This window comes from Sitophilus oryzae, unplaced genomic scaffold (assembly GCF_002938485.1).
Source record: "Sitophilus oryzae breed Bouriz unplaced genomic scaffold, Soryzae_2.0 scaffold_1218_pilon_pilon, whole genome shotgun sequence".
Taxonomy (NCBI): domain Eukaryota; kingdom Metazoa; phylum Arthropoda; class Insecta; order Coleoptera; family Curculionidae; genus Sitophilus; species Sitophilus oryzae.
Window position 1 is genome coordinate 939393 of NW_022145858.1, and position 72089 is coordinate 1011481.

Sequence of the window (72089 nt, forward strand, 5' to 3'; positions counted from 1 at the left end):
CAAGGGCTTTATTATTTGATGTAAGCACAAATCCTTCTCAAGCAAACTTTAATCTGATTAAAATATAATAGGCAATAGTATGTGCCATCGTTTAACAAGTAGTGTTTTGTCTTATTCAGAAATTACCTCTTTTAGAAACAATACTGCTACTCCAATGAACCAATTATTAACTACATTGCGACTTCTTGCTTGTGGAAATCGCCAAATAGGTCTTGGTGATTTCATGAGCATGCATCAAATAACAGTTTCTCGTATAATAAAAAAGGTATGTTATGCTGTATCGACTTTGGCACCAGGCTATACCTATAAGAATGCCAAATCACCAAGAAATATTGAGAGTACAACAGGATTTTTATCTCATTGCGAGGTTTCCCAAAGTAATAGGATGTGTTGATGGCACGCATGTCAAGATTCAATCACCAGGTATGATTATTTTTAGACCAGAGCTGAGCTAAACTTTAGCAAGTGAATTAATTTTTGAGCAATATACAAATGATGATACCACCAGTAAATTCTGTATATATATAAGAACATACTTATTGTCATTGTTGACGTCTCGCTCAAAATTTAGTTGCTAGATTATATATTAATATACAGGGTGGGGATTTCAACTAGAATAAAATCCATAATAAAAAAACTGCTTAAATTGCGTGCATAAAATTCCGAGTCAAATTCAGTATCTGGGGGTTTTTGGGGATGCGGAAATCAAAAGTGAGGTCGACAATATTGTCAGATTTCCTAGTTTTCAAAACCCCTACCTATATACCGAATTTTGTGAACGCAACCTTAGCAGTTTTATTATCGAATTTATTCCAGTTAAATTCCTCACCCTATTTATTTTTTTATGCATATTTTATTCATTTTGTCATATTTCACTTTCTTTCAGGTGGAGAAGATGGAGAAATATTTCGCAATCGTAAAGGATACTTTTCATTAAATATCCAGGCAACTTTTGACAGCCATCTCAAAATAAGGGATCTTGTGTGTAGATGACCTGGATCTACACATGATGTGGCAATGTTTAGCAATAGTAGAATAAGAGCAAGGATGGAAGGAGGAGAATTTCCAAATTGTTTAATCTTGGGTAAGTATTAACAAACAACTGTTCTGAAAATGAACCATATGTACGGCTGAAAATCGGCGTTCCCATACACCAAATGTCCTTTCAATAACGTTGCGTGTTCTGCTGTGAGCTTCATTGTACAAATTTTCAGCCCTTGTTTGAGGTTGTGGCAATGGTGTTAAACAATACTCTCTTAAAGCATAGCCGCTATCTCCTATAAAAAAAAATTGATTATCAGGTAGGTACTTAACAAAAAAAATTGCCTCTGAAATTTATAACTTAAGAAGAAGCTATTTGTCTTATCTTTAACTCATTATAGCTATTCTTTATATTTTAATAAAGGGGTCCTTATAGAATTAAGAGACTAATCAGATTAAAGTTTGCTTGAGAAGGATTTGTGCTTACATCAAATAATAAAGCCCTTGTGAGATGAACCTTATGCAGGGCCGTTCCTGGCGAGTGTGCAGTGCGTGCACGCACGTAGGCGCAACATTTTGGGGGCGCAAAATCAAAGGGTCAACCAGTACTTTGTAACAAAAAACCGATACGCTTTCTTGCCAATAAACAAATACTCAAACATACATCATAGGATAAAGTTTGCTTAGCGTCTTTTTTGCGTTGGACGCACCGAATAAACAAGTCTTAGGCAATCTGTCGGCAACAAATTGATCTCATCAAAACTAACCTATTAAAAGATATTTATTATACTTGGCCAAATTTAATGAACAACAACATAATTGAACTAATTGTCACAAAACACGCTGTGCAGATTATAGAAGATTTCCAGTGGATGAAACTGGACGAAAATTTTCGTCCGCTCAATATACAAGAAATTTACTGAATGGTGAAAAAGTTCATAGGGATTGGCTGGTATATTCTAAAACAGCTAATCCTGTATTTTGTATTTTTTGTAAATTATTTAATTCTCTGTCACATCAATTGATTTCTGGTTGGACTCTGATTGGAGACACCTATCGACCAGTATTGGCCGTCATGATAATAGTACGGAACATATAAAAAGCGCTCAAAAATGGTACGACTTAAAATTACAGTTAGGTAAAGGTTGTACTATTGATAAAGAGCAACAGAAACGATACGAAATTGAAAAAAAAACGGAGGCGTGCTATTATTAAAAAGATGATTTGCATTGTACAATATTTGGCCGGTCAAAATCTAGCATTCAGAGGAGAGAGCCAAAGTCTTTATGAATCGAATAATGGCAATTTTTTTAAATTAGTTGAGATGGTTGCTAAATTTGATCCAATTATAATGTAGCATTTAAATAATATTCAGGAATCGAAAAATTTAAATCAACATATGCCTCATTATTTAGGTAATCATTTTCAAAATGAACTAACAAGTTTGATGTCAAAGAATATTCAAAAAAATATTTTAATGTGTCTTAAGTCAGCAAAATATTTCTCAATAATATTAGATGAAAATCCCGATGCTAGTCATATTGAACAGCTCACTTTTATAATTCGATTTGTTCATTGTACCCCGGGGGCAGTAGAAATTAGAGAATATTTTTTAGGATTTTTTAAAGTTACTAGAGATTCAGATACTACAGGGGAAGGACTTTTTAAATATTTAAAAAATGAAATTTTGTCAAAATTTGAGATTGATTTTAATGATATGAGAGGGCAGGGTTATGACAATGGCCCAAATGTCTGGCAAGCATATAGGTCTTCAAGCTCAAATTAAAAAGCTCAATCCGAGAGCAATGTTTATACCTACCCTGTTCAGCTCACACATTAAATTTAACTGAAATGACGCGGCCAAAATTTCTTTTGAGACTGTAGTATTTTTTTTCAATTATTCAGGAACTCTACAACTTTTTTTCTGCTTCTCCATACAGATGGAATATTTTAAAATTAATGTTCCTAAGTTAACATTAAAATCACTAAGTGAGACTAGATGGGAAAGTAGAATTAAAGCAATTCGTCCTCTTAAATCTCAGGTACTGGAAATTAGTAATAGTTTACTATTTTTGTCAGAAGATACATCACGCGATATAAATACCAGACATAGTGCACAATCTTTATTAGACAAAATTAAAATTTTTAAATTTATTTATTCAATTTCAATCTGGTATGATATTTTAGAAAAAAATAATATAGTAAGTAAAATGTCACAGAATCCAAATGCAGCATTAAATGATTGTCATAAAGAAATTCAAAATCTCATTAACTATTTCAACGAAGTCAGACAAAAATTTTGATTTGTTAATCAATGCAGCTAAACTAGCAGCAGACAAAAACGATGTAGGACAGGTATTTCCAATAATACGACAAAAAAAGTAAAGCAACAATTTTCATATGAAAGTAAGGATGAATCTGTAGTAGACAAAACAAAAATTTAAACACAAAATTTACAACTATTCAGTCGTTACAAAAGCGATTTGAGTGTATAACCAAATTTCAAGATTTATTTGAATTTTTATGTAATTTAGGAAGTTTAGAATCAGAGTCAAGCAAACAAGCATGTGAAAATTTAGATATTATATTGCAATTTGAGGTTGATTGAGAAATAATTAATTATTAATTCATAATTTCGGCAAAAAAAATGGGGCGGTCTGTTAGTTTGCAGTTGGTTAGCAAATATTTTTGTGGTTTTGTTTGTTTTATTTATTTAATAAATATTTTTATGCTTTAATTAGAGCAGTTTTTTACATTTCCAATTACATGTTGATCGTTTGTCGCAGAATATAAATTCTTTAAACTTTTGAGATTAAGATTAAAATTTATAATTGATTTAAATATAACAGGGGCGCACCAAAAAATACTGCACATAGGCGTCAGATACCCCAGGAACGGGCCTGACCTTATGCATGATAAGGTTCATTTCCAGATCTGATCAGCTCAAATATTTCCATGTAATTTCTGTCTTGGACATCGATACCCTCCAACATGTATCAGATCTAATTGCTAATCTTCCGGAAAACAACAAGCAGAGGAACAGCTCTTAGTGACAACACGGAGTATTGTTTCTACTACAACCAATTTGGAAATAAGGCAAAAAAGTGCAACACACCCTGCAGCTTCAATCAACCAAAAACCTAGATGCACCGTTGGAGATAGAGGAAGCAGCCAACACAGGTGCAATAAAGCAATACCGCCTCTTCATCAAGGACAAAGCAACAGGAACCAACTTTCTAGTGGAACACTGGCGCAGACATCAGCATTTTTCCCAAAAGTTTTAGTAAGAACAACACTATCAATATTGAGTTTCCATTACATGCTGCAAAAGGTTCTATTATAGAAACTTTTGGGCACAAAATTCTTACTTTAAACATCGGCCTAAGGCGCCTACTTGCCTGGAAATTCATCATTGCCAATGTTCCACGTCCTATCACTGGAGCAGACCGTCTAGCTTATTTTGGCCTTGTTGTGGACCTCAAAAATCGAAAATTTCTGATTCCATAACAAACTTTTATGTTCCTGGACGTTTTCTACCCTGCTCTGAACCTGCAGTCACCATAGTGTCAAAAACATCAAAATTTCACCTTTTACTTGAAAAGCTTCCGGAAATTACAAATCCCTCAATAGTCTCCACAGCCAAGTCAGGATCAGTTTTCCACCAAATTGTTACCAACGGACCTCCAGTGGCAGATCGACCCAGACCACTTGAGAAATTCAGAATTGCGAAGGCAGAGTTTGCATACATGATGTCGCAAGGCATTTCCCAGGTAGCAGACTGACGTTATTCTGACGTCACTTTGGTCTTTTTTCGTCTGGGACGTGATATTGCCTAAAGGTCAGGTCATATATAACGTCATAAAAATGACACGTATTTTAACGTATAAAAAATTACGAATCTTTGACGGCATTGTTACGTCATTTTTTATAAAAAACTTTCAGTTGCTTTTTGAGGTGTTATACTTAATAATGTCTTCAATACATGTAATTTAAAAAAATCCTAAACACGAAATAATTTGTTTAATTCCTATGCACTTTGAAATACCTATAAATGGGGTTAACCGGGCTGCGTCCATAAACAGCAAAGCCAAGTCAATTTCTACATTTGTCGCCCTCCACTCGATGCCATTTACCATTCATTTTTAGCAAGCTCAAGCCGACTTAGAACGCAAAATGCCATTTTTGGCTTGGCATTAGCCGTTTCCTGAACGCAGCCCCGTAGATGTTAATTTAGACAATAGAGAAGAACTTTTTTTCTAAATGGATTGCGATAATCCTGATTAATGAAATTATCTATCAAACCGATATGTTACTAATCCCGATCGAAAAAGATTTTTATTTTGGAAACAAAAAAAACGATCACTCAACATAGAATATTTTCCTAATTCAATTTTCCCGCCGTTATAACGTGATTTCGCTCTCGGATCTGCTCGAGAGTATTCGGTGGCCGGGCCCATCATTTTAATTGGCGCGGCGAATGATGGAGATGGGCGATTGGCTGATGGATGGCTTTCGGACCTTCAGTATCGGGCTTTCGGCGCGGCGCGGCCGGTCAAAGTCAGAAGTCGGTCGTTCTTCTATATTCGGTCGGTCCAGTAATTGTTTTTTTTTGTATTATGGTTTATAATTTGATAACATTCATCTTTGTTGGGTAAGTAGTAATCTTTACTTTTGCCTATTGGCAAGGGTGAAAAATTCTTATATTTTCATCAAATAAAATGGGGGTCATGTTAGGTCGAGTTCGAGTAGGTATATTATGTTGGAAAGAAAATTTGGGAATTTATAGTCATATTTTATTTATGTATCAAACTTCTGGGTACAACTTTTGTTAATCGTCATTAGCTTAACACCTGCATGGTTTTAGGAAAATACTTTTCTAAATATTCAATATGGCTTTTGTAATAGTGGAATGGAAGGAAAGTGGCGCCATTTCAATTATTAACAAAGAATGGCTGACGCCTTTGAAAGGAGAGGATTTTTGGCCTCCTTGCAAAGAGCAGAAAATATATTACAAAATGTTAAAATACAATAACACAAGCTTTGTCGATTCATGGTTTATCCATACATACATACCGCCATTGCTCGCTGACGAGTATGTGACAGGCATCAGAAGATGGTCACGCAAGGCGTTTTCTTTCATGAGCTTTTCTGTGACTGAAAAGCCCGATACGTGATGTTATCTGTCTACCGTACTCCAGACATTCAAAAATCTCATTGCTTTGTTGCCTCTTTACTATTTGGTTGTCGCTCTTAACTGAGTTTACAATTCTTCTTCCTTCCGTTCTATTGTGAGCTGTCTCTTCCCACTCATTCTGCTTGTTAATTCCCTTTAAGTTTTCGTGGAAAATATCTTTGAACCATTTGAGTTGTCCACCCGGCCTCCTCTTACCGTCTACAAGCTCACCGTAAAGCAGAGATTTTGGTATGGGGTTTTCTTGCATTCTGCATACGTGACCAGCCCATCTTAAGCGGGACTTTGTAATCGTGACTTCAATACTCTCGCAGTTAGCTTTTTCAAGGACCGATACGTTTGAGACGTGATGGAACCATTTTATTCTTAAGAGTTGTCTAAGATGTCTCTGTTGCAACTTGTTTAATGCGTTCATGTGTTGGCGGTACGGCACCCAGGTTTCGCTTCCATATAACATGGTGGGAATTATTATCGCTCAGTACACCGCAAGTTTCTTTTTTGTAGAAAATGATTGTGGAAAACCCTGTCTTTTAATTTCCAGAATGCTCTTGAGGCGCTGCTAATCCTGTGCTGAATTTCAGAGTCGATATTGGCCTTTTCCGAAATCAAACTGCCGAGGTAATTGAATTCCGCTACATATTCCAACAGCTCATCTCCTATTTATATAGCATTGTTGTGATCTTCCAGGGGAGTGCACATGATGTTAGTTTTATCGATGTTCAGCTTAAGTCCCAAGGTCTCGTATGCCCATGTATATGTGTTCAACATTTCTTGCAATTGCTGTAACGTATTTGCAACTAGAGCACAGTCATCAGCGTATTGAAGTTATGTGATGAATTTTGTACGTGTTTTTGCCCTGAGTCTTTTTATGTTAAACAGACCGCCGTCGTATCTGTATCTAATGCCCAAACCTCTCTCCTGCAGTTTGCTGTCCACTATAATGGAGAGCGCTGCCATGAATATATTAAATAGGAGAGGCGCTAAGACACATCCCTGCCTAACGCCTGTGTTTGTTAGGAAGGGATCGCTCAGTGATCCATGATATGACACTCTTGATTTGTTGTTGTTATGGAGGCTTTTACACACTGTAAGAAATTTGATGGGTACTCCGAACTTTTTCATAATTGCCCAAAGTGCATCTCTGTTCACAGAGTCGAAGGCTTTTGTTAGATCGATAAATGCAACGTAAAGTTTAGACTGCTGCTCTTTTACTTTTTCTTGTAGTTGCCGGATGGAGAATATGGAATCGACGGTACCGCGGTTGGTGCAAAAACCCGTTTGCGATTCTGGGAGAATTTTTTCTATATGGGGGTGCAGGCGGTTTGACATAATTTTTGCAAGAATTTTTCCTCCGATAGCCAGTAGTGAAATTCCTCGGTAGTTTCCGCAGTCTGATGCACTTCCTTTGTTCTTAAATATATTCACTATATTCGCGTTGCAAAAGTCCTGAGGTACCTCTCCGCTTTCCCATATGATATCAAAGAGAGCCTTAAGATGACCAATAAGTTCTTGCACACTTATAGATTTCCGCCGGAATCGCGTCACAGCCAGCTGATTTGTTGTTTTTAAGCTGTTTTATGGAGTCCTTTATTTCCTGTTCTGTTATTGGAATGTCTAATACATCGATGCTGTTATACTGAGGTATTATGTTGAGTGCTTCCATATTGCGGTTATTTTCTTGGTTAAGGATATGGCTGTAATGCTCTTTCCAGCGGTTTCTGATTTGCTCTTCCTCTTTTAGAAGTTCGCCATTTTGTGCCATGATTGGGCATCTTGCCTTCTTAGTTGGACCGTATTCTTCTTTTACAGCCTCGAAGAATTTACGATAGTCGTGATGCGTGGCATACTCCTGAATCTGACTAGCTTTTTGCGACCACCGGTTATCCGGTTGGCGCAGGTTTATCCGGTTGGTAGGTTTATCCGGTTATCCGGTTGGCGCAGGTTTCTTCGGAGCGTGTTGTTGGCTGCCTTAAAGTTGTCTGCTAGTCTTGGATTGTGTGAATTTGCAGTGACGGCTTGATGTTCTCTATGCTTTTGTTCCAACAAAGCCTTTATATGCGGTTGATTTTCGTTAAACCAGTCTGGTTGTTTCTTTTTGTTGGATTTTCCCAGTACTGCTTCGCTGGTTTTGTGAATCGCATCTCTTAGTTGTGTCCAGCCATGTTCAACATCCACGATTGAGATTGAAGTTATCGGTGGAAGTGATTCTTTGATGGCTTCCCGGATGGAGTCGGCGGTATCGTTGTTCTCTAGACCCCGTACGTTCAATCTGGTCATGTAGCTTTGCTTTGTACAGTGTGGATGTTTGGGTTTTAACTGGATTTTCATTTTTGAGATTAAAAGTCGGTGGTCAGTGCCACATTCGGCATCTACTCTGGCTTTTGTGAGACTGACATCTTTTAGGTGCGTCCTTCGAACGATTACGTGGTCCAATTGGTGCCAATGGCCTGATCTCGGATGTTTCCAGGTACCTTTAAATTTGTCCTTCAACATGAGCCACGTATTGGTGATGCAAAGATTATACTCTGTACATGTTGTTAATAAGCGTTGACCATTGCATTTTACGTTTCCCATTCCATGTTTTCCCAATACGTCAGGCCATATTTCCTGTTGTTTGCCGACACGGGCATTAAAGTCACCTAGCAAAATGATTCGTTCGTGCTTTAGAATTTGTTGGAGTATATTTTGCAGAGCTTGGTAAAATTTATCCTTATCCTCAATTTTAGGGTAGGAGCGTAGGCACTTATGATGTTGACGTAATTTTCGTCTGATATGGGGTACTTTAAGGTCATAAGACGTTCGAAGACTCCAATAGGTACCTCTGTTAATTTGGTGGCGATTTCGTTTTTGATTGCAATGCCTACGCCATGAATTCTCCTGTGTGTTCCCGGGTGAACACACAGGAGAATGATTCCTTCCAAAAAAGTTATTCCAAAAGAAAGTGTAATACTCCTCAGTGAGACTACCTTCATCCGCAAAGCGGGTTTCGCTAAGAGCGGCAACATCTATATTTAGTCGGTGGAGTTCCTGTGAGACCAGTGCTGTTCTATACTCTGGTCGATTGGAGTTGGTCCTGTCCAGTAGAGTGCGGACGTTCCACGCCGCAAACATGAAACATTGACGATGTTTAGTTCTCCGATGATACGCTCGAGTAGGCACCCCCTCCCGGAGATCCGATTGAGGGGGTATTTTACCTCCGGACGGTGATTTTGTCCTACTCGAATGTTCCATCTTTGATGAGTGTAAGCTGCGTAAAAAGGTTAAACTGAACTGTAGCACGGGATGGCTATGGCACAGTGAGGACTGCGACGATAGTTCCCTTGTGCTACGCTCTCGGCCGGCTAGGAGTAGTTTACTACTCCTCTTCCCCAGAAAGGTGGTAGGTCTGAGGGTTGTATAATGATATACCGCCTACCGCCTATACTCGGTCGTCAGAGCCTTGTTTGTTTAAACAGGGTACACCACGTGAAGGTGAGGTTGACTTTTGGGTAAGCTAGGCTATATGTATCGCTTCAATACCCCTTGCACCCCCATGGTTTATCCATAAGGGGAAAAGATGTATGTTTCGAACAGGTATGTGCTTACAACTAATCTGACAGGGCATAGGGACTAAAAATGATACCTAAATTTAGGCAGGTCTAGTTCTTTTTGGGTATATTAGTGTGTCATAAACAATACATAATAGTAATTATGTAATAAGCCTATCCTATTGAGGGTTTGGTTCTGATCCCAGCTTAGAATACATGATTACTAGATCAAAGACGTCTTATTTATTTACTAAATGCTTTTCTTCTGAGGAAAGGAGATTGTGACAAAAAGTCTGAGATTTATTATGAGAATTACCTCCAATTTCAGATGACCTGGGCAGAGCTATTAAAAAGTCAAAGGAGGCAGAAGATACGTCAAATTTGGATTCTGACAAGGATTGTACAAAATTGAAGAGGCGCAAAAGGGCCCAAGTTAGAACATTTGATGAGAGCAGTGGTGATGAAGACGAACCTTTACAAAAACAGAAACTGCCCCGCCCTCCCAAATTCAGTCTTTCTCAGGGCTTGCATTCAGCACCACACAATAATAATTCAAAAGGTAAAATAAACAATAATATTTCCTTAAATTGTGAAGATTTTGGAAATGAAATAAGATTTTTTCAGAACTTCAATTAAGCCCAAGGGCATCATCCTCCCATCACAGTTTTTCAAGATTGCCTGCAAATGGTTCTGTTGTTCCTGGTGAGTTTTATCTATCTAAATATTTATTTCTGTTTTTTTGGCAAACATGTTTTATTTTAGAATCCACATCCACCAAAACACATTCACAAATACTTAATCTGAATTCACACCATGCTCCTTCAACTAGTAAACGTGTTTCAGACAATTTTGATCAATTCTCATCCCCCTATATTTCAGAGATTGCTAATATTCCACGTAAGTCAACTTTAAGGAATCTTGTTTGAAATTTTGACTTTCAAAATTTTCCAGCATTTCAAAACCATGATAGACACATCTTCCGTCCGATCGCCTCTTTAAATTTCATAATTAAACGTTTTAAAAAGTCGAAAAATTAGTTTAAATCACCCTATTACAGTCCACTAGAGTTCGAAGTTTAATCGTAGACAAAACATTTTGGTCTTTCGAGGAGAATTACTCAGAAAAGTGGTCGTAAACGCGTAGAGTTCACCGATCAAGTCGAGCGCCATTGTTCCTTGTTGGAGGAACAATAACGTTGCCAAACCGAACAGCAAGGAATCCAGAAATTTAACAGGTTGTTTCCTTTCATTTAATAGGTCCTAACCGTAGTAATCCTTGCTTAGTTTTGCTGCTTATAAATATACCCATCTGCACGCTAAAATTTGGGTTCGTAGTGTTTATTTGGGCGTAGTTTTTAAATAGATTTTTCCAATTTATATAGTTTTCTTAACGTAAATACTTAAAAAATGACCGACCCTGAAAATACAGCAGCCCAAAGCGCCGCCACCAAGCCAATCGAGATTAAAGAATTGGTATATCGTAGCCACGTTAATACGCTTTAATAATTTTGTCAACAGCATTTGAGCATCACGAAGGATCATATCAAAACTTAGTAAGCTAATCGATAACATCGTGCGAAATCTCCGAGCTTTAACCAGTCTACATCAACCGGTAGATCACTGGGATAGGTACATTATTAATTTATTTAATTGCGCAAAAACTAAACAACAATACCCGACAAGAATGGGAAATTTTTAACAAGCAAAATTCTCCTACATTCGAAGACTTTATATTGTTCTTAAAAAATAAATGCCAAGTGCTCGAAACTATCGACAATAAAAATCAAAGCGTATACGATAAAAATATACACGAAAGAAACGCCCAAAATTGCGGAACCTCAGCGCCCAATCGTGGAGTTTTAACACACGTTAACGCAAATATTCCTGTAAATCAAGGGCAAGAACAACCGTTACAATTTTACGATGTCGGCTATTGTTCGTTTTGCCACGAAACTTCACATTTTACGTACAAATGTCCGAAACTACTCGCGTAACCGTTTAAAAGTAGATTTTTCGAATTAAAGCGTTTAGGAATATACAAGAACTCTTTAAAAACCGGGCATGACGTCAACGAGTGTACAAGTAAAACCTGTAAGGTTTGGAATCGAGAGCACAATTCAATTTTACACGACTATAATTATAATTTGCATCGAATTCCACCTAATCGTAATTCCGATAATAATATAAGTCGAAATCCGCAAAATAGTAATAAGTTTACCGCTGTAAGTCTGTAAGGCTATTTCTTTGGTTCTGTGAAAAATAGCCTTATTGACGCCCAGTGGTAAATCTAGATATCTCGGGCGCTACCTCTGTTATTTATAGTGGTAGAGGTCCACGTTTGCCAGTACGGGTAGCCTTTAAACAGTGGAGACTCCAGGTATGAAGGGGTGCAGGTAAAGTCAAAATAAAACAATCAGTTTAAATTAAAATAATATAAGCAATCTTATTGAACTCAAATTAGTTGAGAAGCAGCCGTAAAGTCTTGGCTCAGGGGTTTTGCGCATAATGGCGCGGTGTAAGATTCTACGCAAGCGCGAGACTTTCTATTTTCTAACCAAGGGCGCATGCTAGTATTTACGGTCGGAGAATACACTGCGCATGTGTAAACTTTCGAAAGTTAGGATGACTTTCGAAAGTCGTCTGGTCCCAACACAGCGCTTCAATCAGCTACGTAATGTCTTGTTACTTTCTAAAAGAAAATTGGGCACCGCATGCGCACCGGAACGAAGACGGCAAGCGGCCTCCTGACGGCTGTCGGGTAGAGGTGCGAATTCTAGTTCCTTGGGAGGAACTAGTTCCTTAGTTCTAGTTCCTCCAGAGGAATAGTTCCTTGAACTAGGTCTTTAGTTCACAATAGTTCCCGACTAACATTGACATCCCCTTGCTTGCTAATGCGTTTCGTTGTCAGTCAGAACTATTCACAGTATGATCTGTATAATTTTTATAATGTACGGAGATATAACGACACGTGTAATTGTGTATGATAAAAACATATATAGGGAAATTGGGTGAACTTTCGTTGCACGTCATTAATGACACCATGCGTCGTCTTATGGAGTTTGCTGGTGGTCGTATTATGATGTGCAACGAAAGTTACTTTAATTTCCCTTATAGGTAAGTTTTATTGCAGATAAAAAATATAAAAAAGAAACTCAAATCAGAGTTTAAAAACTATATCACAAATCAATTAGAGCAAATATTACAAAAATTTTACGAAAAATTGCATTTTTCCTCACTTCAAGATTTTTGTTTTGTCTAAAAATTCAGAATATCTACTTCGTTTTATAAGATATTTCTTAATTTTAGGGACCTAAAGTGAAACATTCCCATAAAATATTTAAAAAACAAACTAAAAATCAAAAACAGTATCCACGACAATTTTCTGTGGTAATTACGCCACGCCGGCTGTGGCAATAGACAAGGCCGACTCCATCGTCGCCGCCTTGTATTATATCTCGGATCTGCCGACTGAATAGATTCCCGTGAACTAGTCTTTTAATAGTTCCTCCATGTCCGGATCCGATAGCATACGGCTGGCACTCCCCACGCCTGCCTAGCATCAATCGCGCTGGCTGATCCATACGTAAACTAGTCTTATTTAGTTCCTCTAGTTCCTTTAGGTCCGGATCCGATAACATACGGCATATGGCTCGCACTCCCCACTCCTGCCTAGCATCGATCGCGCTGGCCCGATTCGTACGTACGTAAACTAGTCTTTTATTTAGTTTAGTTCCTCTTGGTCCAGATCCGATAACGTGCGGCTGGCACTCCCCACTCCTGCCTACCATCGGGCTACGCGTGCTGGCCGATCCGTCGCATATCAATCTATATCGGTCGCAGTCTCGATCCCGGAATAGGTCCCGAGGAACTAGTTCTTTGAGAAACCAGGAACTAGTTCCTTTCATTCCGGGGTCGGAATAGTTCATTGGAACACCTCTACTGTCGGGTAGAGGCAAGGGGTGGCAAGATCGCGAAATCAAAAAGTTACTAGTTAAACCCTATCTTAACCCGGAGAAGAAACTTGTCTTTCGTTTGTTCACTAGCCCACAATCCAACCGTACGTGAAAACGGCACCCCACGGTCAAAATTGTAGGTTTTTCATGCTTTCCCTTCAATTACGGATGGATTAGGCACAGGAAACGCCTCCCGACAGTACTTATGAAACTACTGACCAATGGATGCTACCTACTGCTCTGCATAGTCAGCCACCTTTTGAAAGACAGAGCCTTTCACAATTTAATGTAAAGCCGCTCAATCACGTTCACGTGATTGAATGAGGAAAACTGAAAGGAAACTTTTCAAACGACAAGCTTCACTTGATGAAAACGTGGCGTAGCACTACACTAGAAAACACACTGCGCAAGACAGGATATTGCGGAGGGTGCGGTGAGTAGTCGGGTGAGCTCTTTCTAGAAAGCGAGGCTTTCTATCGAATTCTTCCTTCGGCGGAGAAGGGTGGAGCTGTCGTCTATTCACCAACCCAGGTACCAAGCAACTGACGACTTTTGATTTTGTAACGGTACTGCTCTCGTCTACAGGAGTGGGGAAAGCAGCACACAGTGGGGACAACGGCGCGCCGTATCCCCGCGAGTATCGATCGATACGAACCAAGACTCTACTACTTGCTTTTAACAAAATAATTATTTTATAAATAATTTGATAATTAAAAGCTCATTAATTTAATCACTACAAATTAAATATCACAAAAATTAAGTAACATCGTTACAACTCTTATGAACGACGATAACACCGCAAATTTACAAATTTTTAAAATAATTTTTTAGAGGTATACAAGAATGGCGAAAATGAAACTACGGACACAAGCTACGGACATACGTCACAAATTACCTATTAACAGATGCAAAATAAACCGACTGCATCGGAAACCGCTCGGCAAACCCGACACGCCTATTGAGTGGTGTGAATACACCAGTCGTTTAGACTGGAAACCCTTGCAGCAAGGCAAGGGTCTAGCTGTGACCTTGCCTTGCTGCTTGCTTTCGTATTGGCTTGCTGGAGCTCGCTGGAGTGACATAGTGCGTGGTTATATGTTTGTTTTTAAAAACGCGTGTAGGATTTTTGTTGAACTTCTGAACTGTTATTTCTAAGTTTTGGTAATTTGTATATCTTATTTAAAATGGGATACAAATGTGTTTATTTATACTGTTCTACAAAAACCGACGGAGGAAAATCAGAAGTAAAAAATGATTAATAAGTAGGTATTAGGTATTATTCGCCATTTTGTAATATGAATTATTGTAATTTAGCATTTTCAAACTCATCAAATATCTAAGTACATTCGATTTAAATGAACAAAAATAGAAAAATGAAATGCTCTTTTGCTGGAGTTTGTATTTCAAACCCCAAAAACAGGTGTGTCTTTATTCTTGCAGGCTTGCCTGCATTGCATGCAACATTATTTTAAATAAAACTATGTTCCTCTTATTTTTAAGATCTGTTCATAAATTATGATAAAGCCACGGATCATTGTACGTAACTCATCGCTTGACGAAGTTAGAATCGACAGTAGGGGAGCGACGGCTAATGGCGCTCAGCGGACAATTGCGCTCACTCGTTTTTTAACTAATTCCATGCTTTAATCAAATTGGTATATAGCGCGCCATCTATATTAAAGTAGTACAAGCATATTGTGAACGCGCAACCTTATTTGCAGTTGAGATCTTCGACAAGCAATCGAAGTTAGAATCGACACGTAGGTACGCTCTGTTTTTTTACATTAAGAACGTGATATTTTACGGCAGACTTCCGGTGTCACAGGAAATTACTACAACTTTTGATTTTTAAATCCTTTACCATACTTTACAATACTACCGTTTTCGCCGGCCCTGGCAATGGATTAGAAAACGTCTGCCTTACCTTAGGTTTTTTTACATTTTCAGGTTTAATTGCGTTAAATGTCATACTGATATCAAATTTTATCAAATCTAAGATGTTTTCCATTCCATGGCCAACAACTTTATTAATATAATTTTTGGCTTCCCTGTAGAATTATTACGGTCATTGCAAATTATTAAATAATGTTTTTCCTTTAGGTGAATTAAACAGTGATACTGGATCCACTTGTCTCGCTGCATCTCCTTTGATATCGCCGAATATGTCTACTCAAACGCCGTCGACTTTGACATCTAACACTCCTCGGAAAACTAAATTAAAATGTAAGGTCCATTTATTAAGAAAAAAAGTTAATATTTGACAAAAAACAGTTCATTACCGAAAATAGGGAAAAATGATCCTTATTAAATTTCAATAAGTTGTGCAACAAATTTCTGAATAAACCTTTAGCCGAAATCGTTAAATTACAAGCACTTCTTAAAAATAAAGTTGCTAAAGCAAGAAGATATACAGGGTGGCCCATCGAAAACGTTCCGCAAGGCATAACGGCCAGTGTATTTATTTTTTCAAAAAATCAAAAAACACGTCAATTTTGTTCGTGAGGGGGACAACTTTTGCCCCAAAAATGATTGCAAAATATTCAACCCTCTAAGCGGGGGGTCATCCCCCAACTTTTTTCAAATGGAAAGGGGGGTCAAGTGGCGCCGCAATGAAAAGAGCTTTCTATTCTCTATATTTCCCCACTTCGTTTTTGAAAATCGGTCAAGTCATTGAAATTTGAAAAATTTATTTCAGCATTTATCAGAGTAAATGATAATTAAGGATAAATTCGACCAATTTGCTGTTTTTTCTTATTATTTCTAGATGTTTACGCATTTTTTCACTTGCCACAACGTTGAACGACCAAGTGAGGTAGTTGCTAGATGTTCTGTGACTTGTACGTTGAAGTTCTTCTCAATATCGTTAAACTGACCCACAATAAAATTTCCAAAAATAACAGCCCACACGTTCAATCTCTGAGGGTTTTGTGTGTACACCTCGTGAAAAACCCTGGGGTTGTCCAGCCCCGTACCGACAGTTGTGCCGATTAACTACACCGTTCAAAAAGAAAGTACACTCATCCGAAAAACACACATTAAATAGGATATTATTATCATTCGCCACTCGTTCACTCATAGTTTCACAAAATTGCATGCCACGATCAAAATCGTCTTTGTTGAGTTCTTGTACCAACTGAATTTTGTACGGGTGGAATATCCTTTGGAAACTTGTACGATTCCCGCCCGTCTCATTGGCTAATTTTCTTGTACTCAGAATACTGTCCATGGCAACTTGGCCCAATACGAATACCTCCATAGCTTCATTTACTACAGGATTTTCCCTCTGCCTCTTTTTATTCATAACGGAACCAGTTTCGCGAAATTCTGCTACTAACTGGCGAACAATTTTGCCATAAAGGTGTTTGTCAGGATGGCGTTCATTGAATATCTGCGCAACCCGATTGCAAACATCTAGAAATAATAAGAAAAAACAGCAAATTTGTCGAAGTAATTTATTCTTATCATTTACTCTGATAAATGTTTAAATAAACTTTTCAAATTTCAACCCTTCATATTTTCCCAACGACTCGACCGATCTTCAAAAACGAAGCAGGAAAGTATAGAGAATAGAAAGCACTTTTCGTTGCGGTACCACTTGACCCCCCTTCCCATTTGAAAAAAATCGGGGGATGACACCCCCGCTTAGAGGGTTGAAGATTTTGCAATAATTTTTGGGGCAAAAGTTGTCCCCATCACAAACAAAATTGACGTGTTTTTGAATTTTCTGAAAAAAAAAATTACCCTGGCCGTTATGCCTTGCGGAACGTTTTCGATGGGCCACCCTGTAGGTATAATGAAGCATATGAGAAATTTGCCCTTACATTGTATTTTTTAGGTCCAAAAACATATAAATTTTTAGAGAAACTTTTTAAAAATATTACCAACGAAACGCAGCTTACTCAAAATTTTATTTGCAAACCAGGTATAGGTAATGATCATATTTTCAACTCTCTGAGTCTTAAAGTTAAAAATATGTCGGAGTTAGACAAGCATTGCAATATATGCATAGATGAAATCTCTCTTAAGTCAAATCTATATTTTGACACTGGTCGAGATCAAATTATTGGATTTCATGATATTGGAACTAAGGAAAGAAAATCGTCCCTATATAATATAGCTCAGAACGTGGCTGTAATTGTGGCCAGAGGTTTATTCCATAATTGGAAACAACCGATCGCGTATTTTTTTTTAAACACCAATCTTAAGTCAGCATATATTTTAGAAATGCTTAAGGAATGTGTAAATAAATTATCAGATGTTGGACTATATGTTCAAGTATTGTAACTGATATGGGGTCAAATTTTATACAAATTTCAAAATTGTTAAATATCACTAGTGACAATCCAGAATTTAATGTTGGTGATTATAAACTCACATATATGCACCCAAGCTCACGGATGCTAATATCTATCCAAACAACTGTCAAAAAATGAAAGTTAAGCTTGCTACGCAAGTAATTAGCAGAACGGTAGCCACTAGATTACAGACGCATATGACTTTGGGTGTACTTCCTGCTGAAGCACAAGCCACTCTTGAGGTAGTTGAAAAATTTGATAAACTGTTTGATTTACCAAATGCAGTGGATTTTAGTCATCCTAATCCGTACAAAACTGTTTTTAAAGGCTTAGATTTTCAAATTGCATATTTAAGTGAAATTGTTTTATTTTTAGAAAACTTAAACATTTTTAATAACAACAATATAGATATAACTTTAAAATGCAAGTTTCGTACGTGCGGGATGATCACAATAAAGTCCATTCAAATTCTGTGGCACCGACTTTCTTCTATTGGATTTACCTATTTAAAAACAAGGAGAATTAACCAAGATTGCTTAGAAAATTATTTTGGCAGCGTTAGACAGCAACAAGGTAATTCTGTAAATCCAACACCTATAGAATTCCAAAGGGCATTTAGGAAACTATTTTGTCAAACTTTTTTGCATTCTCCGTTTATAACTTGTTTGGATGACTTGGGTATTTTATTAACACAATTGAAGTCCGTCAAAAAATCCAGAATTTTAGTAAAATATGTGGCGCCATTAAAAATCATCAGGCAATAACCTTCTTCTTTCCATGCCGTCTTCTCATAGAAGGTTGGCGACCACTTTTCTAAATTCTTCTCTGTCTTTTGCAACATGGAACAATTCTCCAACGCCAAGATTTGTCCACTCTCTAATGTTTCGGAGCCAGGATTTTTTCTTTCTGCCGATACCCTTCCTCCCCTCAATTCTGCCCTGCATAATATTTTGTAACAGTAGATATTTGTCACTGCGTAATATGTGTCCCACGTAAGATGTTTTTCTTATTTTAATGATTGTGAGAAGTTTTCGTTTTCGGCCTATGCGTCTCAACACTTCGTCGTTGCTTATTCTATCAGTCCAAGGTATCTTCAGAATGCGCCTATAGAGCCACATCTCAAATGCTTCGAGCTTTTTAATCATTTGAGTCTTCAGCGTCCAAGTTTCTACTCCGTACATTAACACCGACCACACATAACACTCCACGAATCTCAACCTGATGACAAGGTTTAAATTTCTGTTTGTGAGCAATGTGGAATATTTTTTTTATTTCTGATCTTAAACCTTACCAGATTATAATTATAGGCATGAAAATATAACAACTCAAAATGCCTTTAATTATGTCTGTGGCTACATCATTAAAAAGGGTCTTCAAATGCACGTGAATCAATGTGATATTTGTCTAAAATTTGCAAAAGAATCCGAATCTCTAGATAACTCGAAAATATTTACCCATTTAAAAGCCTTTGATCATGAAAGTGTGCATTTAAGGGAGTTTAAAATCGCCAAATGAAAAATTTGTTCATTTTATTTACAGGCTCGAAAAATTATTTACATTAAATTGTGATGAGTTTTGCACTGAAGAAAACAGTTCTCAGAGGCTGTTTGATACAATGAAAACTATAGAATTTGACCACCCATGTGAGAAATTTCCTCTTATTTACATCATTAAATTATTTATTAGATTGAAAATATTTTATGCATTAAAGTTTACAAATAAAGATTTATATAGTAGGGGTAGGGCGCGTGACGTGATTTTGATCGTGTCACATCGATATGCGTGATGTAATATTTAGGTTGAAATCACGATTCGTGCGTGATTCAAAAATCTCGTGCGTGAGCGTGCGTGATAATGACTTACAAGACATTGACATCAAATTACAAATATATAAGAAGCATGTGGATGTGGATGTGGTGGGTCAGCGAGATGTCTTGGATTTCTGGAAGAACGCTTTGGAGTTGCTGCATCCAGCGAAAGGGTGTTTTCGACGTCGGGTCGGATTTTAGAAGAGAGGAGAACGCGGCTTCTCAGTGAAAATGTAGGCCAAATATTGTTTTTAAACAAAAACTTGGATGAGTTTAATGCTTAAGCTTACTTTAGTTTTGTAAAACTTATTAGGTTAGAATTAAATGTTCATTTCATTTTTTTATTTAATTTACCCTCTCTGGAACCACTGAGTCGACGTGCGTCAATCCGCGAATATGTGTATGACTGTAGAACCTTTAAAACTCGTGAGCGTGTGTGACACGGTTATATAAATATCTTTACGTGCGTGAGCGTCAGTGTGTATGTACCGCATTAACTGTGACAACCTGTGTGTGTTATAAACTCAATTGTGGCGTACGCTTTAGTTGTGGCAACATACATTCGGATGCCGCAACAAAATTAGTCATAAATAGGCTACAAGCAAATTTAATGTCTGTTGCTTTGAGTATGCCGCCACGTATGTGGATAGTTCACAGATTGTCCGCCAGAATTAACCGCTACACTTTAAAACTTGGCGGGAACCTGATGAATGTGTAGTACGCCAGATTCTCGTCTGAATCTTACATACTATAAGACCAATTGTGACACCATTTTCTACTTAAGAAGGTGGCGCACTGTGGTTACACACACTTTAAACTTCATTACGTCATCATTTCTTTTGGTGGTTTCCATAATTAATTACGTCTTTGACTAGAACGTTAGAAATTTTATCCGGCTCCTGTTGTGTGTGACTAGTATTATTGAAAATGGAAACAAGAAGCAAAAGAATTTTAAAGATGGGGCAGGCTTAAATTATTATATTTTAACTTTTTTCTATGACAAATTTTACAGGATGGCCATGAAATTAGAACCACCCTTTTTGAGTTAAGGACATTAACTCAAAAAAATCTTGAACGAAATACAGGGTTGAATTTAATGAAAATAACAATATTAGATGAAATATGAGGGGGCTGTTCAAAAGTATCGAATAAAATTTACCAAATCATGACAATCATTTTTAAATGTAACGCGTGTTTGCTTAAATTTATTTTAATGTGTTTCTTCATTATTTGGGATTAAAATTATATTTTACCCCTTTTTTTCAAATGGAGATATGCAGGGTTCTGCAACAGTCCGTCAGACATCTGTATCTCCTATAATTAAAAACTTTGACATTTTGCTTAATTGCAAACCTGAAGTATGTACTACGATGAATTTCAGGAAAATATTTTAAACTTCTACAGGGTGGCCCCAAAAGTATATGTGGATCGGGATGATCTTTTTTTAAATGGAACACGCTGTACATTATTGCATTTTTAGGTTTCTTTCTAATCACATTACATAATCTAAAGATATTATTAAATTTGTTTTTACAGTTTCAGAGATATTATTAAATAAATAAAAAATATTTGTCAGAATTTTTAAACAAATTATTTAAAATACAGGAAATGTTCTGAAATCAAAATTATACTAGGTGTTTACTATACTACGGTTGATCTGTACTTACTTTTCTATAAATATCGTAACATTGATGATTTGTGTCTGGTATTTTAGAGTTGAAAGAGCCATATGTAATAATACAATAAATTAAAAAAAAATATTTACAAAAACCGTTAAAAATTCCAAAATACTTTGAATACAAAAATGTTCATTTTTTAATTCTGCATCTAACACAAAGATAATACACAGGATGTTCCATTTACAAAAACGAAGAAAAATTATTTTATATTTTAGAAAGTCTGGCATGGAATTTTGTCATCCTGTATGATTTAAGACTACGATATTTATGTAGAATTAGTATAGACTAATTGCAGTAAGTAGCATTGTTTTGATTTCAGGACACACATTTTATATTTTTAATAATCTTTTAAAAAATGACTGAAAAATATATCTTTTTTTTCATTTATTTATATACATCCTGAAATTATCAGAAGAAATTTAATAATATCTCAGAACTATGTAAAGCTTGTAAAGTGATTAAGCATGAGGCCAAAAACGCTATAATATACGAGGTGTTAAAAAAATAATCCCAATTCGCTCCCTCTATTTTGAGCCACCCTGTCGAGGTTAAAATATTTATACCCCAACTTTGTTTTTTAGATAGAAACGTAATATATCGTATATACTATACATTTTCGGTGAGCTTTATAATGAATCCCATATGACAACATAATATGTTTCCATTTAAAAACTCATAGAATTCGAAAGGGGCTAACACGTCATGTTGAAAACTCAAGTTTTTTCTTTTCTTTAAATGATGTTGACTATTTTATTTGCTACTTACTAATTTCAATCTCGTACATTATATTATAGAGAATATTTAGATCTCGTCAAATTTCTATATTTTTTATATATTGTACTACTCAATGTAAATAAAATCTGAAAGTTTAAATCGATTTATATACCTAGTTTTTATTATACAGGGTGTTAGCATTTAACAGACCTATATTTTTATAAATATCTTCGACAACTTTTAGCGAAATTTGTTCTAGATTCATAGGTATTTCGTGAGGGTTATTTTGGCAATACTACAGAGTGAGTCTTAAATAAGTGTAAATATTTTCCGGGCTTGTAGATCTCGATAAAAGAAACATATTTTTTCCTTGCCGTTTTTTCAAATAAATCCAAGATAACCGAGTTATTTTACTTTAAAAATTTCCAAAAAAACGAGTTTAATGATTAACGAATTTTATGATTAACGAATGTGTATTTTCCTACTTAGATTATCAAGATCCATCAATATCTTCATCAAGTGATGAAGTGAACTTGTCGGCAATAATGAATTCACAAATACGATCAACACCAGTACGATCTAGAACCACAAAATCTTAAGGCCATTAATTTTGAGGACGAGGACGAATTATCAGAACCCGAACCTATTGGTTCAGGCAATCAGAATCAGAATATCTACCAAGTAATGACTCCCGCAACAGTTCAATAATACCAGACACTCCTGAAGATATGCCATTTACCGATGACGAATGGGATCGAGTTTTACAAATACCAGTGAATATTCCTGAAAACATTTCTTCAATTGATACCGATTATGAAAACAGAAACCTAACCAATATCACTAATTATATTCAGCAACTTCAAACAAGTTCTAGTGTAACTAGTACTATTAAAGAAAATACAGACGAGCTAGTTAAAGTGAACCCTGCTAAAAAAACGTCTGACGGTAAAAGAATACGGAATAAAGATCACAGTTGTTATTTTTGTCACAAACTATTTCATAATTTAGCCAGACATTTTGAAAGAGTACATTCTAATGAAATGGAAGTTGCCAGAATACTAAGTATGCCGAAAAAATCCAACAAACGACGTGAAGCATTTAATGTTCTAATGCGGTGATTTTTATCACAATTGTGACGTACTCTTATTAAAAAAAGGAGAATTAATCTTAACACGAAGACCAACTGAGCAAGAAAATAATTTTTTAAAATATTCAGGTTATGGTCCTTGTCCGGAGTGTCTAGGTTTTATGATAAAAAGGCATATATGGCACCATCTTAAATACTCATGTGTCTATATGAAAGACAAAAGTAGTTGTGAAAAATCCTCACGACTACCAGCTGCTGAAAGCACCTCTCTACTAAATGGAATTTATGGCCATAACTTATCAGAAGATTTTCGTTCAAACGTTTTAAATAAATTGCGAAATGATGAGATTTCTGAAATATGTCGCAAAGATAATCTTATTTTACGATTTGAAGCATTTTTGTATGAGAAACATAGCAGCACTCAAGCGGAACTTATTAGACAGTCCATGCGGCAACTTGCGAGATTAACAATTGAGCTCGCCAAGAAAAATAGCGATGTGCACAATTTAATTGACGCTCTTACCCCTGAAAAATTTGATGCTGTTGTCTTAGCGACAAAGTCCCTTTGTGTAACATCGAAGGAAATAGCGAAGAGAACTGAGTTTGGAATCCCGTCTTTAGCATTAAAAATTGGGTATTCTATTAGAAAATGCATTGGCATTGAAAGAGGTTTATGTTTACGAAAGGGCGACCTCAAAAGAAATGAAATATTGCTGAATTTCTTGTCAATTTTATATTTGGAGTGGAGTGTCAGAATTTCATCCAATGCATTTTCTACTTTGCACTCTAGAAAATTTAATTCTGTTGACTTACTTCCAGTTAGTGGCGATTTAATTAAATTGAGCAAATTTTTAGAATTTATGATCCAAGAAACAAAGAATGATATGGAACGAAAAAAGAGTTTTCAAAACTGGAGTAAACTAGCATCACTTACTTTAAGTCGTATCATTCTTTTTAATAAACGACGTTCAGGAGAAGCGGCAAGGATGAAAATTGAACATTATACGAAGAGACCACCGTGGCATAATCATGGTATAGCAGAAATGAAAGAATCTTTAACGGAATTTGAAAATAAGTTAGCAAATGCTCTAACAGTAGTAGAAATAATAGAAAAGAGAGGAAGGAAAGTACCAGTTTTGCTAACTAAAGAAATGAAAGAATCTGTCGATTTTCTACTGGCAACTCGCTCATCAGTGGGAGTGCCCGAGGGCAATCCTTTTGTTTTTGCTCGACTAGGTGATTTAAATTCCTATTTAAGAGGTCATGATTGCATTAAAAGATGGTGTTATGAAGCAAATTTGGAGTCGCCAGATACAATAACAAGTACAAAATTACGAAAGTACGTAGCTACTGTTTGCCAAGTCTTCAATCTTAACGAAAACGAATGAGATTGGCTTGCGCGACATTTGGATCATGATATAAGGGTACATCGTGAATTCTATCGCCTCCATGAAAATACTGTTGAGTTAACTAAATTTAGTAGGTTGCTGCTAGCAGTGGACCAAGGAAAAGCACATACATTTGCTGGAAAATCTTTAAAGGATATTGAGGTCAAAGGTAAGACAAATAAATATTTTTTATACTAATTAATAAAAGATCCCTACAGTTCAGCCCATTTTAACAAATACTAATTACTGGATATATTTAGCACTCCCACCCAATCTCACTAATTTGAAAATATATCAAAAAAGTTTAAATACCGAAGTTGTAGGTCTTCTGATATATTTTTATATTTTATGATTTTAGAATAAAAAATGACCATCGCAAAACTTTAAAAGCAATTAAAAAGATACATTTTTTTACAGTTTTGCGATACATCATTTTTTTATTCTAATATCATAAAATAAAAATTAATGAAAAACCTTAGAACTTTGATATATAAGTATTTTAACAATTTAAATAATTGAGATAACTTTTCAAATAAATGAGATAAGTGTGTGTGCAAAATATAAACAATCATTCGGTACAGTGTACTTTGAAATTATGGCAAAAGGTTATTTAGAATGGAAAACCAATAGAGTTATTGACAAATTACCTAAATACTCTCAGCTCCAGAAAAGTGACGTACTTGATTTTTGACACAAGTCATATATGTTTTTTAAACTGGTAGGCTAGTTGATTTTTTCTTCTAAGGTAGATAATGAATTTATCTTGTTAGTTAAATATAAAGAAGTTGACGATTTCTCAAATTTTGGTGAAACGTAATAGAAAAACTCAACAATACATTTTTCTGCATTTCTATTTTGTAACTAATTTATTAAGCATTTTCATTTTTAAAGCTGTAATCATAAAAAATCTCGATTTTTTCACATGAGAATAGATAACACCACTGTTGTCAGATTTCCTGCTTTTGTTTTACACGTAATACTTTTTAGACCTTAAATGAAAAGGAATATTGCAATGCATTTTAAGCCAGTCGAATTTATTAAGACTTAATTTTTTTAAATTTTGTCTACTCTAGTTGAAGAGTTTAACTTTGTAGTTGCATAATTCTTTGCAGAATTTAACTTGCAAGTTGCTAAGCTATAACAACACTGTATTTTATTAAAAAGTATCGAAACGCTAAAAAATACTATTGGAAAACAAAACTGGGATTTCTGAACATGACGGTAATTTTCACTGGTCTGAAAAATATAAAAATTTAAAGTAAGGCAAACATCACGTGTATTAGTATTTTTAGAACTGACTGTATATTGTAATTTTCCTAGATTTACCACCTATAGAAGAGGATCCAATCGATCAAAATGATGAAGAAGTTGAAAGGGAGAAAAGGGGGAGAAAATATAGTCAAGAGGGAGAAAATATAGGGAAGATTGATGAGATTTTACCATCTCAACCATTCATTGGCAAAAAGGAAAATAAAACTAGTACGTAAATTTAGTATTCTGAAATTACAAAAGTGAGCAATAAAACCTTATTTTTAACCGAACTAATAATATGATATATTGAAAAATAGCCTTTTGGAATTAGTTTATTAAAATACACATTTAAGACCTTTGTCAAAAATACAATTGCCGTAATTCATTAAAAAAAATAGAATCTAATTGAGTTACAAATTTGAATATTTCAAGTTAAGGATACTTTCAGATGTTCTTTCTTTCTAAAACATTTTCGTAAATTTAAATTGATTGCCTAATTTATCAAATATTCTACTCTACTTAATTTTTTACAATAATTTGTCGAATTATAATTGTTATTTTTATTGAAGCGCAGTAATTTAGATAGTTTATAAGTTAGTTTAGAGTTAGTTAGAACTACTGTTCTGGTTAGATATATTTTTACACTCTTTTTTTTCTTAAGGGAACAATAAACCTAAAAGAACGAAAAGGGAAGCGGCTTTAGGAAGAGTTCCGTGGGATAATTCAGGAAAGGAAGTTTTATTGAAGAAATTTAAAACAGAAATAAAAAATGGAATCGTACCAGGGAAAGATAAATGTACGAAAATTAAAGAGGAACATAACGATATACTCAGCCGCAGATCATGGACGGATATTAAATATTTTGTTAAAAATGTTATTACTAGAAATAAGAAAAATAAAGAGAAACTGCAATATTTAATATTACTATTTCTTTTTTATTTAATTTAAAATATGATTATGTCAATAAGAAATTATGATCACATTGTATAGTTTTCACCATTTAGTATAATAAAATACACTGTAATTTATGATATATATTGTGTGAATAAATACTAGATGTACCTATTTTTTTAACTACTTCAAATAAATCATCCTGAATTTTACAACCCGGATATACGTAATTTGTTTGTAAAATTGTTCTTTAAATTTGAAAAAATTGAAACGATGAGAGAATTAATAATAATATAAGGTTCAATTAATAACGATAAACGAATTTTGATAAACAATTTTTGGGATAAAAGAACATGATGTGGCGTCCTTAACACAGACAAAGCAAATACATTTATTGTAACACCCTAAACACGTTTTCAGCTTAGCAACATGATGTGGCAACGTATGCCACATGCTTGTTTAAAGCCTGAAATATTATCTCCAAAAATATGGTGTGTAAAAGAGTGCATTAAACTTGTAATTTTAATTTCTAGGCGCACAATGGGAGGCAACAACTGCGCCACATTTTGGTGTGTAGGTAAGGATGTCACAACAATACCTGGACCTGTATAGGTGAGTGTGCGTGTGCGTGACTAGGTTTGATAGATATCTTTACGTGCGTGAGTGTGCGTGATAAAATGTTCAAATGTTATAAAATTACTCACGCGTCCATATTTATTATATAGTCGAAAAAAGTCCGATAGAACCAATAGAAAAGTAACTATTTTTTCACATCTTTAATTAAATGTTGTTAAATAAATTAATTTTTTATACTATAAATCTCTTTTTTTCCTAATCTTCTACGAAATGATATATGACGAGCAATCTTTTAAATTACTGTGAGATTATATGCCTCGATAACATATTGGTGCAGATTATTTGTTGTAGTTAATTTGTGCATACGTGCTCAACCCGACAACAATGCTGACAAGGGCTCGCTACGTAAAGGTGCGTATACATATGGCGAGCACAGCGCGAGCCGAGCACGAGCCGAGCCTGCCACAAACTCAATTCGTCATATGTGTACTCCTCCCGCGAGCGCCTCGCGAGCCGCTCACAGTGTGATCGTTGCGATCCATTTCTTGTCGGTTTTTGCGACGAACACAAAGGAGCTCGCAGTTGTAATATAGACGGCGTTGTGGCAGGTTCGTCGTTCTGGTCTGATCGGCAAGAATGGAGCCTACATGGTCGGAGGATATTTTGCTTCAATTAGTTGAGTTGTATAGGACGCATACTATTTTGTGGGACCCCAAAGACGAAAATTATTTTAAAAAACCAAAAAGAATAGATGCCTGGAAGGAAATCGCCACTTTAATAGGCAAACCTGAAGAAATATGCAAGAAAAAAATTATAAGCATGTTGGCAACTTATAGAAGAGAGAGGTATATTTGCTTGTATATTTGTATATTTGCAATAAAATTAATAGATAAGGAGAACATACCTCGACATTTTCTTTTAGTTCTGCAATAAGCGCTGTACAAACTTCCGGGATTATTTTCCAATAGCCTGTTTAGATATTCTGAATAGATATTGCAAGCTAGTATACAAATCTCCTGTAGCTAGGAATAGTAGAGTAACAGCAAACCTCTAAAGATGAACAAATAAAGTAGGTACAAAAAACTAGAGCTATATAATTTAAAGTGATATATTTATTTAAATATTTATTATCAGAAGCAACCCACAAGTTAATACTAAAAAGCGCTCTAAATTTTTTAGGGCGCGACAAAATTCTAGATCATTTTATAAATAGATCTTACCTGTCTTAGATCGAAATCGGTTCACTAAAATGTGTATCCTTTTTAGAAATTGTCGGTCTTATTTTATTCAGCAAAGTCCGTGGGAGTCATCCTAGTAAAATTTTTGTATTACCCACTGACATGCTGAAACTGTAAATCAGTTAGTAAATTCGAACCGGCTCGTTTACTGTATAAAGCGGTATGCTACCATCAAAAACTGCACTGACACTGAAAAAAGAATATTTCTTGTTTGCTCGCGAGCCATTTACATTTCAAATGGATCGCTGCTGGCTCGGACTATGATCTCACTGTTCTTGCTGCGCACGGCGAGCAACGAGCACAACAGGGCGCGCTCGGCTCGCGTTGTGCTCGCCATATGTATACGCTCCTTAACGCGCCAAGCGAATTCTGTGAAATGCAGGCGATTCCGTCTAGTCTCGCCACCAGTGTTGCCAGTTTGTTACAATTGTAACATTTTTGTTACATTTTACCCACACTTGTTACATTGTTACATTAACGACTTAAATTGTTACAATTTACTATTTTTCAAGCTAATAAGCTTCTTTTATACTTCCACATCTCTTTAGAATGGAAAGTATAGTATCGGCAAAAAAATGGTTTTCCCTATTTTTTTCAAAAACATTTCAGACTAAAAGCATGATCCTTAGACAAGGAATTTTCCTTGTCTAAGGCATGATCCAATAAAAAAGTAAAAGTAGGTAAGTAAAGTAAAATTAGTTATATAAGGTTTCTCCTCGGTGAGGTTCTGTGTTCTGACAATCTTGACCTTTGCGCTCTCGGTGATACGCGGGACTTACTCTAAGGTACTCGTATCCTTTTCTAACTAATAACAGCAAACAGACTAAACAGAGACAAAAGTAAGCTCAGTGTGCATCAATAACGTCGCAAGTCGGAATGGAAACCAGTAACCACTATTTTGACTTATTTGACTCTTTCTTTCAGGATTCAGAAAGAAGAAAACAAAATACAAAACAAACTAAAAATAATTGATTTTGATTTCCTGTTATTTAATTGTTTGTATTAAAAAGTGAAACGTGTTATACATAATAAGTTTAGTTTTTAGTTACTTCAGTTACAATGGACAGGTAGAAGTTCAATTCTATTAGATTTAGGTATAATACTAAAATAAGAGCGAAAATATTTAGCGAAAATATTAAAAATTATTCTGTTTTACTCGGTAACGAAAAATAAAGTGCCTTTAAAATTAATTAATGAGATAGTTGAGATATGTATTAACTGATATACAATTTTATTTTAGATTTGTTATAAGAAACCCCAAAGAAAAAGAGTCTCAGGAAGAGGTAGAATCTACAGGATCAACTTTCACTCTAACTCCTGTAACACACTGTAATGAAGTTCATAAAAATTCCTGCACTTATTCCTGGGAGACCCTTTATATTGTGTTAATTAATATTATACAAGAAAAAAAGGGACTTCATTTTCTTTTAATAATGACTGTCAATGTATTTTATTGTTAATTTTTAAAACATTATCGTAATGAACTTCAACCTGGCGATGGCGCTTCCATCAGTTTCCCCTTTTAGATATGTTTCCATTTCCCAACTTTGGAGAAGGATAATTGCTCCGATTATGAAAAAAAAACATAAACACTATGTGTTTCTCTACAGTAAACGTTATAACCTAATATAACTTTCCATAGCAAAAAAACTAATGAACAAATTAGCCACGAATATTCCAGTCATAATATTATCAATAGAATTTAATTTCGGTTATTTTATCTACAGTGATTTCACGTGCAATATTAAATCAAACTGATATAAGGAAAACACTATGATGGCAAAAAATATGAATCTTTTCACCTGATTCATCGCCTCAAACGGCACTATGCTTCTAACGTAAAACAGAAATAACTTAACAGATATAAATTGAGTATCACTCCGCGTGCAACAGCATGCCACTGGAATCAAGGTCCGTGTGACCTTCCAACAGCTTAGTTTGGATGGTAAAAAGGGATGAATCACGCGTAAACATTCGTGGTTTTCATCATACCACATATAGTGAGCTTATGTTAATAGTAATTAATAAAAGTCAACTTACATCTACTTCTTTTTTAGTATCAATGTTAATTCTGAACTCGTTCTGGCTGACATCAAAATAATTGTACTCTTGAGGCCTTTGGATAGCCATAATGGTCAATTTTTAAACAATTTTTAATAGCTAACAACATGCAAAGCCAAATATTTAAATGAATAATTTGAAGACTAAACAACAAACTGTGTCGGACGGCAAATAAACTGCCAACGTTAGTTCAATCATATTTTCCAAACGCTAGGCCCAAACACGAATTCAGCTATATAAACTGCCAACGTTAGTTCAATGTAATCATATTTTGCAAACGTTAGACTCGAACGCTTGCGACTTTAGCCGAATATCGTATTACGTTGGCAGAATATGAATATGCCTCCGGGACGCGCGTCTGTGTCCAACAGGACGCTGCTAACTTCAACGTCAATCCGGGACTCGCGTCTGTATCCAATGGGACGCTGCTAACATCGACGCCGATCCGGGATTCGTGTTTCGCTGTCAAAAAGGACGCCGCTCCGGTAGATACGTTGCTGTGACCATCGGGACGCCTGTAACGACGTCGCCGCCGCTTCGAGAGTCGCGTCGCTGTAGAGTGTGTTGCTCCGGTACCTACGTGTCTGTGTTTAATGGGACGCCGCTAACTTCGACGCCGATCTAGAACTCGCGTCGTCGTGTCCAACGGAACTTCACTTCGGGAACGCGTCTTGAGTTCAAGTGATAGAGTCAGTCAGAGAGTTGCGTATTGGGAATAATCGATCAGAACTCTAGAGGTACACGGTTGTTATTGTACATTTTGCTTTACGAATTTCTAACATTCATTTTATTTTAATATTGTTACAATTCGAGAACGTAAACTTTCTTTGATTGCTTTTGTCCATAATTAATTGGTTAAATAAAAACATAGTGTTACGTTATAGTTAATTGTGTGTTTTATTTTCTTTTCATCTCATCACTCCCTGGTATCTCCACTGTATAAAAGCTACCCGTACTGGCACTAGTGGTCTCTCAAACACTATAAACTTTGAGGGTGGCGCCCGAGTACTGAACCAAGGCAACTCGGTGTTCGTGAGCGTTCTCAAAAAGGAAGAGAACCTCACAACACGTTCAGGTTGTCGTTGATGCTGTTATTCCTGTTCCCAGTAGCAATGAGTCGATTGAAACTGAAACACAGGAACGTAACAGAAGAACAAAGAAAAATATTAAAAGAAATTTTAGGAAAGAATGGACAATTACATTTAAGTGGCTGGATGTGCGTTAGAATGGGGATTTTTACAGTAAAATATGCAATAATACACTAAAAGGTGGAGTGCCTCATTTTTAAAGGCATGAGGTTAATTTATTGCACAAAAAGAATGTGGAAAATGCAAAAAACACCCCAAAAATATCAAAGTTTACAAAAGCATAAGAAGTCATAAAATATGTTAGAAGGACCGAGTTAAAACTCGTGGCTTTTTTAAATGAACATAATTTGTCTTTTCTTATAATGGAGCACCTTATTTTATTATTAATCTCCATATTCCCAGATTCTAATATCGCAAAAAAAATAAAAGTGTAACAGAACGAAAGCTACCAAATTAACCAAGGATTGCTTAGCTCAAGGGCAAATCAATTCAGTATCTGCTATATTATCCAAGCAACACTTCTCTCTCATAATTGACGAGACTACAGATATAAGCACACAAAAATCCCTTGTGCTTATAGCAAGATACTATGACAAAATGAATCAAAGATGTAAAGACATCTTTATTGGTTTTCTAAGAGTGAAAACTGTACTGCCCAAGGAATATATGAATCAATTTGTGAGTATTTAACAAAAATTAAGGTTCCTGTTCAAAGTTTGTTAGGCTTTGTTTCTGACAATGCTGCTGTAATGATGGGCAAGATTGGAGGTATTCAAGCTCTGTTCAAAAATATTTTCCCAATATTTTTGTGCTTGGTTGTGTGTGTCATAGTTTTCACCTTTGTTCATCATCAGCAGCAAAAAAGCTTCCACGGAGTGTAGAGGATTTTATCAGATCAATATACAACTATTTCTCCCACAGCAGCAAACGTGACTTGAAACCACACAAGATGCTTCACCCTGCTCAGACTAGATGGCTGTCTTTACAGGTAAATTAAAGCATGTATCTTTTTAGGGTTCCGTACTCAAAGAGTAAAAACGGGAACCCTATTACTAAGACTTCGCTGTCCGTCCGTCTGTCACAAAGGTCTATCTTATGAACCGTTATAGCCAGACAGTTGAAATTTTTAGAGATAACGTATCTATGTTGCCGCTATAACAACAAATACTAAAAACAGAATTAAATAAATGTTTATAAATAAAAAAGTACTTTCACTAAACATTATCTTTTAAGTAAGAATTTTACATAGAATCTTTCAAGTCCTCGGTGGCGGCGTGGTTTAAAGCGTTAGGACTTTATGCTGCTATGACGTTGGAGCCGTAGTAAGGCAGGTTCGAATCCTAGTCAAGGCGACATTTTTTAATCGTTTTTAGTATTGAAAATACTTCTGGTCGCGTTTATATGGGACCCATCTTTGAAAAAACGACATGCTCGATGCCACACGAGTTCAATAACCTGCCTAATCAACTTGTCAACACGTAGGTCGATAGTTTAGCCGGCGTTGATCATCGAAGGACGTTTGAGGGCCGAAATGAGGTCTTATTAATTTATCAGTGTGTGTGTGTGTGGGCCAACTATTTTATGGATATGGATGTTTGTCTGGACCGGCGGATAAAGAAAGCCAATATTATTATAAAAAAGAATATGCGTCAAGGCATATGGGTTATTAGGTACAGTTTGGCTATTTTAATCTAACTCTTTCCGTAGGAGAAGCAAGGGGCAAATTATACGTGAAAGAGTGGAATCACATAAATAATAAATTTAGACTAATGCAATATTTTTTCTTGGCGCGTAGGATAGGTAAATGCATTAAAGGGAATAATTAATTAAATCATTAAGTTCCAAAACATAATAACTCGGATCTCATCGGATCTACTGATGCATTTTGCTAAAATTTAGGCTATTCGGACCTATATTTTTTATGATTATTATTTTTTTAATTAAAAACTTAGGCCAAAGAAAAAGCTTGCATGGTTTCCACCGCCAATAGGCGTAAAAACAAATGAATCCAAGGCTTTGCCAAATATTTATTGGGATAAAATTTTATCCTTTGAATATTGTTGTAAATAATAATTATCATTTAATTAGTGCTAACTTATCAAAGTTCAAAACATGGCGAAATTTCAACAAAATCGGCCAACGGATCTTTGGGATATTAATAAAAAAGGTCTATTAGAAAACACCTTGACACCCTGTATCTTTAAAATTATACATTTCCGGACACATGTTTATATGAACTTTTTACCTTAAAACACTCAAAGAATCACCTCCTGAAGTTTGGCCAGATATTTAATTAACACCCTGTATTTAAAAATGGCTAGCTAGTGCTAGTGATCTAGTAAGGTATGTTTATTTTAATGGGAAAAAATACAACTCATAAAAAATAAACAAACTCATAATACAAATACTATACACTAATTAATTCATTTTAAATGTGTCTAAATAGGCACTTTAATAATTGAAAAATGGTCAGGAGCACTTAAAATCACTTCATAGAATATACCAAATATGCAAAAAAAATCCAATAAAAAAACCACAAATGGCACATTAAAATCTGCATTATCTGAACTCAAACTATACTTAAACGGCTAATAAAATAATACTGACAAGACTAAATAAAAGATAAAAGTGACAAGACGCCGACATCGATAACTCGATGAACAGTTTTAAATAATTATTATATTATTCCGAGTTATTATTACATACGTGTTTTACAATTATTGTAATACAGTAGCATTCCTTCAAATAAATTTTAATTTAAGTATTGTTAATATAGTCATATTAATTATTATAGCCCGTATGATCTCTAAAATAAAAAAATCAAGCGTTTTTTTATCAGAATTATTAAATGATTAAAAATAAGCAGAAATAGTTAATATTTATTAACTTCGTAAGTGTTATGTTTTAATATAATAATAATCTTAAGTTTAAATTATGGTAAACTTGTATGAGTTTCAATCATTTATATTTAAAATGCTAGGAAAGACAATATAGATTTTAGGCAAGAGCGAAGCTAATATGGGGGGAAGGACTGCGTAACTAGTAATTAAAACTTAACAATTTTTTTTACTTGATATTTTTCTGGTCGTTCACGTTGCACTTTAACTCTTCGTTGCGTCACACACAATCTAAATTTCGGATATGATATGATGCAGAACTGATAAATTGGATTAAATATATTAATTGCAAGGTATGCAAAGAAATATTTTTGTTAACTTTGCAAATACATAAGGCATGCAATAATTTTAAAAAATTTTGACGTGAGATTACTTCATAATTCCATTTTACATTCAAGTACTGAATGATAAAGATTTGAATTATTATGGGTCTGTTTTGTTTATGAAGCTAACAAATAATTTCAAAAACTCAACTATCAAAATATATTGGTAGCAAATTTTTAAAAGTATGCATATTTATAATGTTCTATATTAATTGGACATACTGAATGTAAACTAGGTATAGTTGTTGCAATCGATAATATATTTTGCTGCTTATTTTCAGCACAACAAAATCCGTTATGATGAAACGAAAAAAAAAAATACTGCTACTCATATTATGGGCACCTATGTATTTTTAATTTCATAATGATGTTTAAAAATACATAAGTCCATACTATGAGTAGTGGTTGTGACGGTTTTTTATTAGGTATGATGAAAAGAAGCTGCAAACTAAATTATCGTTGGGCCCAACTATATTTTAATTTACTTTTATCTACACTAACTATGCACGGTAGGGGTTCAAAATATGCCTATACTGTGAGGCAACTCCATTCGAGTATAAATTAACATTTACATTCCAAGTATCTTCTTGGTCTACCGGCGCGGCACCCCGTTCACCCTTATTCCCTCATTTCTATAAAAAATATTATGATTTATAATTTTTAATTGTTATTGTGAAAATTGGTGAAAAGCATTTTTTTGTACGGCGAATATAAATTTATGGGGCATTCATAAATTTAAATTTACACCTAAGTTCAAATATTGGTTAAACCTAGGAATACCCAGGTAATAGCCCGAAATATGCAAAAGAAGAAGCGAGTTTAGGTTAGAATAGAATTAGGTTTTAGTTGGTTTTGCATTAATAAAAAATATAGACCTAATCTAAACTTAAGCTAAACTGACCCCCTTTTTGCATATGTTGGGCTCCTACGTGGGTATAGGAGCCCGTCATAGTGGCGTGACCGTGATCGTGACCAATCACGAATCCGCACACGTTCATATCCATCATTAATATTTTCCTCACTAAATTCTTCACTTTTAAAAAAAAACCATCACGATAAAAATCAAATATCAAAATTATTTAACGTTGCGAACGTTAAACTTGTTCACTATACGTATCTGGAATATATTTGTGAATAGCGATCAATGATACGTTTACGTTAGACTGCCGGAGTGCTGACGTCACGAATGTCAAATTGCTTTCCAACGAACAAGGTTTAGTTCTTTTATATTTCTATTGAGCTCTTCCAAATGACGCCACAAGTTAATATAAAATGTAAAAAACACGTGATTGTCGACAACCGCCGACTTGTGTCTGGTATTTTCAATACGCCTATGATGGTTGCGCATGTTGCAAAATCTGTGAATTTTTTTTAGTTTTTACTTATTTTTACATAATTATTTTTCCTTTTTACATATTTATTATTGATTAATTACAATTTTTAGTAATGTGTTTCTTCATTTTTTTTTAATTACTTATACGCGCATTCAAAATTTCAGCTAAATCGGAAAAAAAACAATTATTATAATAGTGTCTAATGTTGAACAGATAATGAATCGTAGGGAACCCTTCGTGCGCGAGTCCGACTCGCACTTGACCAATTTTTTATTTCTTTTTTTATCAATTGTATAAACTTCTAAACTTTTATCGTTATACGTAGCAATAAATAGTTTAGCTAAAATAAAATATATTTTCAGTTTTTTATCTTATGCTTAGAATAAGTTTAGTATTTAAAAAGAATGTCTAATTAAATTCTAATAATAGCAATATTGCCACTGGTTCAATATTTTACTTGAAAAGTAATATTTTTCTTGAAAATAATGTCTCAAAAGTATAAGTATTAAGGAGTGCATATTTTCAATTTATAGATATATTTATAAATTAAACTGGGAATATACCTTTTTCCTCTGCTCGCAAATGGTACAAATTTGACTGATGTTTAATTAAGTCTCCATCCTTGCCAGTCAGTTTAGCATATGTTTGCAAAGGTCGCGTAACGAACTTCTGAGGTTGCACTGTTTTCTGCCCTCCAACCTCGAAACCAGATATAAATACTACACACGATTTGCAATACAGCCCGTTACTTTTCTCAGAAAAAATTAGCCAAGAAAATTTGCTTAACATATCATAACTAATTTTTCTCTTTTCTTCTTAGCCTTTCTTCATATGGGTATAAAATGGAAAAATATAATCCTTGGGAGGTTTCCAGTGATTTACTAATATCTCATATTTTGTAAAATCATCTATATTTTTAAACAGCTATTATCTATAAAATTACCACCAAAGATGTCCACTTTAAAATCGACAATTCCTTGACAACCTCTGACGATATATTTTTTAGGTCATTGCAAGTGGCGCTAGATTTCAAAGGCGGATTTTTATCTGATTCGTAATTTTTTACCTAAAATAATTAAGGCATCAACCTTTTATTTCTACAACTACTAAAAATCTTTAGCATTAATTTATGTCTTTTTAGTTATAGCTATTTTTTTTAAAGCAAGATCTCCTCGACTACTTTACTAGGTACATAATACTCGCTAGTATCTACATCAATAGGAGTCAACTATGAAACCTGTGTTTAGTTCTTACCCCATCGCCACTACCACTTATACCACTACTAGTACTAACCCCGTCATATTTTATACGTTTGACGAAAAAATCTAACGTATTTAATGTTCGTTTTTCTTTAATAAAACTCATTATTTCTTTTTGTATATTTAAAAACTGTGCCAAGTACAGAGACAGCAGTGCATCCAACCTAAAGACATTGACATATTATAAATAAGTCTGTCATAACCTAACAGAAACCTGTATACCCGACATAACCCGCGCAATTTAAATTTAAAAATACAAACTACTACCACAGTCAATGATCAGTCTCGACACTTTGCCTTCGGTATTAAAATTCCAGAATCCAGCCTTACCAAAAGGTAAGATTCAACAATAAACCAAAGACAGAGTAGAGACTGAATAAACGAAACTGAGGTTGCATTTGATTTGACAGTAAAAAAATTCTTAGTATTATATTGCTGTCTTTCTTGCTCTTCTTTCGGTAAAGGAGAGTCCAAAAAAGTGAGAAAGATAAAAAGCGTATAGAGTATTTTTCGGTGAGCGGCAAATCAAACACATCCCAACCGACGGGCGTTTGACTCCGTTAGAGCTCGAATCTGTCCGAATGGCATTGGTTGCAATGTCATATGGTTAGAGCATTCGCCAATTCATCCAGAATCCATGCATTTGTACGAATGTCGGTATCCATAGGCTTAGTAAAGATACGTAACCTATCCAGAAACCTTCCCGGGGGTAAGTGGTTTAGGAGTGCATAAAACCTTGGAAGTACGAAGAGTTCTACGTCTTTTCTTGCATCGGATACATTGCTAAGAAGGTAAATTAAAAGTAGCAAATAAAACGTGCAATAAATTTATATTTTTACACAGGGGCAGCATGAAGAGTAAGAAAATGCGTTAGAAGATGACCAGTCTAACTCTACATTAAACAACCAAAGTCCACGTTATAACAAATCTTTAAAAAATAACAGGAAGAACGTTCAGAAACAAGATGATGGAGTTCAAAAAGTTATAACATTTCTAAGTAAGAAAGAGAGCAATAAAAACAAAAATGGGGAGCTCGATTACTTTTAACATTGAAAATGTTTCTGTTATCCTATATAAGGGAGCCCAAATCGAATTAAAATGCTACATTTGCAACACCATGACGTCATATATACAAGGGTATAGGAAATCTCGGCGCAGCGGCGGCAGTCGGCCAGCGCGCGCAAAAACCATTACATCGCTAATTGTTTATAGATATATCTTTATTAGTTAAAAGCAAAAAATATGGGGTTTGCTTTGATACCTTGTCAAGACATGAGCGAAACTTTTAAATTGTTTCTTTTTTTCATTTAGGCCTTCGTTTTTCGTTAAATGAAAGTTATATTAAAAAAAAATCTCTATTTTTAAACCAAATTTTCGCATGATTGAAATGATTATTCATGTTTAAAGTTTTTTTTTGGTCATAAGCGCTAATGGAAATGTTTTTTTGTAAATAATTATAAAAAATTACTCCCTACGAAGACTTTATTCTGTACTGGATCAAAAAATAAGTATTTGTTTTCTCTATACGGTGGTATTAATATATCGATTTTTGATGATAGTGCCTTTTTACCCTGTTTAATTTTGTACTACTTTCGGAATAAGGGTCCCCATATCATGTACTGTGATGTACTGTACTTCCATCCCTGAAAAATTCAGCTTGTGACACCGAAGTGAGAGGTAACGTCAAAATAAGCTTTAATCTACCTACATCATCATAGGTAGGTGTAGGTACTCTAGGTAAATTCTACCTAGACAGTAGCTGAACTAGCTGACAGTAGTAATTAATTTGTTATCCGATAAGTAGTTGTCATTATATAAGTTTAATCGTCTTATACCTCCTATAACGGTAGGTTTTGGATTTTTCCTGATTGGTTTGTTAAACAAAAATATACTGGGCATATAAATGTCTGTTACAGGTTAATTCGTTAAAGAAATATGTTACACACATATTATTTTAATAATAATAGTATAATAGTAATGGCTATATTATGTTATAACACATTATTGAATTAACAATTGAAAACAGTATTGAATGTACTTATTTTAACCAATGCATTGTTTTGTTTTTTTAATCTCACAAATAAGAAATATTTTATAGTTTTTATTATAAAAAACAGTGATTATACAATTTATTTACACCCCTTACACTGTTTTCTGTAAGGGGTGTAACCAGGAGTATATTTCGTAACCTTTTACGATATAAGAGGGCACAAAGTGTTTTATTACTTAATGCTTAAAATTTAATAATATATTTGTACATAAAATAAAATAGACTAGAAAGTCAATTAATTAATATTGACGTAATTACTAAATAAGTACAAGATTTTTTTTCTAATTATTTTAGTGTATTTTTAGTCACCGAATTATAAAGGAGAGATATCCAACCATTGCATTATTTTACTCACAAATAAATGTTTTATGGTTTTTATTATAAAACAACGATTAATTTATTATACACCCCTTAACCCAAACACTCCAAGGAGGATATTTCGTGACCCCGTATTTAAAGTGGACAAGGTTTATTAGTCAATGTTTTAATTACCCAGCGTCTTTAATAAAAATCTAATGTAATTTTTCATAGAAATGATCTGACATGAAAAGCAAATTTTATCAAAAAACTTTTTGATTATCTACAAGGAGTAAACCGCTGACAAATGTCTGTATACTAATGCCAAAGTAATGCCAAAAATACAAATTAAATACCAAAATTTCTCATATAATGCCCCACTAATGCCAAGCTGATTCCAATATAATACCACTAATACCACGAATAATATGTAACACATTTGTTTCACGAATTAACCTGTAACAATACTGGTAGGTACGTGCACAGATTTTTTCCTAGGTAACTTAAAAGTCGTTAAAAAGTCTAATTATATTTAAAGAAGATATAATTCCAACAAATTACATTATAAGGCCAATAATGCACAAGTAATACCATTAAAATTTTAGCGTTTTTAACTTGTGTAACATATTTCTTTAACGAATTAACCTGTAACAATAGTGGTAGGTACGCGCACAGATTTTTTCGCTAGGTAACTTATTAAGTCGTTAAACAGGCCTATAAAAGCTATAACAACATAGGTAACTAATATTTATAATTTAATTCGAGTTTTAATCTCAAATAATAAATGTTTTTACTGGTGTATTTCTGAAGTGTTCATTATTAAAAGTAGATATTCTTCAAGTTATGCGAAGTAATAAGTAATGTTTCCGGTGAGACCGCGTATATGTCACCGGATTCTGGTTAGTATAAAGACTTTTTCTATAGAAAGAGTTTTTTCTATATTTTCCTTTCAAAATAAGACTAATTTCTTCTTATTCTTTTAAATATTACAGTGTTTCTTTTTCCTAAAATGTTATACTTAATTTTCGCTTAAAATTAAAAAATCACAAATGGAGGAAAATATACGTTATTGAATAAAGTTTATACAAATCACTTTACCATAACAAAAAAGTAAAAACATGTCATGGCGGAAGATATTCAGGTGGCATTTCACACATTTATCTATTAAAATCGAGATTAAAATAATAAACTTGCGTAACATGTTATACACGAGATAGAAAGTTTCAGAATCGATTAATACGCAATACGCTACGCAGTCAACTTATTCCTATGCGCGGATGAGCGTCTTCAAGACTCTTCCTTCGGCCAGGGTCACGACGCCGCCGAAGAGGAATCGGCCTACGTTTGGCTAAACAGGCTGGACACGGTGGAGTACGATATTGGCGAGTCTGAATATTTATAAAAATTTGCAAAGTAAAATATGTTGGAAAAATAATTAATCCATACATATATAAAAGCTCAAAGGGTTTTTTTGTTGCATCCATCCCGCCGAAACCGCTTTACCAATCTTGATGATTCTTTTTTTAAATGAAAGGTATATATGTGTAGATTTGTTATGAAGTATTTTTATAGTGCTTAATGGCTATTTCTTTGTGTAAAACGACTAAATACTAAAACATACCTGAAAAACACCTACACACAATACCTCCAGAAATAAATTATTTGTCATTGTCAGTGGTGTGTCAGTTAGATTATATATTACGTTTTTAGATATTTTAGAGTGAGTTCATGCCGCCAGCTTTAGATACATAAATATTAGCACAAAGGTTCGTTTAAACGACATTAGTGAATTAGCTACACAAAGCGATTTTAGGAAATTCATCCTCTTAGAGAGTAAAATTATCTCGGAACAGTTTGTTGTATGAAAATTCCTTACTATTTGGTCTAGAAGAATGAAATCCTACAAAAAGAATTAGAAGAAATTTTTGAAATTCATCAACCAAATGGGTAAAGTTAGTAAAAATTTATATAAAACTTGGTGACCTCTGGATTATACACATAAAAATTGGCACAAAGGTAAAGCGAATTTATGAAATTTATACCCTTAGGGAGTAGAATAGGGAATGAAAGTTTGCTGTACGAAAATGCAATACTATAACATTATAAACCAGACAGTATAAAATTTTATACAAGGGTTTATTTAGTGACATCATAACGAAATACCGTATGATCGAGAAAAAACGGCGTCAGCGATGGCTATGGAATGAAGATCGCTATCATTTTATATGTACATTTATATGGGAAATGTCATTGATGTTCATTTCCCAGCCAACTGGACGCCGTTTTTTTTCGATCATACGGTATATGTTCCTCAATTATCCTTCAAAGAATAAAAAATAACCTATAAAGGGAGTATTAGTGCTCTTAATAAATAAAGAAACGATTTGAGGTGTAACGCGAACGTAGTCGCGAGAAAAAGCTAGTAATTTATTAAATTATTTTATTTAACTCATTAATTTTCATTGAAAAGGAATTTTTGTAATTCGCCACTATATTAGTTAAAAACTAAGAAACTCATATCAAATTTAAGTTTTGCGATTTTGACTTATACTTTTTACAAAATCTGAACACATTTTAAAAGAAAAAAAGTTTTTGATATTTGTGTAGATTGACTACAAGTTGTATAACATAAATTTCTACGACCGGTCTACCTAGTGGTCTGCAGCATCGCCTTGTGGTGCAAACGTGGGCCTGTTAATCTGTGACGTGACGCACAACAGCCAAGAAAAACAGAAGCGTGGCTAAGAATTTAGTAATTTAAAAAAAAGTCTTAGATACAGTAGTAGGTATTAAAAAGTTTTGTGTTTAAATGGGGTTTGCCTTTAACAGTTAAAAAATTATATCGTAAAGTGTAACTTTCCGTAAGAATTATTTATCTGTCATTGATCATGATCTGTCATCATGTTAACCTGATGTTTTGTATGTTATTTTGTTTTTTTCGAGTTTTTTTTGCTTGCTTGTTTTACGGATAGGTGCGATCGCTTAATTATTATTGATAATGTTTTATTTAATGTTAACATTACTACTTTTTCAGTGAATCTTTAAATCTGTTGTTTTTTGTTAAGTTCGTTATTTAAACATATGTATGTAATACACTCATATTAACACTAATCATATTTTTACGTTTTTATTCATCATTTTCAATGCCCCCCCGGTTGCATCTTTGTAAAGGACTGTGAATTTTTTGCAAGTGCTTGCGAAAGCACCAAAAACCTACCACGCTATCTGCAGCTCAGAGTTAAACAAGAGATAATGGATGCAATTATAAAGGCAGAAAGTTAATACCTAAATACCAGGCCACAATCATCTGCCACTTCTACAAGCGGTAGCGTAGCGGTACAGACACCAATGGTGTCACCACATTCCGATCGGTCCAAACAACCAATGATGTCACCACAGTCCGATCGGACCCAGCAACCAATTTTATCACCACCATCTGATCAGTCCCAACAACATTACTGGCAGTGAAACAGGAGAAACAACCCATGGAACAACAGAGGACGTGTGTATGGACAACCATTTAATATTCCTCAAACCCCATGTAATCAGATTGTTGGACAAACATATTTCAACCTAAAGTGATGTTATATTTTCAAATGATGTTATATGTTCAGAAAACAAAAAAAGTAAATAATCTAAGGTATTTCTAGTATTGAAAATACTTCTGGCCGCGTTTATATGGGACCCATTTTTGAAAAAACGACATGCTAGAGGCAACATGAGTTCAATAACCTGCCTAATCAACTTGTCAACACGTAAGTCGATCGCAAGGCCGTTCGAGGGCCGAAATGAGGTCTTATTAGTGTGTGTGGGTCAACTATTTTATGGATATGGATGTTTAGTCTGGGAAAGCCGATATTATTATAAAGAAGAATATGCGTCAAGGCATGGGTTGTTAGGTAAAGTTGGGCTATTAAAATCTAACTCTTTCCGTATGAGAAGCAAGAGGCAAATTATACGTGAAAGAGCGGAATAACATAAATAATAAATTTAGACTAATGCAATATTTTTTCTTGGCGCGTAGGATAATGCGCACAATCGATGCATTAAAGGGAATAATTAATTAAATCATTAAGTTCCAAAACATATAATAACTCGGGTCTCATCGGATCTGCTGATACATTTTGATAAAATCCTTGTATATATTATAAACAAGGATAAAATTTAGGCTATTAGGACCTATATTTTTTTTAAATGATTATTATTTTTTTAATTAACAACTTAGGACAAAGAAAAAGCTTGCATGGTTTCCACCGCCAACAGGTGAGAACAAATGAATCCAAGGCGGTGCCAAATATTTTTTATTGGGATAAGATTTTATCGTTTGAATATTGTTGTAAATAATTATCTTTTAATTAGTGCTAACTTATCAAAGTTCACAACACGGCGAAATTTCAACAAAATCGGCCGGATCTTGAAGATATTAATAAAAAAGGTCTATTAGAAAACACATTGACACCCCTGTATCTTTAAAATTATACATTTCCGGACACATGTTTATATGAACTTTTTACCTTAAAAACACTCAAAAAATCACCTCCTGAAGTTTGCCCAGATACTTAATTAACACCTTGTATTTAAAAATGGCTAGCTAGTGATTTAGTAAGCTATGTTTATTTTAATAAGAAAAAAATACATTTCATAAAAAATAAACAAACCCATAATACAAATACTACACCAATTAATTAATTTTAAATGTATCTAAATAGGCACTTTAATAATTGAAAAATGAACAGTAGCACTTCTTAAAATCACTTCATAGAGTATACAAAATATGTTAAAAATAATAATTCCAATAAAAAACATAAATGGCACATTAAAATCTGCATTATCTGAAATCAAACTATAGCTAAACGGGTAAAGACGCCGACATCTATAACGCGATGAGCAGTTTTTAATAATTATTCCGAGTTATTATTACAAACTTATTGTTTTACAATTTATTGTAATGATGGTTATGGCATTCCTTCAAATAAATTTTGATTTAAGTATTGTTAATATAGTCATATTAATGATTATAGCCCGTATGATTTTCAAAATAAATAATCAAGAGTGTTTTTATCAAGAATTATTAAATGATTAAGTCAGTAGCGTAACTTCAAATGTGAGGCTCCCACTGCAAAATTTTTTGGTGCCCTTATATTAAAAATAAAAAAACACACTAAAAACATAATATAGCTTTATGTACGTATATCAAGTCATTTAAAATATACAAACAAAAAAAAAACTTATAGACTAGAAAAATAATAACTAGAACTAGAAAAAATAATAATAAAAAGAACATAAAAAATTCACAGTCCTTTTACAAAGATGCAAACGGAGAGGGGCATTGAAAATGATGAATAAAAACGTAAAAATATGAATAGTGTTAATATGAGTGTATTACATTCATATGTTTAAATAACGAACTTAACAAAAACAACAGATTTAAAAGATTCACTGAAAAAGTAGTAGTGTTAACATTAAATAAATTATTATCAATAATAATTTGCGATCGCACCTATCCGTAAAACAAGCAAGCAAAAAAACCTCGAAAAAAAAACAAAATAACATACAAAACATCAGGTTAACATGATGACAGATCATGATCAATGACAGATAAAGAATTCTTACGGAAAGTTACACTTTACGATAAAATTTTTTAACTGTTAAAGGCAAACCCCATTTAAACACAAAACTTTTTAATACCTACTACTGTATCTAAAAGACTTTTTTTTAATTACTAAATTCTTAGCCACGCTTCTGTTTTTCTTGGCTCTTGTGCGTCACCTCACAGATTAACAGGCCCACGTTTGCACCACAAGGCGATGCTGCAGACCACTAGGTAGACCGGTCGTAGAAATTTATGTTATACAACTTGTAGTCAATCTACACAAATGTTATTACTACACCAAACCAAACTTTTTTTCTTTTAAAATGTGTTCAGATTTTGTAAAAAGTATAAGTCAAAATCGCAAAACTTAAATTTGATATGAGTTTCTTAGTTTTTAACTAATATAGTGGCGAATTACAAAAATTCCTTTGCAATGAAAATTAATGAGTTAAATAAAATAATTTAATAAATTACTAGCTTTTTCTCGCGACTACGTTCGCGTTACACCTCGAATCGTTCATGCATTGATTTAAATGATTTTTTACTTCTTTATAGAGAGCTAGTGAGCATAGATGTTTTTTTTATTTTTCATCTTTTTTTATTTATTAAGAGCACTAATACTCTCTTTATAGTTTATTTTTTATTCTTTGAAGGATAATTGAGGAAGATATATTTCGTTATGATGTCACTAAATAAACCCTGGTATAAAATTTTATACTGTCTGGTTTATAATGTTATAGTATTGCATTTTCGTACAGCAAACTTCCATTCCCTTTTCTACTCCCTAAGTGTATAAATTTCATAAATTTGCTTTATCTTTGTGCCAATTTTTATGTGTATAATCCAGAGGTCACCAAGTTTTATATAAATTTTTACTAACTTTACCCATTTGGTTGATGAATTTCAAAAATTTCTTCTAATTATTTTTGTAGGATTTCATTTTTCTAGACCAAATAGTAAGGAATTTTCATACAGCAAACTGTTCCGACATAATTTTACTCTCTAAGAGGATGAATTTCCTAAAATCGCTTTGTGTAGCTAATTCACTAATGGCGTTTAAACGAACCTTTGTGCTAATATTTATGTATCTAAACCTGGCGGTATGAACTCACTCCTAAAATATCTAAAAACTTAAAATATAATCTAACTGACACACCACTGACAATGACAAATAATTTATTTCTGGAGGTATTGTGTGTAGGTGTTTTCAGGTATGTTTTAGTATTTAGTCGTTTTACACAAAGAAATAGCCATTAAGCACTATAAAAATACTTCATAACAAATCTACACATATATACATTTCATTCAAAAAAAGAATCATCAAGATTGGTGAAGCGGTTTCGGCGGGATGGATGCAACAAAAAAAACCTTTGAGGTTTTATATATGTATGGATTAATTATTTTTCCAACATATTTTACTTTGCAAATTTTTATAAATATTCAGACTCGCCAATATCGTAGTCCACAGTGTCCAGCCTGTTTAGCCAAACGTAGGCCGATTCCTCTTCGGAGGCGTGCGGCGTCGCGTCGTGACCCTGGCTGATGGAGGAGTCTGAAGACGCTCATCCGCGCAGAGGAGCAAGTTGACTGCGTAGCGTATTGCGTATTAATCGATTCTGAAACTTTTTATCTCATTTATAACATATTACGCAAGTTTATTATCTTAATCTCGATTTTAATAGATAAATATGTGAAATGCCACCTGAGTATCTTCCGCCATGACATGTTTTTACTTTTTTGTTATGGTAAAATGATTTTTATAAACTTTATTCAATAAAGTATATTTTCCTCCATTTGGTGATTTTTTAATTTTAAGCGAAAATTAAGTATAACATTTTAGGAAAAAGAAACACTGTAATATTTAAAAGAATAAGAAGAAATTAGTCTTATTTTGAAAGGAAAATATAGAAAAAACTCTTTCTATAGAAAAAGTCTTTATACTAACCAGAATCCGGTGACATATACGCGGTCTCACCGGAAACATTACTTATTACTTCGCATAACTTGAAGAATATCTACTTTTAATAATGAACACTTCAGAAATACACCAGTAAAAACATTTATTATTTGAGATTAAAACTCGAATTAAATTATAAATATTAGTTACCTATGTTGTTATAGCTTTTATAGGCCTGTTTAACGACTTAATAAGTTACCTAGCGAAAAAATCTGTGCGCGTACCTACCACTATTGTTACAGGTTAATTCGTTAAAGAAATATGTTACACAAGTTAAAAACGCTAAAATTTTAATGGTATTACTTGTGCATTATTGGCCTTATAATGTAATTTGTTGGAATTATATCTTCTTTAAATATAATTAGACTTTTTAACGACTTTTAAGTTACCTAGGAAAAAATCTGTGCACGTACCTACCAGTATTGTTACAGGTTAATTCGTGAAACAAATGTGTTACATATTATTCGTGGTATTAGTGGTATTATATTGGAATCAGCTTGGCATTAGTGGGGCATTATATGAGAAATTTGGTATTTAATTTGTATTTTTGGCATTACTTTGGCATTAGTATACAGACATTTGTCAGCGGTTTACTCCTTGTAGATAATCAAAAAGTTTTTTGATAAAATTTGCTTTTCATGTCAGATCATTTCTATGAAAAATTACATTAGATTTTTATTAAAGACGCTGGGTAATTAAAACATTGACTAATAAACCTTGTCCACTTTAAATACGGGGTCACGAAATATCCTCCTTGGAGTGTTTGGGTTAAGGGGTGTATAATAAATTAATCGTTGTTTTATAATAAAAACCATAAAACATTTATTTGTGAGTAAAATAATGCAATGGTTGGATATCTCTCCTTTATAATTCGGTGACTAAAAATACACTAAAATAATTAGAAAAAAAATCTTGTACTTATTTAGTAATTACGTCAATATTAATTAATTGACTTTCTAGTCTATTTTATTTTATGTACAAATATATTATTAAATTTTAAGCATTAAGTAATAAAACACTTTGTGCCCTCTTATATCGTAAAAGGTTACGAAATATACTCCTGGTTACACCCCTTACAGAAAACAGTGTAAGGGGTGTAAATAAATTGTATAATCACTGTTTTTTATAATAAAAACTATAAAATATTTCTTATTTGTGAGATTAAAAAAACAAAACAATGCATTGGTTAAAATAAGTACATTCAATACTGTTTTCAATTGTTAATTCAATAATGTGTTATAACATAATATAGCCATTACTATTATACTATTATTATTAAAATAATATGTGTGTAACATATTTCTTTAACGAATTAACCTGTAACAGACATTTATATGCCCAGTATATTTTTGTTTAACAAACCAATCAGGAAAAATCCAAAACCTACCGTTATAGGAGGTATAAGACGATTAAACTTATATAATGACAACTACTTATCGGATAACAAATTAATTACTACTGTCAGCTAGTTCAGCTACTGTCTAGGTAGAATTTACCTAGAGTACCTACACCTACCTATGATGATGTAGGTAGATTAAAGCTTATTTTGACGTTACCTCTCACTTCGGTGTCACAAGCTGAATTTTTCAGGGATGGAAGTACAGTACATCACAGTACATGATATGGGGACCCTTATTCCGAAAGTAGTACAAAATTAAACAGGGTAAAAAGGCACTATCATCAAAAATCGATATATTAATACCACCGTATAGAGAAAACAAATACTTATTTTTTGATCCAGTACAGAATAAAGTCTTCGTAGGGAGTAATTTTTTATAATTATTTACAAAAAAACATTTCCATTAGCGCTTATGACCAAAAAAAAACTTTAAACATGAATAATCATTTCAATCATGCGAAAATTTGGTTTAAAAATAGAGATTTTTTTTTAATATAACTTTCATTTAACGAAAAACGAAGGCCTAAATGAAAAAAAGAAACAATTTAAAAGTTTCGCTCATGTCTTGACAAGGTATCAAAGCAAACCCCATATTTTTTGCTTTTAAACTAATAAAGATATATCAATAAACAATTAGCGATGTAATGGTTTTTGCGCGCGCTGGCCGACTGCCGTCAGCGCCGCTGCGCCGAGATTTCCTATACCCTTGTATATTATGACGTCATGGTGTGGCAAATGTAGCATTTTAATTCGATTTGGGCTCCCTTATATAGGATAACAGAAACATTTTCAATGTTAAAATAAAACATTAAAAAATAAATCAACACAATATTTTTGGAAATTGTAGGGGACGCTGTTCACATATATATGTATTTAGTAAACAAAATCACGAGGCCCCATTGCGGGTGCTGCGGGGCCTACGCTACGCTACTGGATTAAGTAGAAATAGTTAATATTTAGAAACTTCGTAAGTGTTATATTTTAATATAATTATGGATTTAATAATTAAATAATTATCTTAAGTTTAAATTGTGGTAAACTTGTATGAGTTTCAATCATTTATATTTAAAATCTTAGGAAAGGCAATATAGATTTTAGGCAGGAGAACTCAAGGGAAGGACTGTGTAATTAGTAATTACGACTTTACAAGTTTTTTTACTTGCCATTTTTCTTGTCGTTCACGTTGCACGTTGACTCTTCGTTGTGTCACACACAATCTGAATTTCGGATATGATGCAGAGCTGATAATATTAAATAGGCTTAATGGGGAAACTGATAATATTAAATAGCAAATATATTAATTGCAAGGTATTCAAAGAAATATTTTTGTTAACTTTGCAAACATTTAAAGCATGCAATAATTAAAAAAAATTGACGTGAGATTACTTTATAATTCTTGGAAGTCTTGGATCATAAAGATTTGAATTATTATGGGTCTGTTTTGTTTAAGAAATAATAATTATAAAATAATAATTTCAAAAACTCAACTATCAAAATATAATGGTAGCAAATTTTTAAAATCATGCATAGTTATAATGTTCTATATTAATTGGACATACTGAAGGTAAACTAGGTATAGTTGCTGCAATCGATAATATATTTTGTTGCTTTTTCATATCACACAACATTTTCATCATAACAAAAAACCGTCAATACCGCTACTCATATTATGGGCACCTATGTCTACTTAAATCTCATAATGATGTTTAAAAATACATAGGTATACATACTATGAGTAGTGGTTGTGACGGTTTTTTATTAGGTATGATGAAAAGAAGTTGCAAACTAAATTATCGTGGAACTACATTTTAATTTATTTTTATCTACAGTAACTATTGCTTATTTTTTGTACGGCGAATTTAACCGTAAGTTCGAATATTGGTTAAACCTAGAAATACCTAGGTAACAGCCCGAAATATGCAAAAGAGGGAGTGAGGTTAGGTTAGATTAGAATTAGGTTTTAGTTGGTTTTGCATTAATAAAAATATAGGCCTAATCTAAACTTAACCTAAACTGACCTTTTTTGTATATTTCGGGCCCCTACGTGGGTAACCCTACGTTTAACCAATATTCGGGCTTTTACGGTAACATAATACTCATTCTCATTGGTTTAATCTGGCTCCATAATGAAACTGTGGGTTCCAGGTGCTATTGCAAATTGATGCCATTAATTCTATGTATTTACATACCTCACATTTCTATAGTGTAGTGACCGTGATCGTGACCATTCATGAATCCGCACACGTCCATCTCCATCATTAATATTTTTCTTACTAAATTCTTCACTTTTATAAAAAGCCATTACGATAAAAATTAAATATCAAAATTATTTAACGTTGCGAGCGGTTCACTTGTTCACTATACGTATCTGGAATATACCCTACTGGCAAGCAAAACCTTGGGTCGGCGTTTACATGTATAGGAGTGAATCGCTATGGCAATCTACTAAGTCGGAGAGAGCCAAAATACGAAGTATTTATTATATAATCACTTTAATATGACGCTAGATTCCACGCGCTTGGGAAAATACTTGCCTTCTGTCTTTATTCAGTACATCTTTACGTTTCGTACACACGAAAATCGGCACCCAAGACCAGTAATGCCGACCCCCAGTATTTGCGAATGGCAATTAGCGATACGTTAGACTGCCAGAATGCTGACGTCACGAATAGTCAATTGCTTATCACCACCATCTGATCAGTCCCAACAACATTACTGGCAGTGAAACAGGAGAAACAACCCATGGAACAACAGAGGACGTGTGTATGGACAACCATTTAATATTCCTCAAACCCCATGTAATCAGATTGTTGGACAAACATATTTCAACTTAAAGTGATGTTATATTTTCAAATGATGTTATATGTTCAGAAAACAAAAAAAGTAAATAATCTTAGGTATTTTTTTACTTACCTGAGGCAGACAGCTAATCTCTCTCTAGCGGGAATCCTTTCTCGGTAGTTTATTTTCTGCTTTTCAATATCCTTTTCAATAATACCTAACAATTGGTCAAACTGCTGGAGGTTCATTCGAAAATATTCTCTAAACTTAGATTCATCTTCTAGCAACTGAACTACGAGATGATGAAATTCACCGAAATCATTTCTCATTTTGTTCACTTCGTGGACCCATTTTCTTTTACGTTTATTTTTGCACAAAGGTAACAATAAAAGCAATTCATCGTCATCGCTATCACTATCCTATGGCACCGTGCTTGGTAACATCGTGAAATACAACTGAGCCTAGACTGATTTTAAAAATGCGAAAACGCAAAAGATTATACTCAAGTATGTAGCTTTCCGTGTGGCCGCTGAACTTAGCGAACATCGGATACGATTAGAATCCATAGCGTCTATAGCTTATCTAGCATAGTGCTCTGTGTGGGCTCATTCCAGAGCATAATTCCCGTATTATTTGATAGCAGTATTTATTTCTTCAGCATCAGAACTTTAAAAAATCGCATTTTTTAAATTCATTCCATATTACATTTATTTCATTTTATTTTTAAATAAAAATAATATAAAATGCATTTATGCTTAATAATGTATTTTTTTTAAAATTGGCAATAAAGTGAACAGTATCATAATTCAGATATTTGTTCCTATGTAAAAATATATGTTCCGTTAAGTAGGGGAATATATGATTTTAAGAATAATTTTGAATAGTAATAATCATAATGTTTATTTAAATATACCTTATGTATAACTTTTGTACAACAATAAGATAACATATTTCTAAATAAAAAAAATTGTAGAACTTGTACAGGGTATCCCACTAAGAATAGCTCTCGGCTGTATCTCGGAAAGTATTAGTCGTAGAGCTTGCGGAAGAAAATATTTATAACCAAAAAGACTATGAGAAATTGCTGGAAATTATTTTCAAGTTTGTAGAACGGCCGCTAGAGGGCGCAACTGCCATAAAAAATGTGGGGTCATGTGATCTTACCCTCCCTATTTACCAAGTCTGCGGTACGTCTAGAGACAGATTTTAGGTATGATCTGTGGTTAGGATTAACTAGGGTTATGTTTAAGTTAGAGAGAGAGAGAGAGAGAGAGAGACTTTTGATTTCTTCCAATGCTCCATGTCGCTTGGCGATCTCTCATTGTGTATTGCTCGATGTATAATAACATGTATAATAACTGAAGTCAAAATAAAGTTGTTATTAAATTAAGAAGTGTTTAGTTGGAAGTGTTGAACAACCCCAGCATCAAACACCCATAATTGGTGACCCCGTACCCATAAAAATAAGAAAATTGAGTTTTTACACAATTTTGCCTAGATAACTAGTACTATAAATAATAGCTTCGTAATTTTCAGGAAATTGAATATTTTTTGTTAGAACCATTTTCCCCTTTCTGTCAAAATAAAGTGACGGGGGAAGGTTCGATCTGTTTGGTTTGGAGGGCTACTGTAACCGTGTTATAAAAATAATGTAATTAAGGGCTTATTTTTACGTATTTATTATAATTTTGCTAATATCTTTGGTTTGAAAGAGGATATCAAGATGCGGTTTTCGTTGACTTTTTAAGCTTTTATTACTCTTTACCATCAGCTAAAATTACATATACTATCGCATTTAATTTTTTTGAAAAAACGCGCAATGTTGTTAAATTGTAAGTGCGCGCCCCCTATCGTCTACATTCAAAAGCTTATTATTATCGTTTATACGGTATAAGATTTAACTCTTTTAAACGAGCCCTCGCTTGTTGGATTCCGTTTATCCAGTCCGTAGTTATTAATATTTAGATAAAAACAGATCGAACCTCCCCCCACCACTTTATTTTGGCAGATAGGGGAAAATGGTTCTAACAAAAAATATTCAAAATTTTCTGAAGATTATGAAGCTGTTATTTATCGTACTAGTTATCTAGGCAAAATTGTGTAAAAACTCAATTTTCTTATTTTTTTATAGCAATTGCGCCCTCTAGCGGCCGTTCTACAAACTTGAAAATAATTTCCAGCAATTTCTCATAGCCTCTTTAGTTATATTTTTTTTTCCGCAAGTTCTACGACTAATACTTTCCAAGATACAGCCGAGAGCTATTCTTAGTGGGACACCCTGTACATGTTTTTTTCATAACACAATAATAATAATAATAATATAATTCATTTTATTTAAAAAAAAACAGTTTCCATTGTGTGTTTTTTTGTAGATGGCTCAGAATCAGACCCATTTGCTGACTCTGAGTACTTGCCCTCTGATGAAGATTATGAAGAAACTAATAGGTATGGGATAAGAGACAATACAGAAGCTAACATCGAACAACCCGACCAAACGACACCCCAACATTGTAAACCCAAAAACGTGTTCGCAATCTTGAACTATGGAAAAGAAATGTAAACAAAGGAAGGAAATGCGCTGGACTAGAATATACCACTAAATCTGGTGAAACCGTTCCCGGAAAGCCTTTCAAAACATTTCAATGCACAAAGAAAAATGCTCAGTCTTGATTCCAGCAGAACGACAAGAGGAACTGCACAGAAATTTCTATACCTTAAGGTACCCACACACATTCCGAAAATCCTCAAAGGAAAAACTGCACAGGCCTGGCCTTAAGGAATACCGGAGCCTGTATGTAGAACGTCGCATTCTTTCTTGGACTATACAGGCCGTCGTAATAAAATTGAAAAACAGATAGGAAATATTTATATGGAAAAAATGCCCCCTTCTTTTTAGCCACTCATTGCGCCATAATTTTCTATTAATACGCTTTTTTACACCATTTTCGGGGCGTTTTAGGACTAATACAAGACCGAGAATAGCAAGGCAATCGTCTGATGGCGCCATATTGATACTATACCAACTGAACTGAACTGAAGGATTTCCTCTGCGTGTATGGAGGCGGGTGTATTCAGACCAATTATTACAATCCTTGAGGCAAGGTCTGTGCAGTTTTTCCTTTGAGGATATCCAGAATGTGTGTGAAACAGGAAGTGACCGAAAACAATTGAATACGTCAATCAATCCTAATTTATGCCATATACTAACATACCAAATCTCGTTTTTTTAACTGAAAAAATAAAAAAGTTATAAGGGTGAGCCACTTGGAGACACACAAAGGAGACGCACCCGGTATGTAAATTTATATGCATGGGAAATGTCATTGATCGTCATTTCCCAGTCAACTGGACGCCGTTTTTTTTTCGATCATACGGTATATTATGTATTTCAATAAAAGCGACAAAACTTAGGCAACGATGTCTTCGGTCTAGCGTGGTTTAATGACAGAAGGGGCTCCTATAAAAAGATCACAGCTTTTTATAATAATAGCTCCCGTATATAGCGTTTAACGCCTTGGGAGTAGCAAGGTACAGCTTGCTATACTAGAGCCGTTCGGTATACAAGGAAGGTAATGTGGCTAGCACTACGCTTCAACCGCCTATTATTACCTCAGGATTGTGAGAATCCCAAGTACTCATTTAAGGCTGAGTCGACCTAGGTACCCAAACTATTTTTATTTTAATAAAAATAGTCGGCTGATGAAATGCCGGGTGTGGGAATCGAACCCACACCTTGAGATCGGTAGACGAGAGCCTGTACCTCTACGCCACCGGGCACCTTAATTACAGCTTTTTACCTGTTCAAAATAATTGAGTAGTAATGAGACAAGTCGCTGATTCCTACTATTTAGTGGTTTTGATATTTTATTGCAATGAAAATCGCAGTTTTATATAATTTCTCGCTGTGTATATTACGTAATAAATATGAGAAAACAATTCTAGTGATAGTGCATAACGGTGGAGGATTTAGGCATCAATTTATCTTTGACCATATTCTCCAACAAATCCACCTGATCTAATTACAACACCTGATCTAATTACAAGGGGTACCAAACTAGTTCTTATGTGTCCGTAAGTAACATCAAATTTCGCGATTCTCTCAACTGTTTCTCTATGGCTCGGCTCTTGCAAAACTACCAAAAGCATTTTCAGATTCAGAAATATGAGTTCTTATATAATCAGAACATTTTAAAAATCTACAAACCGTGTTAAGCATTTTACAAAGGGTAGGTTTAAAGGTAAATTATAAGAAATGTAATTTTTTTTAAAGAGAGTATTGAGTATTTAGGCTTTATTATAAGCGAATATATATTTCAAATAAAATATAAGCGAATATATATTTCGAAACCGCAAGATCGAGCTTGGGAAGAGAAATCGCACAAGTTTTAAATACCAGTGGTAAGTGAAAGTAAATTGATTTTAAAACCATAATCATTAATATACAGGGTCGCTTTTATGTCCATACATACCGTTTCCATAAACGGTCGATTATTAGATAAAATATAGGAGGTACCGCAAAAAGTTAAATACAAAAGTTAAAGGATGTTTTAAATATACAGGGTGTCACAGGCTGAGCTTGCATTAGAAGTTTCTAGAGAACCACAATATCTAGATCGGAGATTTTTTGCACATCATTGTTTTACAACGAGATCTATCGATTAAAAATATTTTCAATATGGCGGCACTTCCGAAAATACCGGAAGTTGACTACAACTTTCTTATTTTAAATGGCCGCCCCTATTTTATTATATTATTTATTTAATTATACAGAGAATTTAAGTATGTAATAAAAAATGGGAACACCAATTTAAAATAAGAAAGTTGTCGTCAACTTCCGGTATTTCCGGAAGTGCCGCCATATTGAAAATATTTTTAATCGATAGATCTCCGGCCTAGATATTGTGGTTCTCTAGAAACTTCTAATGCACGCTCAGCCTGAGACACCCTGTATATTAGCAATATAAGTCGTGGCACATCAAAGTTTCAATTTTTAAATGGAACCTCCTGTATATTATTGCATACTTCAATTCTTCCTTCAATTCTAATCAAAAATCGAAATACACACAATGTACCTCAAACCAACCATTTCCGAGTTATTGCCTTTTGAACATATCACTTAAACAATTTGATTTAATTAATTTCGATACGTTTAGTTTCATTTAACGATGCCATTCTGTGGAAACTGTGATACTTAATAATATTTGACATTAGTTTTCAAGTTAGCATTTATAGATGTATAAAATGAGATTATATCAAGTCTGGAAATTACAAAATTTTCGTTTAACATTTCAATTTTTCAGTTTATGTTTATTGTGTATTACGATTATTGCTTAAAATTGAAGGAAGTATTGAAGTATGCAATAATATACAGGGGGTTTCACTTAAAAAAAGTAAATTTTGATGTGCCACAACTTTATGACCGGCCCTGTATATTTAAATTTACTAGTATAGTAGCTAATAGGCATTTCATAAAAACCCATTACAACAGTATCACAGTTTCGGCAAAAAAAATTAAGTGAATCTGAACATATCGAAATTAATTAAATCAAATAATTGTTTAAGTGATATGTTCAAAAGTCAATAACTCGGAAACGGTTGGTTTGAGGTACCGGGTGGCCCACTACTAGAGAATGGACGCCGGCTGTATTTCAGAAACTACTTATCGTATAACTTTGGGAAAAAAATTATAATAAGTAAATCGACCAAAAGAAATTGCTGGAAATTATTTTCAAGTTTCAAAAAATGTCCGCTAGAGGGCGTTTCTCTGATAGCCAATCAGAAAACAGGGTTTTTCTCAAAAATATGCAGGTGAACGGGTATTTTAAATATTACTATTGTAATCAGCGAGAAATTTGTAATTTTTTTTGATATAAGTATTTTGCTCTATCTCATAAAATAAAGTAGTGGGAGAAGGTTAAACTTGCTTTTATTAAAATAAGGATAGCCGATTTAAACAAACTAGGGCTCGTTTAAAATAGCTTTTCTTCCTTAATGATCTCCAGTATAAATTTTGTTTTCATATTTTTTTTTCGTGGTAGCTAGAGGGCGCTGTTTGACATCATAACAGATTTTGCGCTTTTGCATAAAAAAATTAAATGGGAGGCTATATTTTTGTTTGCACAGTTAAATAGAGCACAAAATTTCCAAAAAATTAGCGCAAGCCGCAACTATCTACCTTCTCTCTAACCGGAGATATTAAGAGAACAAATCATGTTAGACTGCCGTTTAGCATTATGTGATAATTTGGGTTTAAGGGTTAGTTTTACTCATCAATAAAAAGCTAATAATGAACCCAGTTAAACCTATTACTTAATTAATATTTTTATATACAGGATGATTAAATAAAATAATATAATATAATAAATATCTACTTATACTACAATTATATCAATAAATCTCACTTTCTTAATTAAATTAATAATGTTAATAATAATAATTTTTAAAGAAGCATGCGTAATAATATGGTTATTAACCTTCAGAGGATATTAGCGTTACTATTAAAGAAAATGTTTACTGTTTATTAATGTGCTGAAACGTCTAGAACTATTGGCAACGTCGCTGCTAGTCTTCCAGAATGAAATGAGCCGTCCGTCCCATCACCCCTCGCGACGGCCTATGGTCAGTTGTAGCGTACTACGTACTACGTTTAGCTTACGGTGTGTTTGAAGTCGGAATCAAAACGGAAGTGAACTTTTCAGTGTTTTTTAGTAGTTTTTGTTTTTGTTTAACGTACTTTTGAATCTGCGAATTCAGTATGGTAGAGGAAAGGGTGGTAATATGGAACTCTGCTGGTAATACGGGACCCCCCATAAATAAGGATTTAGAAACGCCATCTATGATTTGTTCACCAAAACGTGATCATTACGTTCCAAAAAGCCCACAGGAAGGTTTCTACCGCCTAGTATTTAACTGTGGTCTATTAATTCGAGGTTATGCTTTGGCGTCAAAATCAAATGTTATTTGCCTCTGCTTTTCACAGCCATAAAGCGATTTGTGGTGAATTTATTCGTTGATTTTGTTCATTAAATCTTGAAAGTGTTGCCTATATCGAGTTTTGAAAGGTAAGCTTTTGTTTATTTAGATGTTCAAAAAAAAAATAAATTGATTATTAGCACGTGCTTTTTTGGAATATGGAACCCCTTGGTTGCTGTTAATATGGAACCTGGGTCCATATTATATACAAGGGTTCCATATTATATGCAGATTTATAATTGACCTGAGTGTATAAATTGGAATGGATTGTTGCAGATTGCACTATACCCCGAAGTTCATTATCCCCGAAAGCAAAGGGCAAAAGGAAAACATGGGACAAACAAGCAATGGCCGAAGCTGTGGAAATGGTGCGTTCCAAGAAAATTGAATAAGGTGCCAAAAAGCACTTTGCAAAGACTAGTTCACGACACCGAATATTCACCCGAACAAGTTGTCGAAAAAAAGTTAGGTAGAAAACCCGTTTTTTCTACACACTGAAAAAAAAACAGAAATTGAACAACAACTAGTCGAATACCTGCTGCTGATGGAAAGCAAATATTTTGAGCTTACCCGCAGTGACATTAAAGTAATGGCCTATCAATTGGCTGTACGAAACGGAATAAAGCATCCGTTTGGGAATAAAGAAGAAGCAGATCGTGCTTGGCTGGATCATTTTTTAAATCGTCATAAACAAAGATTGTCTATCCGAACACCAACTGGAACATCGTATGCTCGGGCGAACAGTTTCAATAGAGAATCTGTATTTAATTCTTTGATATCTTCGAGATGGAATACGAAAAGAAAAAATATACGGCTGACCGCGTTTTTAACGTTGACGAAACGGGATTGTCTATAGTTCAGACCAAAATACCTAAGGTAGTTGGGTCAAAAGGGAAACGGCAGATCGGTGCGCTGACGGCTGCTAAGAGGGGATCACTAGTGACCACCATTTGTGCTATGAGTGCTTCCGGCATATTTGTTCCCCCTATGTTGATTTTCCGAAGGAAAAATATGACAAACTCTGATGAAAGGCGCACCTCTCGGAAGTATTGGAAAATGTCATCCATCTGATTGGGTGCAAAGCAATTTATTCACTGATTGGTTTAGGCATTTCATAAAATACACGAAACCAACAATAGATGACCCTCTTCTACTTATCCTGGACGGACATTATAGTCATACAAGAAACATGGAAATAAATAATGGTTACCAGATAAAATGCAGTTAAATTGTTTATTTTTGATGTGGATCGTATGTGGATTCAATTCGTTCATTTAATTGTGTGAATTTCTGAGTTAAGTTCGGTCATTGAAAATATTCTAAAACATCGTTTTTTATTTATGCCTTTTTGTGAGTTGGACTAGTCGAGATATATAGTTCTCTATCTATATCCTGGAGGGAGATTTCCGGTTGAAGTATGATTTTCGGAAGGAAATCGAATCCTTGGATCACTTCTTGTGTACTATCCGACCGAAGAATATGAACGTGAAGAACTGACTGCCGTTTCGTGAAGCAATTTCCCTGTTGGTGATTAGCAGGTATTTCTAGAGAAGGATTAAGGCTTCCGAAGCATAGCAGTTAATTAAGCAGTTTTCTAGAGCTTTCAAAAAACTTTTTACATTAAGATGTATAAATGAAGGGAGTGCAAATTGTATGGATGATGTGAATATTGCATTATTAAATAACGTAACACCTGACGTAATAGAGACCTGCCAGATAATTAATATCCCCAAAACACAAAAAATTCACTTAAAATATATACGAGTAACTATCGCACACTTTGTAGTACCGATGGTAACGCTTTGATCTATATCACAGTTTATTTATTGAAAAAATGTCTGATACAACGCTCATGTAACATATCTAAAGAATGCAATGGAAAACAATCTTTCCAAAAGCAAGAAACCTTTTTTTTTGAAGCCAAGTCGTATTCTAATTCACAAGATGGCGGTTTAAATTTACCTCATTTAAATGCGGTAGAATACATTAAACAATTAGAAAATAAATTTATGGAAAATTTTAACGATTTGGCTGCGAATAGATTTATTGCTGCAAAACTAAAAGATTTGTTTAAAACAAGTACTTTTACACATCCTTGTCCGCTGTTCCCATTTAATTATTTTTTGTCTCTTTATAACAGAGTCAGAATATATTATACTGTTAAATTTGCAAACCGAGATATAAAAAATCAAATTCGAAACAAACAACCTTCAAATCCCAATATAAAGTTAAGCATATTGCAAAATCTATAAACTTCCCACCTACATATATTATAATTTTGATATTTTTCTATATCAGTTAATTTTGACAGTGGTTTACAAAACATAAAAAATGTGATATTGCACCTTCAGTTTTCTGTTACCTAGCTCTATTGGTAAAAACTTACTAAATTGAGATCATCCATCTCGACGTGATGTTCTTTTTAAAAAAAATGTGTTCCCTATGTTTTCCTTTATTTAACATTATACATACATGTATATTTATTACTCATTCTGCTCATTCATTTGCCTGTTTTTTATGTGTAATATGTTTCAAAGAGATAACTTTGTTTATATTTATCTATTTATTTTAATAAAAAACATTTCTGTTCAAAAGTTAAAATTTTTAGATTATTTTGCCGCGGATTGTGCTTTTTAATGTCATTAAGTTTGTTATTATTTTAGTTTTTGTTCTATGTAAATAAATATACACATTTAATATATTTATGTAACATAATATGTTTGTTTATTATTAGGGATCGGCAAGACAAGAAATCTTGTCTTGGCAAGCAATTTCTTGTCTTGTCTTGAAATATTTTCAAAAATTAAAAAAAATCTTGTCTTGGCTATTTCTTGAGAGTTGATTTCTTGTCTTGATTCAAGAAATCTAGAAATTTCTTGATATCTTGACAAAAGGGGAACCCCCGTTTAAAATTCGTTTATTAAAAGGGAAACCCCTGTTTAAAAGTCGCGGTGAGATTGTTTAATGTGATATTTATGCTTTATGCGTAAAATCGAGTGCCACGCATTTAATTTTCAAAAAATTCAAAAACTTTGGGCTCATTGTACTACGATTTACATAATTTTGTTAATTATTATTATTATTATTATTATTATCTTAAAATGAGTGATTGTGATGGTTCGTTGAGCAGTAAATCTGAGCCATTCGTAATTGAATCTGGTTCAGAATACCTACCACCTCAGACACCTGGGCGTAGAAATTTAATTAGTCACTTTGACAGTAGAGACGGTGATAATACTACTACAGATAAAAACAGTCAAAACAACAATGATAAAAGCTACTCTACTATTATTTTTTATTTTAAAAGTTTTACGTTAATTCAAAAAGTCTGTAGATATGCCACTGAAGTAGACCCGCTGTGCAAAGTTTTTTTTATTCTAATATCGTTGGCCATAACATATCCAAAAAATTATAAAAAAAATATTTAAAAATTAAAAAATTATTAGGCATTAAAAAAGGTTCCAATTTAATTTGGTCCACAGTATGCCAACTTTGGACATCCGACTTTTGGACGTACTTATGTCAACTTTGGACATTGGACAAAGTGACATCCGACAAAGTGCCGCTTCGTACAAATATTTTTTGCTTAATAATTTTTTTATCCATCAATTAATGGATATTCATTTAATATACAAATACCTAAGTAAATGAGTATTTCTTTTTTATTTTATATTTTCAAGAAATTTCAAGATTTTCTTGATTTCTTGTCAAGAAATCTCGATCTTCTTCGAAGTAATTTCTTGTCTTGTCTTGAAAACCAAAAATCATTTCTTGTCTTGATCTTGTCTTGAAATCAAGACAAGATCAAGAAGTTGTCAAGAAAATGACGACCCCTATTTATTATACGTTATCCCATTTCAAATACATACCGACCAGACTTTATCCTCGTACTATTTACATTTAATTCCATCCACCGCGCCGCGCCGCGCCGCATTTATTTGTGAAGAAACCCCCGTATTCGAGCGCTCGACCCAGCGGCTGCATAGGACCATAAATTTTTTTGCTGCCGCCGCGGCTCGTCTTTCTAAACTCTTCTTTTGCGGCTCGTCTTTGTAAACTTCTTGTTATATTATTATTCGGTGGTTTTACCACCGTCTAAAGATATTCTAATAAGTCCAAGCTCTTGTGCCGGTGCGCATTTAAGCAAAATGTACCATTATTTAGCCCATAGTGTGATTTTCCCTGCTCTCATTGGTCGAGACTAAACGCTGGTGGGTTTTGCCCAAACACGACTAAAATGCGGTACATTTCCCCACGTTAAGGATGCTTCACGCTATACCGTCACGGGTCCAAGCCGTGCGTCGGTGAAGACACGACCAAACATTGTCAAGTGTTCTTTACATATATACATTCATGCCAGGCCGAGCACGATCCGAGCTTCGCCGGAACTCGTCTGTGCCCCGTCCCAGAAATGTCGGCGTACATTTTTTCTCGGATCCGCTTCGTTCCCGCTACGTTGCGGAAAACATGTATGTACTTCTCCTGGTGCCCCGACTGCAATCTGCAGTCATGATATAAACAAAGTACACTTTTTATCATGTCTGTAGTAGGTAGTGAATCTTACAGCAGTATTTGATGACAGGAAATGCATAATGCATGGACAATGAAAGGATGTAATGAAGAAGATAGCTCCTTCATCTCGCCCTTTGAGCAGGTGTTCTTTCTTCATCAACTGTAATTGGTAGCAATTCCACTTGCGAGAACTTTGGCATTGTTCGTATTAAATCTTCGTGTGTCTATGGGGCTGTGTTTTATAATATATTCAGAACTAATACGAGCCCCGTTATCAACTCGGTGTTGCATAAACAGAAGGCTCGGACGTGGCTCGGTGTCTACTTCACAGAACGTGCCCGGCTCGGACACGGTCCGGTGTACTGTGAATCATCCTTTAAGCTTGTCGCCCACTTGGCCGCCACGTCCCGTCCCGTTCCGGCCCGTCAAAATACTGATAGGATTAAGGATGATTCATGGTACACCGTGACGGGCCGGAGCCGTGCGACGGTGAAGGCACGGCCAAACATTGTCAAATGTTATTTATACTTATACATTCATGCTAGGCCGAGCACGGCCCGAGCTTCGCCGGAACCCGTCCGTGCCCCGTCCAAGAAATGTAGGTGTACATTTTTCCTCGGATCCGCTACGGTCCGGCCCGGTTGCGGCGAACATAAATGAGCCGCCGCGGCTAAATACTTCGTTCGTCTACGGGCCTATAGCGATTATTTTCTAGCAGTGTTGCCGCACCCAACTTTTAGCGCGTACCACATTACAAACTAAAAATGTACTACTTTGGTACAATTTACATCTTTATTATTACAAAGCACAACAAAATACATCTGCAAATGACTTTAACCGGTTTGGTCGTTGTGAATTTCTTCATAAATTTCTACATAAAAAAACTTCCTGGAGAAAGACACAAATCGAGACGAAAACCATGAAATAGAAATTCAGAAAACCCAATTATAAGTATGTATAGGTTGAAGAAATCTAAGTAATTCTAATACTGCACACAATACTTGGAAAACTTAAATTTTATTAAAAAAAAACGCAAATATAGAAGTATGTTAGAAACAGCAAATTTTCAAGTTTTTTCTTCGGGTTATTTAATATAGGCAACCCTATAGACATTACAACGTTTATAATACGTCGTTAATTAATGCGGATTGTCTCCGAATGGTGTCGGTAAGCGCGTTTTATGCAATATCAACGACAATAATTATTAATATCTATTCATTTTCGGTGCGCGTGGGAAATAATTATTGTACCAAATCATCCTGGATTTGAAAATGTAGTACCACTGTACCAAATAGAATTAAAAGTATCAAATTTGGTACAAATGTACCACTGCGGCAACACTGTTTTCTAGAATATAATCGGCACGGACATGATCCCCGTTGTCCACCCGGTGTTGCATATATTGAAGGCCCGGACGTGGCTCGGTGTCTACTTCACGGAACGTGCCCGGCTCGGGTACAGTCCGGTGTACCGTGAATCATCCTTTAAAACCATGCAAATGAATAGACTACCGCACATTAGCCCGTCACGGCACGGAACGGCGAGTCCGTCGACGGAACAGATTCCAGTTCTCCGACTCTCCCCGTCAAACGACGGTCCGTGCCGGGACGGGCCGGTCAAGTGTACGCGGAGCCGGCCGGTCGGCGCTGGCCTGCATTAACTTGTGGAAGCCTGTCGATCGCATATATGTCTTGCAATTATTTCGGCAGTTGTTGTTGTTGAGTCCGAGAAAGCAGCCCTAAGAAAAAAATTAAAAATAGACGATGAAAAATTAATTTGTTTAGTGCAAAAATATAGGGAAATTAAATCGTGAATGCCAATCGTGTGGGCAGTCCCAGTAACTAATGAGACTGAGTTAATTATTTGGCGTATAGTCTGTCAAACGACGCCGTACGCATTTAGGGAAAATGTACCATATTTAGTCCATAATGTGATTTTCCCTGCTCGCATTGGTCGAGACTAAACGCTGGTGCGTTATACGCTTCTCTCAAGTAGTTTTCATTAAACAGACGTTGTTTTTGTGTGTTTGAATAAACTTTAGCATTTTTAATTGATATCTACCATGACATCTGAATGTTTGACGTATATTTTACCGGATCAGTTTCGATACAAAGCAAACAGTGCAAAACAAGTTTTGGTTTAAGGTAGCATTATTTATGCTGAACTAAAAACAGCAGAAGATTGCGACGCGACGCATGGATTTCCGAATTTTCGCGACTAAATTCAGTTGCCTGGATTGTACGGCGAACTTTTACTTTGCTCTTTCCGTATTGGACAGGCTGTATGGAGGTGGCTTTTTGACAAAAATCACGCAGTTTCCAAAGAAGATCGACTATTATTATACAGGGTGGCGCATCTCATTCGCCTCGGTTGATTATACGAAAACAGAAATATGTAGAAACAAAATTAAGCACACAAGTAGCACAAGAATTAAGTAGTAAAGTAGCACAAGAATTAATTCTGAAAAGTAATGTACAACCTGTTGACAACGTGTCGACTTTTTTATCATAGCATGCATATTTAAATATCCTTAAATATCTCAAAAACCAAAGCATTTAAACATATCAAACCCTTATAATAATGCCTTATTTTATGTCCAAAAATCCAAAAATGAAATAAAGTACCTGGTGCGTGTTCCATAAGAAAAAATATAATTTTGGTATGGATCTTAGTTCTGACACACCTTGTACATTTCAAAAAAATTTAAATTATGAACATTGCCTTCCCACATATACCCATAAAATATTTTGTTTCTACATCTTTCTTTTTTGTTTTTGTATAATCAACCGAGCCGAATGAGGCGCACCACCCTGTATAAATCTTTCAAAAATAGTTTAATTGCTTCATCCTTGCCAGGTCCAGAAGAAGCTTTTGAAGAAGCAATCGTTAACGAACTAGCAAAAAATACCCTTAGTGGATAACTTATATTCGTAAATTATTGGGATCGTAGGGAATGTTTGTGTCTGTGTTACAGAGACGCCACGACACACCGAATCAAAACAAACAATTTTTCAGAAGTGTCATACTAATATTTTTATAAAATAGGCGTTTTCTTAACATTTCACGCTGGCCCTAAAGAGACGATCAAATATTAAATAGGATAATTCTGTGGTCATTCCTAAAAATCAAAGATTTTAATAATGGCGTTTATAACATGTTAGTGTAATCTGCATTGTCCTTAAAACATTTACATGATGCTGGAAAGAATATGGCAGACCACGTTTTAGTCACGGTTGGCAAAACGCACCAGTGTTTAGTCTCAACCAATCAGGGCAGGGAAAATCATATTATGAACTACATAATGGTAAATCTGGTTAAATGCTGTCGGTGCCGTTATAATTCCCCCCTGCCCCCTCCGATACCTCACCCAATCGACAGCCGAGCCGATTGAGCCAGCAGTTAGTTTTTGCATTTGCAATGGTAAACTATTCGTTTGAACGACGAGTCGATAATAGTGTTTTCGCGAGGCATATTAGCAATAATTTTGTTATTTGGATATTAACAGACGATTCTGATATTTTTTCTTGCCTTTTGGAAATGGAGAAGTCAAAACATCTCGTATTGCTCTGTCGATGACTGTTCTACGAGTTCGAGTGATTGTGTTCCATTTTTTCGATGTCCCAAGGATCCTGTCAGGTAGGTGTTAATGCATACATTATAAAACATTTATACACACTATTATAAAGGCACTTACGTAATTTTAAGGTAATTATTGAATAATAGCTTAGTTAATAAATAAATCGTATTTTCACTAAATAATATTTACATTAACTAAGGGAATAACTTGCACAAGTCTCGAAAAAATAAATAACCATTTTCAAACATTTTTAATTAATATTGTTATTTTTTATTAGATATTATTGTTAATTATTATTTCTCATATAGTAGTTATTTAATGAATACCTTTTAATGACGAACCGTTTAAATCGTTTTAAAATTACTGAGAAGCTCAGGATAATAAAAGTCGATTGTTATTTGTTTTAGCTCACAGAAATGGAAAGAGAGCTTAGGCTTCATTGGAGAGCATAAATACGCTAAATTAACTTTAGATGAATGTCATAGTCGAATTAGAGTATGTAGTCTTCATTTTGATGAACTGCTTTACAACATCAGGGAAGCGTATATTAAAAACAGCAGTTCCATCGAAAGTTCCCATAAAATTTATTGGTATATCTATGGATAATTATATTTCAAAACTTTAAAATACATACCATAATTTCCTATTTTAGGTGAAATTCCTGGTCCCTCCAATATTTGTAAAGGCCAAAAATCAGGCCTTTCAAACTTATACTCAGTCTTTAGTTGTGGATGCATGTACTCAAACTAAATTTGAGCCATGTAAGTTACTTTATATTTTATCATATACATACTTAATGTATAAAATAAGATCTACTATAGTATACAGAGAAAAAGGAGATAAAATTATTATTAATACCTAGTTTATTATCTTTGTTACAGTAAGTAATCTAATCAATATTCAGCCTACCTTTGTAGAAGCTTTTACTCAGGCCAATATTCACTCATGTAAGCTACTTTATCGCAAGTCTGCAACGGTACCTACATTTTAATCTAATTAGTACTTGAAGAATCAAGACACCTTGTTTATTATTTGTGTTATAATTTTTTTGTAATTTAGTGTCAACAATGTCCACTGAATTGTTTTCCACATCTGAAGTAGCTACGCAAACTCAGACATACCAAGAATTGATGGAAGGAATAAGAAACTTTTTTTAGAATTAAGCTACTTATTTTATATTTCTTCCATTTTTATATTTCATCAGGTGAATTGTGGAACTTATTATTCTTAATGTATACATGTTAAATTTCTTTCGGTCATAAAATCCTCTCTGTGGGCTTCCTTATCAATAAAATTTAAAAAATAAAATAAGAAGTGGTTGTTAAATAATGTTCATCCGTAAAAAATCTAAAACATAATAAAAAAACTACATCAATAGTGACCAACGTTAAAATAATTGCTATGCTTCATTCGTTTGGAATGCAAAGTACAATTTAGACAATAAGGCTACATGTTTTGCATCGAAAAGCTTGATAATGACGGAACAGTGGCGTATCGATTGCTTGGTTTCTTATCTATATACGGACGTATAATAATGACCCCTATAATAAAATAATTTAATATTTCTTAAATGGAATTGCAATTTTTGATTATATTTAAAAATTGTATTACAAAAAATATGTATATAATAAACAAACAATATACATATAATAAAATGTTTATTATAAAAACCCTTAGGTAAAAGAAACAGAACGGGTTGGTCATTGGTTTATGATCCATTAGAATTTTAATTCTAGGTGACCATAATCCCTTTTATTACTTCGCTTTTCAAACGAAGGGAGTATAAATACATTAATAAAGTGAGAATTTAGACAACCCCATCTTTGTTTAGAATTAATTAAAAATGTATTTCCATCAAATACAAGCCACAACCATCTATAATTCTTTTATGCTTATAACAAACATATTTTATACACTTTTTTATTTCATTTTTTCTTAAATTTTGTAGATTTTTCCTGTCAAACTCCGCAATATTTATCGCATAACACCCCAAGAGAACAGAAAAATAGCATAGTTGGAAAATTCTTCTAACAAGTGCGAATGGAATTTTGGCCTTACACATGTACTAAAATTTTTGGAAGAAAATTATTAAAAAGAGTATACAATGTTAATAAGAAATCAGTTATCACTCCTGGATAAGACAAAAAAAGGCGCCAGATTTTCTGACGATTTTATACAATTTGCTCTAATGTTATATTTATTGGGGCCAAAGGCGCATAGAAAATTATCCAAAGTTATCAGACTGCCTTGTGAAGCAACGTTGAGAAGAATTACACAAAAGTGGAAAATTAGTTCTGGCTTTAATGAATTTCATTTTAAAATAATTGAACTGAAAGTTTCAGTTATGAATGAAAAAGGAAAAGATTGCATTTTGTGTATTGACGAAATGTCAATAAAAGCAAATTTATTTTATAATCTTACCAGAGATAGTATAGTTGGTTTTGAAGAAGTACAGGGTAAAAAAACATCATTGCTACTAGTGCACTGGTGCTAATGGCCAGGGGAATATCGCATAACTGGAAAATTCCTATTGCCTATTTTTCCACCAAGAATTCCGCAAGCATTGATGACTTGAAAGAAATAATTTTCGAGACGGTGCGGAAAATGAAATCTCGGTTGGTCTTAACATTTTGGCGGTAACATCCGATCAAGGGCCAAACTTCTATAAACTTGTGACTGTTTACTATTTTGTGTTGTTTATTATTTTACTTTAATTACCTATACTCTTCATTTACATATTTTATGTTATAAAACAGATTTTAAAAGAGTAAATTATTTCAGCTGGAGCAGTGAAGACTAAATGGAGGACTATGAGGGATAGTTTTCGTAAAGAGCTGAATAAAATGCAGGGTCTTTCTGGAGTCGAAGGAGGGAAGAAAACTAAATGGGCATATTTTCCAGCGATGTCCTTTCTGACTGATACTGTCACAAATAGAACCTCTAGTGGAAACATACCAACAACAGATGAAATTATAATACAGTCGCCGGATGATGCAGTTTCAAATCAGTCAGAAGAAGCAATTCTATAATAAATGAACCAGATGGAAACGAAGAAGGAAATGAGAGTGACGGAAGGGAAGAAACAGATATACAAAACCAAAATTTTCGCACCCCAAAAGGAGAAAAAAGAGTAAATGAAAAAAAAATTGCTCACAGACGCCATCACCAGCGACATATGAAAATAATTCAGAACAGTAGAAAATCTTACTCAAAATCAACTAAGCCAACAATCTGATGACACAAATATTCAAGGATTTTTTCACACATTTAACTAAACTTTGTAGAGACACATAATTAATAAATGCTTCTTGGAAAATTTATTATTCTTGAACCTTGTTTATAAAATTTATATCTTGTTTTTAATTAATAAATGCTTACCTTAATGTTATTGTCAACTTTTCTGCGGGTCCAATACATTCCCGAAAATTTGAATATTTTTGAATTCTGGGTTTAATTTTATTTAGGATATAGTCAAATATCGATAGAGACATTCTAAAATATTCAAAAAAATTTACGGGTTGCTGTCTTAATTGATCAAAAAGTTTTACATATTCACTTTCTCTCCTCTTCTTGCATTTAAGTCATTTACCCAACATTTTTTTCTTTTCATAATGAGATATTTTAACATTAGATTCTCAGACAACATCAAAGTAGTGATCTCCATTTTGCCAAACTCGGCACGCAGGACACACTGAAAACGCAACTAATGTAACCACTAAAATCAAAGTCGTACGAGTAAATTCCGTCAGAGCTCGCGCGTACAAAAAAAACGCACGGACCCGCGTCCAATGTAACCGCGGGCTAAAGGTTGATTAATTAACTTGAATCTTTTTTTTTAAACCAATACCTTTTGACAAAATTCATTATTTACCTATCGTGTGATGTCGATATTTGACAGCTACTCCAGTTTTTAGTATATGTAGTAGTTATTCTAATACGGGACTGCGACAGTCGGATGGCCAAGAAGGTTACCAAAGATTTTCACCTGTATTTTTTCCGTGGTTACCTGTGGGTTCTTGTAAATTTACCAGAGGCTGTTGAAGAGGGCCTTAATTGTTGTGGTTTAGGTATGTAGCAGGTAAATGTAAATTGTGTGACGTCAGAGCAGTTTGGTGAAGAACTTTGATAGGTTAAAGGTTATCTCGAAATATTGTGATAAGTTATTATTGTGTACGAGAGGTTACTGGGGTCGGGTTTTATCAGTAAATATTGCGATAAGGATGTTTTTCGCTGTACTGATAGTGCGAGCCAAGCCTAGCCTTGTGAAATATATTTTATAAGAAAAGATAAATTAAATTATAAGCACATTTATTTTTATATTAATATTTTCCATAAATATTACAATATCTAATTTAATGAATATAGTTTTTGCAATAGTTTAATGTTGTAAATTACTGTATTTCTTTCTGTATCTAAATATGAATTTTACTCAACAGTGTACTTATTTGAATAAGAACAATTAAAATAATAATTAACAACAGGATTTTTCTAAACACGTTTATTTTATATTAATTATTCCAATTGCTTAAGTGTTTTATTACCTCCACTTATAATGAGTATTTAGTTTTACAATAATTTAGATATGTAAATATAAATTACAATATTTCTATGAATCTAAAATATAATTTTTAGTGAACAGTGTACTTATTTAAATAACAATTTAAAACAAGATTACTTTAAACACATATATTTTTACAATAATCTTATATGAAAACTGATATGTCTGTAGATCCAAATCTCCACACCTTGTATGAGAAATGTTCTAATATTTGCTATATACCAGTAGATCCGAATGATCCTTCTCCTCTTTCTGTATCACAAATGCTCTGAAAAATATAATATTAATTAAAATTTAAATTTACTTATATAAATGATTTAAAATACCTGTACTTCTTGCACTTCAGGATAGAATATCCTCTCACAAATCAGCTGTGCGATGCGATCACCTCTCTTTATAATAAAATCGTTCTCAGAATGATTAAACAAAACAATTTTAACTATTCCTCTATAGTCTTCATCTACGACTCCTGCTGTAAAATAAATATCTGTTATTAGTTGAGAGGAAATTTTATAATTAAAATAAAATACCTCCAACATCTATGAAATTGTTTATAGCCAGTCCAGATCTGGGTGCAATTCGACCATAACACCCTTTAGGTACTTGAATTTTTAAACCTGTATTTACTATATTTCTGTCTCTTGCTGGTATTATACAGTCATCTATACTTTTTAAATCGAATCCAGCTGATCTAGCTGAACCCTTAACTGGAGCATATGCTGCAGGTGTTGTTCTAACATATTTTAGAACTGTTTGTTTTTCTAGTTTCAATTTCAACATAAGGGGTTAAATAAAAGAAAAAAAATAAATAAAGTAAGTGGATTAATCTAACAATTTATATAACCCCAGGGAA

The 72089-nt window shown here is 34.0% G+C and overlaps 2 protein-coding genes across 2 annotated transcripts in view; one reads left to right on the top strand and one right to left on the bottom strand.

Annotated features, from left to right (window-relative positions):
- The first annotated feature begins 22875 nt into the window (after positions 1–22875).
- LOC115874091 lies at positions 22876–27933 on the top strand. The gene is made up of 6 exons (XM_030889156.1): positions 22876–23092; positions 23364–24573; positions 24718–24791; positions 25943–26101; positions 26535–26669; positions 27692–27933. The coding sequence occupies exons 1-6, from the start codon at positions 22876–22878 to the stop codon at positions 27931–27933; spliced, it is 2037 nt and encodes a 678-aa protein (XP_030745016.1).
- Positions 27934–71034: 43101 nt separating this feature from the next.
- The window catches only part of LOC115874072 (deoxyuridine 5'-triphosphate nucleotidohydrolase-like), a 4898-nt gene continuing 3843 nt past the window's right edge, over positions 71035–72089 (bottom strand). Inside the window, exons 2-4 of the mRNA XM_030889134.1 lie at positions 71767–71997; positions 71563–71708; positions 71035–71504 (exon numbers count right to left, since the gene is read on the bottom strand). Of these exons, the coding sequence (XP_030744994.1) occupies positions 71451–71504; positions 71563–71708; positions 71767–71997 (431 nt within the window). The 3' untranslated portion in view covers positions 71035–71450. The remainder of the gene's footprint in view (positions 71505–71562; positions 71709–71766; positions 71998–72089) is intronic.

Coding starts and splice junctions, on each gene's coding strand:
- LOC115874091 (XM_030889156.1), top strand. CDS start 22,876: ATGCCATTTACCGATGACGAATGGGATCGAGTTTTACAAATACCAGTG. Junction 24,792..25,942: donor AAAGGATATTGAGGTCAAAG/GTAAGACAAATA, acceptor TAATTTTCCTAG/ATTTACCACCTATAGAAGAG. Junction 26,102..26,534: donor CAAAAAGGAAAATAAAACTA/GTACGTAAATTT, acceptor TTTTTTCTTAAG/GGAACAATAAACCTAAAAGA.